Raw genomic sequence first — 72,089 nt, forward strand, 5'->3', positions numbered from 1 at the left:
GCCAGGGTGCCGAGATAAGGCAGCTGGGCTACGACCTGCTGTAGATTCACGGACAACAGAGCCCCCGAGGTGGCAGGGCTGACCTGGGGGAGATGCCAGGACAGTACCTGGGAGACTCAGAGCGCCCTGGGGGGAACTATATCGGCTCCCGTGAAGTGGATGTGCAAACAAAAATGTCCCCTCTCCAGGATAAGCCAGTAAAAGCCAACATTGCTCCAGCTCTGCCAGGGCACTATGCCCTTCAGCAGTGTCCTGTTTCTCCCTGCTTTTGTAAGACAGCCTTCTTAGCTATCTGGTCAAGCAGTCAGAAACAGCTTGCTTGGTCTTTAGAGAGCTACCAGAAGTCCACTGCACAAGAAGGTAACTGTGTTCACCTTCCACATTGCTCTATCCTCTCTTGGCACAGATTCAGTCTCCAAGAGGACAATAGCTGGGCCTGAAGGTCTACCTTCGCCTCATACTTCTGTGTCTGTGAACCAAAACAGATGAATTGAGGACATCCATCAGCATAAAAATCCTCTGAAATAAAATTAACCCAAGGAGCTAAAATTGCAGTCTAACTGCAAGAGCTCCAGCTTGATTTCATCAACTCCCCTTTGAATGGCAATTACATTGTGAACTGATCAGTTCAAGCCTAAATCCTCTGTGTCTTCTTCTGATTAAATACTCATTGTCTAAACATCCATCTTATTCTCAGTACTTCTACTTATCAATTTAATCAATTCCCCCATTATTCACCTATCTTCTTTAGCCTGCATTTTGCCATCATCGTTTTTTTCAGGTGATGCAAATTTGCAGAAGTTCTTGTTCACTGTAACTGCAAAGCAAAAAATACATCTTAGCCAGAATGTCTTCATACTCCTGTGTTTCTCAGCTTTAAAAACAACATTTAAGTTGCCTGATATTCACAGGGGATTGCCTTGAAACTTTGCGTACATTCCTTCTATGCTGGCCCCAAGGAGCAAGATCGCATTCAAGAAAATACAGTATTTGATGCTGGTTTGAAAAATTCATTGCCTAACCTTGTATAAGTGGTCCACAACATCTCCCCTGAGACAGAAATATTTTGTTAGTGGAGTATTTTGAAGAACTGCCTTTGAACATCAATTTAAAGAAAATATACGAACAGGAGTTCTTTTCATTTGCTGTTAGTTTTATTACATGCTTTTGATAAAAATGATTATGAGGAGGACATCTTTTAATTGTGTCCCTGGTAATATTTGCCAAACGGTCCCTTCTTCCTTTTTCTTTTATAGCCTTTATAAAATGATATTTTCACTTTCTCAGAAGGTTACGCAGCTTTATCCTTGCTTGTAGCAGTTTTTCTCAAATTATCTGTTTTCCTAAAGGCATTTTCTGTGTACAGTTTATCTGTAAAATTTTCCTGATAAATCTGGGGCCCTTAGGAGGGAAGGATTAAGCTCACTGCATTGCCTGCTGTCCTATCATTATTCTAAGGTATTGTCTGGTGGACAAGTTTCTAGCTGTGTTGGAGGGAGCTGCTGCATTTGGGGTTTGGCGGTGGGGGATATAATTAGCTATAAATAAATAAATGATAAAAAAAGTGTATTAACCAGGACTTTGATATGATATCAGCCATTCTGTAAATAGGCCAGACTTGGTGACAGGGAGCACAGAGAGCCAAACTGAACTTTATAGCACTCTTTCATCTTTGCTTTCTCTGAGACATGGCTCTAGCTTGCTGTGCCTTGCAGACTTGTAAATTTTGGAACATTTGTTCCCAGAGGAGCATTAGCCTGTTGTAACTGATAGATTCAAAGAAAATATCATTTACCCAGCTTGAGTAGACATCCTCAAAGTCACTTCAAACTGTGCATCTCCTTTTTCTTACAAGTGAGCAGTGACAATGGGATAGTGGAACATCACAGTAAAACTGAGAGTTTTATTAGCAGTAATTCCATAAAATCAAAACCAAACCTGTGCATCTTCATATGTGTATCTCCCTGGGTCTTTGACATTTTGGCTTGTTTTCTCATAGCTGTGGGAATCCAGGTTGATAGCACTTTGGGCCCCAGGAGCTAGAAACTCTTGCCAGATTTCTTCCACTCTGGTGGTTACGTCCTGCAGAGGTTGTTTCTTGAGATCTTGGACAGCCAACCAAAACCTGTACTAGGCAAAAATTAAAAGGGGAGAAAAGAGAAAAAGAGAGAAATCTAGATAAGACTTCATGGATAAGCCTGGGCAGAGTGCCAAAACACAGACTTAGAGCCTAACCCCACGGCTAGCTGAATTCAGAGAAGACTCTCCATTTAGCATGATTTCAGGGGAAGGTGTGATATACTTTACACCAAACCCTTACACTGTAGCTAAGATCAGAAAAGCGACTTTAAGAAGTGATACGTTCTTATTCAAACCGCCCCTGCAGAAGTGTGACATTAGGTATGCAAACAGGAAACCTCCAGAGCTGTGCAGCTGGAGGTGGGGAGCAGGCTCTGCCTCCCATAGTCCTGCTGCAATCCGCTGGTCACTCCTGCCTGCAGGATCGGTCATCCAGAGGGGATGCAAAATGCAGAACAAACTTAATATTCATATCATTTCCAGGGTGAAGTTGTAGCAATGGCATTTAAAGAAATCTTTCTTTTTTTGACTTGTAAACTGACCAGCATTCAGATGGATGCCATGGGAAGAGATTAATCTTGTCATGGCCATACTCCAATTTTTCAGGGATATTTTCTTGACTGGACCACACTTACAAACTAAAATAAGTTCATAAACATTGAGAAGATAATCTCTTTGATGGCTAAGGGCATAATCCACATCTCAATCTGTGAAACCAAAGGCCACGGAATATTTTTGCAAGAGTGACATGCATTATCTTTTACCCTACAAAAGAAAAAGGTATTTTGTTGGTGGTGCTGGTTTTATTTATTGTTGACAGAAATATGCTCTTTCAGGTGATTAACTCAGAAGATGCATGGCCCTCAGTAGCCTTTTGTTTTGGTCAACTCTACCTTCTAGCAAGAAGATATCCCCCGAGGCCTCTGCCCTGGTTACCCAGGTCCTGCAACCCAGCTGAATGGTACAACAGTGCTCTGTAGGGAGCACTGAGAGCTACAGGGCAAAGAGGTACAGAAGGGACCTTTGCAGCCACCTGCAATAGCCAGCTCTTTCCCACCCCATGGCAAAGGAGCCCATTGCCCAGGGATGACAAAGAGGGCAGGGCTCACCTTGGCCGTCCCTGCCCTGCACTGCTCTCGCACACTCGCCTCTGCTCAGCAGACTGTGCAGTGGGGACAAGGTTTGTCTGGGTCACTGCTTGTTCAGGGCATCTGGAAGAGCTGCACAACTTAGAAAATCCCATGTCCACCCTTGTCATTATGGGAGACTACTAAATAAACCAGTTGAACTTTAACTGAAAGCCTGATTTCCCACCCCAAATGATTCAATGGTGCCAGCGTGCTGCCACTAAGGCAAATGTTCCCCCATGGTGGAAGCAGGAAGATACGGCCTCTCCCAAACCAAAATCCCATTGGCAGCAAGGGTGGGCAGAGGAGTTGGCAGCCTGGTGACTCCTGTGCTGTTTCTGACCCTCGCTTCCTTATCGGTTGCAGGCCGTACCTAACCACCCCAGAAACACTGGGGTTATGGTAATCAAATAAGGCCGCTAACCCATTTAGCCTGGTCCCCTACCTGCAACAGAGGGAAATGGTCAATTTGGGAAAAAGAGACATCTGCACTGCATGCAAGGCCAGGCTAAATCCTCCTTGCCTGTTCCCCGCACCTCCCCTGCCAGGAGGGGGCCTAATACCACAGCCTTGACTCGCCCAAGCCACTTGGTCACATTCCTGCATAAAGTTTTCCCTGCTCCCTGGCAGGCTGCCAGTAAAATGGACTAGAGTATGCTCAGACACTACATCAGTACCTGTGGAGTCACATACTGGTGGTGCTCACACAGTGACATTTGGTTTTATAAACTGAAATAGAATATTGGGGGTTGGTGGAGGGGTGTGCACAGTTGGTCCTTTTCCATCTTTGAGATGTTAAGTGCACCTGATGTCCTGCCTTGTTGTTTGAACCATAAGCGACACCCCCACTTATCACATGCACACAGAGAGTAAAGGGTGGCACTCACAGTGCAACAATCTGATGCCATATGTGGCTTCCTTTACTTCAAAAATATTTTATCATTCAATTTCAGATGCGATGGGAACACGTGAATGCAGAAAAGACATAGAGAGAAGAGATGCTAATCATTCCAGAGTAGCTGGGACACTTCAGACAAACACTTGGCTAGAGAGAATGTTTTCTGCTGGCTTATCTTCTGCCCCTGGAGCCGGGGAGGCGGGCTGGGAAAGCACGCTTGTGAGAGAACCGGGCGCTCTGTGAAGTGACAGCTTGCCAGAACAGGAGTACCATCCATTTTAATAACCATTTGGCTCAATCTGAAAACCAACCAACCAGACCAACCTGACACTAACAAGAACAAGCTCTTTTTACTGCAAGCGATTGTGAATTCATGCCCAAGGCTGGATGTCCTCTTCAAGGCAAAGGGGAGTTTTGTCTTGGTAAAAATTTCAAAGCTATTCACTACAGCTGGTATCTAAAAATCGAGGGACATCAAAGCGGAGTACCCAGCCCTGCAGCCTCAACTCCAAGGCAAATTCTCTGCCACGAGGAATCATCCTGAAGCCAATGCATAAGCAGGGCTTCCTATGGGATTTATACAGCATTTACAAGAGAGAAGCAGGTATTTCTGCCCAGGAAAGGAGCAGACACATGATGGCTGTGCTGGAATTTGTGCTCAGTTATAAAGTGCAAATGCACTCCCTGAGTCAGTCCCGCAATTTCTGAAGCACAAGCCCAGTCCCAAGTTCACAAGGAGTTAGGAGAAGATCCCACATTGCCTCCTCCCCTTCTCTGGGAGGCAGATCTCCAGTGGACACCTCTTGCACAGGTCAGGGGAGGAGGGAGATGTCCTCGTGTGTCCTCTCCGCAGGTGCCCTATAAGCAGAGCAGGACTGGCACGGGGACTGCCTGCACAGAGGGAACAGAAACGTTGATCACAGGTTCTTTGCCCTTTATAAAACAGCATGTAAGATCTGGAGAAGGCTGATAATATGGTGTCCTAAGCTGTTGTCAGAGGCATAAACCATTCTGGCCTCATCCAGCTTGTAATTAAGCTGCTGTCACTTGCAGGAGATAGCCTGTAATGGTGCCTTATCCTATGCAGCCCCCTCCAGGCACAGAGAGCTCCTGGGCCTCAGCATGCCAGCTCTGCCTCCCTGCAGGGCACTGCGCGCTGCTGTTCGCAGGTGCCCCTCGGTGAAAAGACTGCTGGGGAAGGACAGGGGGTTGCTTCTGAGGTACGTTGTAAAACAAAAATTAATTTAAAAACCTGATCAAGACAAAACACGGATGACTACAGAGACCGAGGAACGACTGTCAACAGAAGGACAGTGTTGTATCCCCATCTTGGGGAAGGATGTGATACACCTGGCTTGACAGTGAAATCACCGAGTGACTGAGTTCAGAATATGAGCACACTCCTCTCCCTGCCTCAGTAGCTCCGTGCAAGTATTTGGTGCACCTCCCGTCTCACATCTCTCACCATTCACAATCTTATTCTCACTTCCTTTCACCAAGAGAAGAAATACTGTTCTAACATCACAGCTGGGAGGGGAAATGAATGAAAGTAACAGGTATAAATCAACATGCAGTTCAGACAGGGGAAATATTTACATCTTTGTGTTGCTTAACAGCCAGATCCTTGGTACGGCGAGCTTACCGTGGCTGAGAACAGCAGAAACCTGTCCTGCGCGGGGCACGTTGGGGACAGATGCCTGCAGCGAGGCTGCGTGCCAAGGGCGCAGTCCTTCACTAACGCAGCATTTCCAGGGCGCCCGCGGCGCCGGTGTGAACGAGGGCAAGCCTCCCAGGGCCCAGCTGGCCTCCCCCTCACTGTCCTTCCTCCCCTCTCCTCTCCCAAGCCGCGCACCCCACGTCCAAGCTGTAAGTCCCTCTTTCTGCCGCCTGCTAGTTCTCCAGGGCAGGAAGCGTCTCTCCGTAGTTAGGCAGCACCCGGTCGTTCGCCAGCGAGTAAACAAGATGCCAGTTTGCTCAGGAATGACAGCCGGCACGGGGAGATCTCCAGTCTCCTCCAGGAGCACGGGCAGGCCCTCGGCCAGGCCGAGGCAGCCTGAGGCGCTCCCCTCCGGCAGCGCTGGGCCCGCCCGGCGCCCGGAGCCAGCTCAGGCGCGGAGCTGCCGTGCCGCCTGCTGGCCAGGCGGGGACGGGGCGGGCCGGGCCGGGCCGGGCCGGGCCAGGCGGCGACGGGCCGGGCCGGGCCGCGCCAGGCGGGGCCGGGCCCTGCCGCCCCGGCCGTCCCAGGGTGAGCGCCGGGGCTGCCCCTCGCACGGGATCAAGGACCAAGCGCTAGACGCTCGATAGCGTGCCTGCCGCTTTGGTGGCTGCGGGAGTGGGGAGAAAGTTCCTGTGTAAATGCTTTTTATTTAGAACTCAAGGGGCTTGGGTGAGTTTTACTTAACAGATCTGCCCTCCTCAACGCCCGAACTTTTCCTTTCCCGATGAAAACTAAAAAAACCACCAAAAACCAAAAAAACCCCAACCAACCAAGAACAACAACCACCACCAAAAACCTTATTAAAAAAAAATATTAGCCAGTTTCAGCCATGTAAGGGCTGAAAAAAAACCTGGCCAGTTTCAGGTCATATAAGATATAAACACTTTCTGCAGGTAAAATTCTTTTCCGGATAACTCGATTTTCAACATACGTTCACAATAACGCACAAAATGCCTGCATTCATGCATTGCAAGCTTCACAGTGCATTCCTATAAAGCATCATGTGTTCTCTATTTAGGTCTATAAACAGGTGTGCAGTCTCTTTTCCCTTCGGGTAAAATTCCCATGTCCCGTATTCCCACTTAGTTGTTTCTCTTTCCAGCTGACACTCTTTGAAGTTGGGAACAACAAAACAAAAACAAAAACAAAAAAACCAATCCACCAGTTAGATGAACATCTCAGCAATCTTGAGATGTCTCGGGAGATTTCCAGGTCATAAAAAACGTGTAACAACTTTCTGTTGGCCTTTTTTTTTTTTTCTTTTAATTGAAGCTTGGCATTTTGTCTGCTATATTTTGGGTACTTCAAAAATCAACAGAGTCAAAACAAATTGTAGATGAAAGATAGCAACAGAGAGGAGAAAGAAAAGAGAGCAAGAAAAAGAGTTAAAATAAAAACAGAGAGAAAAATACCCAACTAACTGGCTTTCCTGCTCTCACATAAATAATGGACAGCCAGTAAATAAATAAGTTACAGGGCTCAGCCGAGCCCAGGAGACCGGTGGACATGATCCTGCAAGTTTATTAGAACACAAAAACACAGCTGGAAGGAGACCCAGGAGGTCACTGAGTCTAGTCTGCTGCTATCTCTGGCAGTGCCTCACTCGAGACCCCCACCGGGACCAATTTTTCTTAGCTAGGAAGATATGGAAATACCCCACCACAGTCAACCCCGTGATTTGGGACTTACACCGCTGGGTATAAGAGCAGAAGTTGGTCCCCTTGCTATACCACTGAATTACATTCATTTCAAGGCATTCTCAACTGCACACTTCATGAAATCTCTTTTCTAGCACTACCAGGAATTTCTAGGTCTTCCAGCATTCAGTTTCTCAGATCTGCCTTGAGGACAACACAGGGGCCTACGGGACTCCTGCCAGTGTTAATGAAGATCATACTGACATTCCCAAGAGAGAATACATCCCTGCTGCAACAGTTCCCACATCTCTGGATAGTTACTGGGAAGAAAGTCCTTAAAAGATACACACAAATGTAATTTTTCTAGCAGAGTGCTAGATGCTGCGCCCTCAGAAAGTTCCTTACAGCTTCCCAGCGTTTGGGTGGGATGCATCTCACTTAACTGTAGATGTCTACCATGCAGACACTGTCATTTGAATCAGTCTCTCCAGGCTTATAGATGGTAGAGAGAGGCGGGTGCTTTACAGTGTAATTTAGGTGCTTTTAGTTTTGTTTCCACTTAAAGCTGAAAGAAATCCTTCCCAGGTGATTCATTGACTCCTCTTCAGCCTCTCTTCTCTCACTCTAAAGGAAGCCTGGGTGATACAGAAGAAAGCACATGCTTCCAAGCTGCCAACTTAGGTGAGACAGATCCCAACCTTGCTGTTGGGTGTAACTTAAATTTTGCTTGCATGTTTAAGCATCCAGCACTTGCTTTCCTTTCTGCCACATGCTCCTAATGAGAATTCAGGAGCTTTCTCTGCCACACCTGAACCCTAGAGAGCCACCTGCTCTCTAGCACCACTGCTAACAATCCATCCTATTCCAGTTTTCTTCATTAATATTTCTGCCTTTATGTCCTGTTGTTATTCAAAGCTTTAAGCAGGCTTGCTAATACTGATCCAATATTAGATAATAATGATACCACATAAGTCAATACCATGATAATGATACCGTAAGAATGATAGCGATATTCCCATATTAATTAATAATGATACCAGTGTCTTCCAAAAAGGATGCGGGGTTTAACCTCTCTGTCCCAGCCCACTGATTTGCAGCCTCCCTTTGAGACAAGCCGTCTCAAAACCAGAGAGAACGCACATCAGCAGGAGGAGCAGCTCTGATTGACTGAGGAAGGTACATGCTTGCCTTCTCATAATGAAACTTCCTCCATTTCTTTGAGTAGGATGAACGTGGGGGACACCCTCTAGTCATAAAACCTGATGGAATTTATTAGGGCAACCCCAGATATATTTCAGAAAACCCACTTGAGGAGTATTTCAATATAGTATATTAATTTTGCACTTCATCACTACAATTTAATTGCAAATAAGCACCACTGTACATAAGTGCAGTAAGCATATACAAGTTCAGTGCCTGTTCAGCAATAACACATCAAGCTCATTTATGTAATTTAGTAACACTCCCTTGTTCATCTTACAAGTAACTTTCAGGTTTTTAAAAATAACAAACATAAAAGTGCATTGATTTTTCACTGGTTTGCTGCTGGCATGCTTTCTGTATTTCTCCTTGGACAGGAAAATATGATAAATACAATGGTCAGTTCCAATGTCATTTAAAGCCACCTTCTGGGGTATTTCCCTTTCAGATCTCACAGGGTAGCAGACTGCACTGAAGTGACAATTGTTCACATGCTTTACTAATGTATTTGATTTTCCAAATAAAAAAATGAATAAAACACAGACTTAAAGGCTGTGCAATCAAGTTCTTAGCTGGTGTAAACTGAGAACAACATCAAACCTGCTCACTACCAGCAAAGGCACAAAACCCGACTGACGGCATGCTCAGTTGATAGCAGATTTCATCATCCCTGGAGCAGGCATGGATCTGCCAGTGAAACTGTGAACTCTCTGGCCATCTCTGCCGACGATTCCTGGACCTACTGGAACAGGACTGCCCCCGAAGAAAGCTCGTGAACTCGTCCCCACACCCATCCATGTGCTGAGATGGCACCAGAGCACCACAATGTAGCCTCCACAGTGTAATTCAGATTGCGTAAAAAAGCAGTTTTTACTGGATACCGCTATATCTAGGGCAGTCAAATTACGTTACTGATGGATCCTTCTGTGTCTCCAGGACTAATCAGGGAAAGGAGCAGCTGAGGACCGTTGCAGGTATCCGTGAAGTGCCTCTGACCTGCTGTACCTCAGTTAAGGAGCAAGGTTAAGGATCCCACACACAAGAGTACAAGAGCGCACACCGGCACCCTGACACCAGCTCAAACCCTTGCCTTCAGCACAGGCCGGTGGCTGCAGCCCACCCTGCTGCCAACCACAGGTCATCCGCCCTGCTGCTAACCACCGTCTTCCTGCTTCTGCACAAATGGATGAATGTGGCAGTAAATTTGGCTGTTTGTCACGTGCAGGCAAGAGTCTGAACCATAGCCTCAGCCACTGAGTATCAACCTCTACCTGTTCAGGCTGCCTCTCTGGCTGGCACAAGGGTTTAGTTTAGGGTCTATGGGGGATATCTAGCTAGACCTCTCTTTTTCTGTCAGTGTGAAAAGATACCTGTTATCGATAGGGGAAAATGGTTTAATACATTAGTTCTGAGGTACATAGGGGTGACTAATGAATCCTAAGGCGCTGAGTTTAGCACTTAGTTTTGCAGCTGGAAGGGCTGAAGAGACAGGCATACTCATTCTGGGGTAGCAATCCTTCAAAGCAGCATGCTGTTGGGCACTTCCAATGTCCTTTCATCAATTCTGCAATGGGACTGTATCTTGGAGCAATGTTCTAGGGCCAGAGACAGGGTTTAGAACAGTGTTACGGACAAGGCCAGAGGGGCTGCATCTTCTAGGAAAGGTTTTTTCTTCATCTAGTGTTGGCTCACCAAAAAAAATGGCAACTTATTATTGCTGTCTATTCCTGCTGTAATTGAAGTAGCAGAATTGTGCACAACAGATTTATAGACTCTCAGCCTGATGTAGGATCATGCAGGTGTCTACATAATGTTTCATAACAGAAGTTTTGTCTTCTTCACAACATGAGAAGCCAGGTACTCAGAATCCCCACACAGAGAGAGTGCTATTAAAGGTGAGAGTCAAGCTCTCAAATAGTTAGGAGGTGCCAGAATTAAAAGTAGCTGTTGCAAACCTGATTTGGAGACTGCCAGTACTGAAACAGTTTTTAGCCATGTGATCACCATACTATGTTTCCCTCAGATGACCCCTGCCACAAATATACATGTAAATCCTATATATTGTTAGGGGGCTTAATAGCGATATGCCACGTCTCATCGCATTATTACAACTTTGCAAGCCTTTGCATATGATACTTGACAACGCTAGCTCTGCTAAACACTGTTCCTGAGATTACTTACATAGTTCTAGTATAGGCATCCGTAGCAGTGCTATGGGCCAAATCCTGCCGTTCTCAACTTTACTCAAATGGGTATTTTTAGCAGTTCAAGACAGACCAAGCGTTGCATTGTACCTATGCAAGAGAGCAGGATTGGTCCCATTCATTTAGTTCAAGTCAAAAAAGGTTTCACCTGAGGTTTTCTGAGCTGAATTCTGATTCCAGGAAACGAAGGAACTGGTCTCGTCCTACTGGGTCCTTCAGCACCTCATCCATGGAGAAACCCCATCTTTTCACACGCTGCTGACTAGGTTCTTTGCTGTTTGGAGAGAGAAGGAAAAAAACAGATGGAATGTGCATTTCTGCCTGCTGTCCAAGCAGCTGCTGCTAAGCAGCAAAGGGAGGAAGATTATCAGATGAGGAGATGGCGTTTCTTTTCTCAAGATTTAGCAGAAATACAGGTTAGCAAATAACATACAAAGAGAAGCTATAAAGACCAGGGTCATCATTAAAGCAACTGTACTATCTGAGTGCTATGTACATGGCAAAATGAGAGCAACAGTGAATGATATGATTTTCAGAGTAATTTCTGGTAGGTTTCATGTAAAGAACAGCATACCATACTTGAATGATTATTCATTATGCACTTCTTATGTATGTCCTCAAATTTATCTTGGGATTTCTTACATGTCAAGGCAGAAATTTGCCAGCAGTGTTCCCTGGGCTGCTGGTGAGCTCCAGAGCACCTCCCTGTGTCCCACACAGTACTGGCTGGTCACTTGGAACTGGCTTCAGATTTTCAGTTCCACATTTGCATTAAAAAAGGAGTTTCACTAAGAAGCAGTGCAAACAAGATTTCTAAAAATGATTACTGGTTTATGGTCTTTTATTTTTCAGTGCCTCTGATTTTTGGATGCCTAAGTCTTGGAAGACTAAAGCATCTCCCTCCTACCCTCCATGATAATCAGACTCTTATTTTGTGTCTCAGCTGGTACACCGAGATGCAGAGGCACCCAAAATCACTAACAACCTTACTCCTAAATTATTTCTTAATACAACCCCACTTACATAAGCTGTTGTTTGAATTGCCAGACATGTTGCAGAGATGCCTATGGAGAGAGGCAGTGCCTAGGAATCATAACGAGGATCCTATGAGACAGTCTGCATCAGAGCGTAATCTGGGCTCACAAAGTGTTTGAAAGCTTCTGGTGTGATGGCGTCATACCATGAGACAACCATTAAAATACAGCTCAGCTGCTCACATTTGTGACAGTAGAGCCATTGTTAACAGTACATATCTATTAAACTACATGTCTCGTCATGTCCACAGCAATTCCTAATCCTGGAGCCTTAGGGGACAGTGGCGATCTGTGCTGAAGACAAATAAGCCAAAGGGGTAAATAAAATGCCCGCTTTGATTTCCCCTTGGTGTAAAGACTAAGCAAAATTGATAGGCATGTCCTCACTCGAAGTGCAGAGCACTCGGGATGGCTCCTCCTGCACTCACCCAGGAGCCAGCAGCGCTGTGGACAAGGGCACAGATGCCAGCCTACCTGTTAAGTGAGCCAGCCTGGACACGGGGACATGAAAGTCATGTTCGTGCAGAGCTATGCATGAGCTAAGCTCAGGGAATTTCCTGCTGAATCCAGAGATCTGTAGCTGCTCTTCTTGCTGCTGCACAATGTTCTAGCACGAATGAAAAGGCCAAAGTGCTGTCTAAAATTGAAGGCTTTCCGTGGCATTTCTTGAGTCCTGAGTGCCATGAAGGATGAACTGTAGTGGCGCAGGGCTGTCCATACTTGGCAGCTGGCCTTACCATTAGAAGTGAGAGGCTCTTTGTTTTCCTGAGCAAGGACTCTGCTCTGCTAACTGAGGAAACAGCTTTGCAGGCAACACAAGGGCTACCGCAGCTCTTGGGGATCATTTAATTATTCATGCAAGTTGCAACTAGATGCAGATGCAGCGAGTTCTCTTACAATAGAGAATAAAATGGAAATACAGAGCTGTTTGTTCTTCCATCTCCCAACAATACAACTTTCTCTTTTTCATCAGCAGGAGAATCACCTTCCTTAACTCTGAAATCATAGCAGAAGTCACGCATTTATTTTAAATTCCTATAAAGGCTGCGACATCAGGTTAATTGTATTCTTCAGGGACACAGCCATCTTTTTGGGATTTGCAGCTACCTCAACAGATGCAGAAATAATGGATGCCTGGATTACCTCGTGGGTGGGGGTTCCTCCAGAGAAGTATTTTGCAGGGGCTGTATCTGGTTCTAGCCTTGCTAGGGAGGACGGAGAAAATGAGAGAAACTGACTAAAAAGAAAATCCAAAATACTAAAATTATGTGAAGAGGGGCAGAGATTAGGGAACTAATGGATTTCTGTGACTACCAGAGAAGCAGGTGAAAACATCTTTCACATCCCAGACCACATGGTTTTTAAACAGGGAAATAACTTGCCCTTTTCCTGGAACACTGATTCACTATGAATTGGCTTTCTTAGGCTGGTAGCGTCTTAAACCTTACTTTATTATTCAAGAACAGACAGGATTAGGTTTCCATTCTCTTTTCAAAGATTTGTCAAAGACAACTCCCAGTTCAGATTTGGTGCCGAACAGCAGCAGCCAAACACTAGGAGAAGCTGCTGAGCACTCGCAGTAGTTGGCCACAAGACGTGAGTGAGTAGTCAAGGTGATACGTGACATGGTGATTCCATTCAAACCTACTGCGACAGCTGCTAGGCACAGAGGCAGGCAGGACAATTCTAGATCCACTACAAGGGCTATGGATAGCCTGTGATGGCAAGAGATGTAGACACTGTCCAGACTTTCCTTGCACCAGCATCACATGGGCAAAAGATGATCTAAATTGCAGTGCCATGCTTGTTTTTTTGGAGAAACTCTCTGAGGGGCAAGGCATTGGAGGTCCTACAGTCATTCCTCCTTCTTTTTATCTATTAGACACCATAACAGAGACAAGCCAGCTTGTTCACTAACAGGTGAGGCCCAAACTCACTTCGTCAATCTGTTAGAATCCTGACCTGCCAAGTCTCACACATTACATGGGAGCTACACTCCTCTGGCTCCTGTGCCAAATCTGCCTCCGCACAGCAGGAACGGCCACTGCCCTACAACCCATCCTATTCTGCCAGTGGCATCTTTCATGGAATCCCAGGACAGCAGCAGGGCTGAAGCACTGCAGCTGTGGAAGGACCAGACAGCAGGCTGTCCAAGGGTCAAAGGAGATGTGCTGGAACAATTATCTCTTAGCAGTATCCTGTATCTGTGGACTCTTAGACCTGAGTCTGTGCATGTCCTTGACAGGCATGAGAACATCCGTTACCTGACCTACAGAGTACCACACATCAAGTCATATGGAAGTGGAAGGGCCGAATAATTCACAGAAGAAGTGATAAAGCATAAGCTCCTGTTTAAACTTTAGCTATGTACTTGTATCTTGTAAAGTTACAGACATCCAACTTCCTATCCAAACAGAGCAGTGGGAAGAGCATACAAACAAAATGGCAAGACAACTCTAACATTACTTAAACTACCAATTCTTACCTCATTTCAATGTCCCACAATGCTGCATCATCACTTATCCAGGGATTGGAAGGCTCAGCAGGAGTTATAAAGGGGTCATATTCCACATACTGCTCTGTGTAGGCTATTAAACTGACAGATATAAAAAAAGAACACAAAAGAATTAAAAAAAAAAAAAAAGAATCAAGGCCTGAATGTTCAGTCACATGTCAGAGAGGTACAGCTTTTCTTTTTTTTGTATGCTTCTTTTTATTTTTGTAGGAATCAGTCAGTTTCCCAGCGACCACAGGAGTCTCTTTTCCCAGGGACGGTGCATGCAACGATTTCTCTGCAAACACCCACCAGCTCACTGCAGTATTTTCCTCAAGCTCATCTCTGTCGAGATACCCACAAAAAGCCCGACAAGGCAACAACTGGATTGCTATGGTAGGACTTCCCCCGGAGAGCCATGGGATGACTATGACGCACGTGTCCTCCTGTTCATTTGTTGCACATTGTTATTCCTCTTGCCCTTTTGGTTTTTGCAGACTTTTGTACCCATTTAACTGTATGCATTATGAGTAACTAGTCTAAATAAGGTCATGTGCTGTAGCTAAGAATATACTTAAATCTTTGGAGGATCACAGTCTAGAGCATCAAAGCTTCAGGCTATAGATAATTTTTTTGTTACGTTGGTATACCCTTTCGTCTAACGGCACTATTGTAAAATACTTCAACAGTAGTTTATAATAATTAACTTAGAATGTAGTAAATTTTATGCATGTTGGAAAAACACCTGGCATTTATACTGGCTTGCTTCATGATGAGTCAGATAAGACATATAGCCTCTAATCCTCACTAGGATGAGATTCAAAGAGCTTCCTGGGAAAAGGACTGTGTCTGCTTGCATAAGTGATTCAGGAATTCCACTGGGGTTGGGGCTAGGGGCATATTTTTGCAAAAGAAAGACAGCATATATGAAATAAATCAAAAGAAATTTGTCCTAGTCTATATTGGAAATACTCTAAGGCACTTTTTAATTTTTTTGCCTAGGTCTGCCAAGTAATTAACTAAGTTAATTGAGTCTCATCATACTGAACAACTAATTTACTCACACTGTGATTGTCCACGCTAAACTCTACCTCTGGTCTTCCACATCTCAGAAAGACAGGAGAATGAAAAGACCCTGTGAAACAAAGGGTCACAAAAGGCAGAAAGTTTCCCTGACCTGCTCTACAGTAATTACTTCTTTTTGTTTGTCCTAGCTCTTATCATGAGGCATTAAAATCATACACTTTTGTAACCACAGCAGGTTCCCACTGCCCCTCAGGGCACTCAGGGCTGTCTCATCTCATTTCATTAATTACATTTCATGACTGCTGTGGGTCAAGGGTTGGAGGAGGAAGCAGTGTCCAATTTCAGAGAGCAGCAGCAATCCCTGAGACATCAATGAGAGAGGGGGTTGGTTAAAAAAAAAACCAACAAAAAGGATCAATCAGGAGATATCTGCTGTGAAACTTGAATCGCTCCTAATAAAATAATAAGAAGGCATCAGAGGTGCTAGTACAAGTACTAGTAAAAATAAAATGGGAAAAAACCTAAATTAAATGAAACAAGAGGGAATTGCTAAGCAAATTTTGCTGATTCAGTATAATGACAGCAGTGGAATTGTCGCCTCATTGTCTAAAGGAGGCTACAGGTGGGGGACTCCTAAGGGAAAGCATTTCTATCAAAATGCAGACCTGGACTTTTGGCCTTTCAGGTGATGCATGGTAATTCTGGTAGAAGAGGTGGTGGGAAGAGTTCACTGAAGGGCACAGAGCTTGCCTTGAGAGCCCGACTGTCTTGCAGTCAGGGGGCCCTGCTGAGCCTTCACAAAAACTTTGGGAAACTGAGAGGACAACACAGATTTGTGACACATTTTCATCTAGGGAGCTGAGATTGCTTCTGGTAGGAAGATGCTCAAGTTTTCCCCAGCTATTTCTGTGATGCCACATGTACTGGGATTGCACCAACACTGCACGATGCAGTCAGGGAAGACAGTAGGTAGAATATACTGATAGTTTTGCTCAATAGTTCTCAAATCTCATTACCAAATCCTAAGCCTGACAGTGTGCAGCTCCCAAGTGGGGAGAAAGGATGTGGAAGAAAGGAGGAGAAAACCGTTTCCAAGGTGCCCGGAGCAGCTGAGGGATGCGTGCTCCCACAGTTGGTGCAGATCTACTCCAGGAAGGGCAACAGGGAGGAGTGGGAAGCAAATCTTTAGTAGTGGGAATTTATTTCGTGGGAGCTGGGGATCATCTTTTGAGAGCCTTTCCATTGCTCTTCTGCTGGACAAGGGCTGTCCCATAGAACAGCATGCGTTCATGGAAAATGTATGTGTTTGGTCTATCACTATTAAAATAATGTATATCTTATTCCTATAACAGATTAGACAGCAGCCTTTTCCCCTTACCACCCCCTGCCTTATTTGCTCCTCATTACTTCCCTTGTCCTGCCTGAAAGTGCCTTTGCGCTGTACTGAAAAAATGGCAGGTGGTGCCACTGTCAGGCTTGGCTGTCAAAAGGAGTGTGCCGAGAAGTCGTCTCCTGCACCCCGATCTGCCACACTGTCATTTCAACTAGTCACAAAAGTGTGGCCCAGCCTGAAGAGTGACTTGCTAATAACGGCACCTCCTTATGCAGCAGATTTGTTCCTGGCAGTTGTATTCAGTGTTTTACATTGGGCTTTCAGGCTGCACAGGTTTTTATTTCAGGCAATTGTTCAACTCAGGTCATCCACATTCATTCCTCCTCACCTATCCCCACCCCTGCCAAGCCGCTGGACTCATCAGCCCCTCTACTTCCCTCCTGCCTGCTCTGTGACTCTCCACATCCAGGCTGCACTCTCCACACCAAGCCCTGCGACCCTCCAGCAACACTGTCCCCCACAGTTATCACACAGCCAAACACTTCTTCACAAGATATAAATATCACAACCATGATTTTCATTCTTTATGATTTCAAAATGAAACTTTCAAAACAGGAGAAAAGAGCTTTTTGATTGCTCTCATTTTATTTTCTTTTCTCCTGGTTATCAATTTGCACAGATTTTGATAGCAACATTTTCTTCTCCAATTTGGGACCAATTTAAAGAAAAAAAAAAAGCCCAAAGCCCTTTCAAACCTGGAAAATTTTCTGTCCAGTTTTACTGAAAACTAATAGGGTTTTTTTGGCATTGACAATATTACATTTATAGTGGCAGTAGTTCCTTATGAACTTGAACAAGTGTGTTATTTGGACAGGATTCGATGTTCACAAGTGAATGAGTTTTACTGAGTCCATCTTATTGAATAAATACCTACCTAGAAAAAATTCAAGCAAAACAGATCTGCTTGCTTGTAAATTACCAGCCTGGAAATTATTACTGCCTCAGTATATTAAGGTCACTGTAAGTACATTCAGTACAAAATGACATTTTTTGGTAAAGCACAAATGTATCTTGTTAATAAAAAACAACCATAAAGCCCAAAACATAAATATGAATGTGCTAATTTCAATCATACAATACAGTGTATGCAGGATTTCAGGGAGCCTCTGAGTATTTTCTATTTAATTGGATAAATTTTCATTTTAATTGTTAAACTTTATGAGCCAATAGGAACTTACTTTGGGGCTCTCACCATTTTATTTGCCTAGTTTAGTACACACATGCTAATTACAGGTGCAGACACTGCAAAGCACATTTCATAGGGTAATCTCTTTTTAATTTCCTAAAATAAAAAATCCTCTATTATTTCTCTACAAGGCACCAGCCCTTATCATGTCCCTCATGTTCAACACAGTTTTGCTCTAAAAGTGATGTTGCTGAAGAGCATGCCAACCCCTACATTTGTCTCAGTGATTCCCCTGCAAATGCGCATAACTTACAAGTATCTAAGTAAAGGAGCTGTCATTCTCAATTGAATTTGAGCTTGTTCTTTACCTGTTCATACTTTCCTACCAGAACTAAATATTCTGCAAGTCAAATTGTGCCTTGATTTGCCTCTATGAGAAATCCACCTCTCAAGTCACTGCCTTGAGCAGCTCAGGTACAGCCCCAGTACTTCCCATAGGGTTTCATAAGTGGGAGCAGAAACTGTCCCTACAACCTCAATATGAACACGAACATGAACACCTCGTGCAACAAGACACAAACGCAGCTCCTTCCCCAGAGCTGTGTCAGACTAACAAGAGATGAGCACTGAGAATTCACCCACAAAAGAAAAAAGGGTATTTTCAAATTGAAACAGGAATGACTTTTCTGTAAATAAACTCTAGGGTTGTGAAGGAGTGGGAAACAAAAGTACTGCAGGGGTTCTTTCTTTTGTGAACAATATTTCTTTTGCTTTTACAGTACGACAGCATCCTCATTTTTCACCAGTGGCAGAACAGCGAGTGCAGAAGTGCCCGTGGTCAGCAGACAGGCAGCACAGCCGGTCAAGGAGGGGGAAGGACTGATGCACAGAAAGGGGACCAGCCTTTGTGTGTTCCTGCTCGCTCTCTGTTTCTGGAAATGCCAAACTGGAGATGAGGAAAGAATGGGAAATCATGCAAACTGGGACACTCACCTTTCTGCTACTTTGGACATCTTTAAACAATGTCTCTCTATCTGCACGTTCAGAAAAGTTATCTGAGGAGAGAGATGACAAGGACATTAACAATCCATGAGCTCTACAGCATGCATTGATCATATCCCAACACACTATTGATTTCTCTTTCCAAAGAGCTTGAAAGTAACTCAGAAGGAAATGGGACCCTTCCCTAGGTATTAGAAGAAGCTTATTAACTGCTTCCAACAGGAGTCTCCATTTCCTATGGCAAAGCCCCAGGGGAAGCTTCAGAAGACATAATTAGAAGTAGGGAAAGCACATATTTGGGGCCAAGGTTCCTAGCCTACTCAGGGTGCAATATGATCCCCTTTTTACACCACACTCCTCTTTTCTACGTCCCTAACTGACTGGAATCACAAGACCAATAACTGTTTTACAGCACATTTGCACTCTGCTATGAACTAGTTCTTCACAGTACTTTCTGCAGCCTATGTTGCCTATGATGGAAAAAGCTCAAGAAATTTAGTGTGCAGGTTTAGTTCAGAAGACCACCCTAAAACTGGCTGCCTAAGAAACATGTTTAAAGCTGCCTTTACTAAAATGCTGACCTAGCAATTCCTGCCTGTACTTCAGTGAGTGCTGCTTGTTGCAGGAAAGTAATTTCGAGGGAGAGCTCCCTGTGCTAGGGCAAGGATGTGTGAGTTGGCTGGCCATTCCTTGGAGTGGTTGTGCAAATAACTTTTTCCTAGTTCCCTAAAAGCTCTGACTGTACAGTCTAACAGTCATGCACTGAATGATGCCTTTCCTCACCACCTATCCCCGGCCTGTGCCCCAGTATGCTGGCTTCTTCCCTAGCTTTTGTCACTGCCCACTTTTCAGACGCCCTCAGTGAACTGGAAATTAATCTGTCTACTGGTCCACAGACAGAATAATAGTAGATCCAAAGGTCAGTATTGACCATAATACCTATCATCATACCACTGCACTGCTCAATGAATATATATATGTATCTTTAAATACTTACTACTTTACATAAAGTGTGTGAGGATCAAGGACAGGTAAACCATACAATTGGTTTTGCTGATATCTCAATGACTTTATAAGCTTCTTTTTTTTGTTGTTTTTTCAGATAACAGTTCTCAGAAGAGTTCCCATATAGCCATCTACTTACTTGTTTCCGGAAATCCTCTTTTGTAGTTTTGCGTACAGGCTGGGAGGGCACATGTACAGGGCTTTGGGGCTGAGACTCCTCTGTAACCCCGTATACTGACTGTGAGGAACCAATAAACAAACAGAAGATTACAGCATTTTTCTCTGTTATGCAATGAGGAAAAGTGCAGTATGCAAAGCAGTAAGGTAACAAGCCAGCAATTTCCTACTATTTATATCCACACAGGTCAATAATCATTCAGCCTGGAGCAAAATTTACAGACCAGACTGTGCTTGCAGGCACCTGCACTTGGAAGGTCTGCAGGCACATTAAGAAAATAATTTACTTTAAAAGTTAAAATGCAGCTGATAATTTTTAGGAGCTCTGAAGGCTGTGTGTGTCAATGCTTGCAGGATGAACACTGAGAATGGTCATTAGCAATGGTCATTCTTTCTCAAGTGGAGAAAGAAAACACTAAAACCTAATCCTATGCCATTTTCTTTCACTTGGTTTTATTTCTGGTTGTAAAACTACATGTTGAAGAAAGTGCTTAACCAGGTGTCAATGGGTCAAGTTCACATGAACTTCTCTAAACAATAACCTGCAGATTGACTTGTAGCCATTCATTTTCAGGACAGAGACCTGCACTGAAAGTACTATCAGTACTTTCATTTAGTGCTTTTGTTTTTTATTTAAAATTCATAAGAGACATATGAACAGCTCTGCTGCAATTTAACTACCAATGGAAGTTCAGGAGTCTGGTGTCCCCTCCAAAACAGGTAACAAGTGGTAGGAGAGGAAATGACCTCCAGTTGCGCCAGGGAGGTTTAGATTGGATATTAGGAAAAGTATCTTCACTGAAAAGGTTATCAAGCACTGGAACAGGCTGCCCAGGGAAGTGGTTGAGTCACCAGCCCTGGAGGTATTTAAAAGATGTGTAGATGTGGCACTTAGGGACACGGCTTAGTGGTGGACTTGGCAGTGTTAGGTTTACGGTTGGACTCAATGATCTTAAGGGTCTTTTCCAACCTGAATAATTCTATGATTCTATATACACAGAAGAGCTAAAACTTGATGGAAGTCAAAGACACCCAAGTTGCTAACGATGCAGCCTTTGAAATTATTAAGGCGGGTAAACAGCTCTGAAAAATCCGTGCCCAGATAATTTCTGAAAATGGGACCTAGGTACTTTTGCCAATCACTTTTAATTTTATGGGAGTGCAGAGCCAGCAGACATATGGGACACAGAGCTCCTTAATGCCCTTCTCAGCTCTACACCCAGTCTGTACCGCTCTGCTGGTAAAATGGGAACAGTAAATTCGCCAATTAGAACAAAACAGAACTAACATTCACAAAACACTTCTTTTAGTTCCTATTGGGTAGGTCTGATATACTGTAGGTGTCAAGTGTGATTTGCATTAAAAACAAACAAACAAACCAACCAAACAAAACTCCAAACAAACAAAAAACAAAACCAGAAACTCCAACTGACCTTTTTCACCTTCTGTGGGTTTTTCATACGACGACACTTTCTAATGTCCATTTCTGTGGTGTTCACACAGCCTGGCTGAAAAGAGATGGTAATCGTGTTACTCCTCTGTTTACAATCCACATGCTGCCTTACCTTTCTAAAATATACAATTAGATCTTGTCCAAAATTCTTTCCTGAAGCTTGTGTCCCATAAATTATCCTTGCTAAACAAGAGACTGCATATACCCAAAGTTGGCATCTCAGCATCCAATCCATTTACTCATAACTTTGGCACCAAAAGGAAATATCTCTGTTAAAAAGGGACCTTTTTCCTAGGAAGTCTGAGTCAAACTGGGTAAGCGGATTTTCTTTCGTACAAACAATAAATAATCTTCAAAACTTCACATTTATCATATATTTCCAAACCAACAGTTCCATGCATGCACAAGCCTAGAATGTCTGAAATAATCTTGTAGACACTTGGCGTGTTTTGAACTGCGAGGAAAGTCTACGTGGTGACTTTAAAGGCAATGTCTTTGGGCATGGCAGTGTTTACTAGTATTAAAACTTTCCTGTCAAAACCTGGAAAGTCTCATCATTCAAAAAGAGCTTTACCACAGGCCTGTGCACATCCCAGAATGCTCTTTCCTGGCTGTCCAAAATCTTTCTTTCTGTTTTATCCTTTTTCCTGTCGATTCTGAAAACAAAAGCATAAACGTGAGTCAACGTACAAGTAATGCTTTCTTCTTTGCTACAGTTCCTAGCTGGGGTTTTTAACCCCATGACAAAAAAATTCAGAAATCCACTTTTTTGTACAGCAATGTCACACTCCCACTTGCAAGGCCATGTACCACGAACAACATATCACTGATGTTTACTCCAATATGTCTCAAAAGAGATTTTTATATTAATGGGGAAAATTTATTTTAACATCTGGTTTTTAATCTGGTGAGGAAAACAACCTTTCCCAATACTCTGTCCCCAGACCCTGATTTGACAGGCTGGGGAAGTTCATGGCTTTGGCTCTGTCAGGAGACCCACCGGGACCTCTTTACTCCAGGTGAAGCTCTCGGCCAGTGCTGGACGGAGGTCCACATTGGGAGGCCCCATTGCACCCTGGTGCCCCAGCAGCACCACCGGAATGACCACAGATTGCAAAGGGGCAGCTATCCCAGGCATTCCCAGCAGCAACAGCACGGGCAGCACTTGTGGCCACCCCTCCTTAGACCACCCCTCCTTAGACCACCCCTAAGACCAGCTCTGCCCGCATGCACCAGCGTTGGCAGAGCAAGGGGTGACAGCACAGGCGACCGGAGCTGAGCTTGCTGCACGGTCCCGTGCAAGCCAGCACTCACCCAAGAGACACACGACTGGGCTGGCACAACGGTAACTCGGTAATTTCAGCCCTGATGCAGCCAGTCAGTCAACTCACTCAAAGCACACACATGAAAGGCCACCAGTGGTTGTTCAAAGCAACTGTTTCCCTATCTCTTGGCAGCGTTGAGCAATTCACGTCTGGTGCCTTGCTCCCGTGCTCAGCTGTACACGTGAGCACAGAAAAGTCACCACCAGCTTGCAAGACCTACCTGCAGAGAGACTGGATGAGGCACAGGGAAGGAGGCTGGTTGAGGCACAAGGACGAACTGCCTCCGTCTCCAGAGCAGGATTGAAAAGCTGACAGTGTCCCTATGCTGGGTTCCCACATTGCTGCCACCCAGGAAAATCAAAGCAGCGAGGAAAAAAAACCCACGCCAGCTGGGATTTCTGACCATCATGTTCCCTCCTTCCTGTTTTTCTTTTGGAGGGGCAGTGATCTTTGGCTAAGCCTGCACTAGAAATGTACGAAGGAGATAGGAAACAGGGGACTGAAACTGAAGTTTCTGAACACCGCTCCCCACAAAAAGCCCAAGTCCTTCACAGTCCAGTATCACCCTCTGAATATCCCCCCTGCAAGGCTGAGACGAGAAACCAGCTCTGCACCAGAGCTGTCCCTCTGTCCCTGCACAAAGACAGAGCAGCCCCCAGACAGCAGTCGCTGCACTGCGCTGAGGAGCAAGCACAGACACCCAACCCAAAACTACTTTTTCTGAGCGAGTCCTTCACGCCTGGCCAAAACGGAAGGTGAAGTCTCCTGCCAACCTCACACCACACAGCGCACACAAACTGGAAGGACTCTTCGGAAGCTTCATGAATTGTCTTCATGGGTACTTTGTGCTCAACCCAGGTTCTTGGCTCATATCCCCAAACTTACTGATAACTCAGTATTTCACATTTTAAACTATAAAGAAAAAACAGTTAGATGCTCTGTGGCTGCGGTTTTTGAGCAACGTAGGTACAGCAATGGAAATCCTGTGTGCGCAAAAAAAGACATGGAAGGTGGAGCAGAACTTGATAAGCAGGAGGAATGTTTTCAGGTATTTTTGGTGTGTTTTCCTTTTTAGTTAACTCAGGGCTGTGAATTATGCTGTGAATTCCAGCCCTGCCTTGTTGGAAGCCTGAAGACTGAACCATCACATGAACTGGGAACCAAGAAGCTGAAACTAGCCAGCAAAAAAAGTTGATAGTGGCCAATCCACGCTTACGTTCCAAAGAAAACAGAATGGAGAAAAGATGAATAAGCAATAGTGATCACATAAAGAATCTAATATTTAAATTTCTTTCTTAGGTAATAATTGTATGTTGCAGACAGAATGTAGAATTTTGTTTTGACTTAGATTTTTTTTTTTCATCTTGACAATAAACCTTTAAGTAACTGAAAGTACAATTGCTATCATAACTTCTAATTTTCTCTTCCAAACAGAACACTGGTATTCTGGTCGGAAAAAATCCCTTAATTACCTTGTAATTTAAAGGATAATTACCATGTACTTAAATAGTCCATAATTACAATGTTATTAAGCAAAGAATTAATGAAAATTCCAAAGGGTTAATCAAAGATAGAGACATATACCTCAGCCACACCCTCAAGAAATGATGTTCCTTAACTTTTTAGCATCTAATGCTGAAAGTGCGAATTCCTTCTAGTGGTACAGAGTGTCAGTACTGCTGTTCTCATATGCAATCTTCACAAACCTTTCCATTTTATGAGTGACAACTACATGCGCAAAATGGATATGTAGGGTTTTAGGCACTAGTTTGTAGACATTAGTCTACAAACCCTGGACCATATCCATTTTGCAGCATTAATGAAAACATGCTCAAAACATTAAGAGGCTTCAAACTGTTTGCACAAGGGAAGATGAGAAAAAAAAGTAGATTTCAATTATGAGCAGAGGATAGGAAAAACCCAAATACTAAACCTGAGTAAGTTTCATGTAAGTGGAACCCAATTCTCCATGCTAATTTAGTAGCACAAGTTGGACCACAGAGAGTAGAGTTGCAATGGAGTCAACTGGGGATTGGTATAGATGAGAAAACCAAATCCAATCTGTTGTAAATACCACCCTTATAATCACGTTGAAGTGGCAGTATTTTTAAACTCAGAAATACTTCATGAGCATAAAGTAACACAGACAGATGACAAAGTTCTGTTCTTTCCATTTACACGAAACAAAAATACTACACAAAAGTAGAAGCGGAACGGGCAAGTGAATTGCCCAAGCTCTGATGGTGAACCCAGGCTGAGGAGCTCCTGACCAACATTTCCATGTACAGATAATTAAACCCATCTTTCAGATTCTGGCACAAGCCTTCAGAATTGGCTCTCTATTGTTTCTAGTCCGCTAGTGATTAAAATTCACCAACGCCTTCTGAGCTTAGTCGCAGTAAAGACTTTGACAGAGGTTTTATCTGTACAGAATCCCCTTCCCTTCACAGCTCTAAATACTGGTGCAGTTCAGTGCTCCAGGATTACTCACTTCACTTGGGCCTCAGCTTGCATGAAGATGAATTCCCACTTTCTTGCAAATGCTCTCTGAAGTCTTGCTAAGTTTTCCTGACAAAAGATGAAAATAGTAAGAACAACTAATCCCTGTAATTACAACAACTGCTTAAGAGCACAGTTAGCATGGTGGGTGTTTATTTTATTCCTGTTTTTTTTTTTTTAAGCTGGAAAACTCAAGACACAGAAGTCAGTGTTGGTTTCAGATGAACCATCTTGCAGGCAAAGCAAGGCTGTAACACATCCTTTTGGGCTGCAGCCCCATAGCTGCAGTCAAGAGGGTCCTGTCAGGGATAAGTAATGGAGTGTGATGAAGACAGCTTGAGCTCAGCTATGAAAATAATGATGGCCTTGTTCCCAAAAGATAACACTGAGAAGCTTTGTGAAGCTGACGACTTTCATTTCTGACAGCAGATGGCTGCCACCTGCACGTTTCCCTCTCATCCCCACTTTCCGTTCCTCCCCCCACTGCTCTCTTCTTTTCAGGCTTTTGCTAAGGTGCAAAGCCTGAGCATCCCTTGCTTTGCTCAGTCCTGATCACCGCTGAGAGCATTATGCAGCTGCACAGCACTGAAGGCTGGGGATTGCCAGGATGATTCATAAAAGGAAATAGCTTGTTTGTCTGAACAATGAACATCGCTAACTGCAAAGCCTGGGTCCAGATGCAGCCTTGCTCTACATCTGAAGTAAGAGCTCTGGTCCAGACCCATTACAGAGAGCATCGTGATCTGAACATTTGGAGGTGGATATGACTTCACCACAGCTCAAGGTCAAACTCAGGACATGGCCAGAATTTCAGGCTCAAATGGCACCCTGAAGTCACATATCCACACCCACCCTGACAAGGAGGCCTACGAGACCATTAACCTGACACTCTTCTCCATTACAGCTGGTTCAACTGTTGCAAATTTTCATTGAAATGAACATTATTAGTTCTACTGCTGTTCTTTTTATACCTATTCCCTTTATTTCAAGAAAGTGCTTAAGTGCATGCATTTCAATGCTAGAAGAAATCTTCCTATTATTTACTTTAAACTCTTGTATAACACAAGGCATAATGCTTGGCCCCATTACCACCAAGTCCATGTAAGAGTTTCAGTACATATACACAGAAGAAAACAGTTAAGAAAATGATTTACAGCTGTGCAGAACTGTGATGATTTCCTTAACAGTGGCTACAAGGAAGAACTACTTGTAATTATCTGCAAAAACAATTTTTTGTGGGTTTCTTTTTTTTTTATTTTATTTTAAATTATGTTCACATGTGCCCTCTGGAGTAAATATGCTGAAGCCAATGAAACATCACCAATTGAAGCAGTACTTGAATCGTGCTTATGTTTGGCCAATTATAAACAAAATTGAATGCAATTATGCAAGCTTAATCATATCATCAAGACCCCTGCTCTACCAGTATAAATGAGGGGTGGGGGGTTGTCTATGAATGCTGCAAGCAGAACCTAAAAAATGAGATGGGGTCCCCTGAGATGCTCTGTAGAGATTCTCTTTGGAAACTCCAGGTCGGTGCTGATGCCTACGGAGAAGCATTCTCATACTACATCTCCAAAAATGTGTACTAAATATACAGGGCTCCTTTGACTCCTGTAAGTCTGTTTCTCTCACTTGTGCTCAAGCTTACATCTCCATTGCTGGATCTGCTTCAGCTCCCATAATGACTAGGAAGAGTCGGTGCCATTCTTATCTGATTGTCTCTAATTAGGAGAGCAAAGTTTGAATGCAGAAGCAATCTCTAATTGTGCAATGCAATATTCACAACAAAAATGAGAGACTGCCAAGATCTAATTATTTGCCATCACTGGAGCATTGCTACTCTCAGTAGACAACGATGTGCAAAAGTACTTAGCCATAGCCTCGCTGCATGTGTGTGGGAGTGTGTGCTGCTGAACAGCCTTTTGTTGCTTTATGATAGATCTTTAGAGTACTTACAGTTAATTGTTTGGCTGTGAGAAATTTTAATGATTTTAATAATGAAATCAACAATATGCAGAAGAGAAAACTCAGCAAAAGGATGTGTAAATGCATGCAGATTATTATTATATTCCTTCCTTTATGCCTGTACTTCAAGATTAGAACTCTTGGGAAGTCTGGATGCATTTCCAGGGTGGACTAGGTAAGTGGCAATTTTTCCATGCTCTTCAATGAAAGGACCAAATGGCACGTATATATATCCATGTGCACAAAAGTCCCAAAACGTAGCAGGCAAGGAAGAAGGAAAAAGTCCATTCTTGCGAAAAAAACCTAAAATATATGCAATATAAATGTTTTCATTGTAATAAACATGAACACAGAAGTCCACTAGAACCAGCTTTGTAAACAAACCCTCCAACAAAAAACTCCACGTTTGAAATTCATCTGTTACCCTGTTGAGCTAGTAAACAAAAAAAAAGCCAATATGATAGAAAGGAAAGTTCAGCTGGTCAGAGTGTTACACTGCTGGCATTCAAAGAAACTCACACCAGCCCTGCCCCTCCTGCCTCCATCTTCCCACTCCTTTCCACCCAAATCCTGCACAATCTGAAGCCAAGGTTGGGGATATTTTTATGGATAATCAATTGTAACAGAAAATACGCCCTGAATAAGCTTGAGTAATAGGTTTTTATATGGCGTGTTGAAAACAGTCCAAGTCTAATATCCGAAAACTTTCCTTTTAAGGGCTGTAACTAGATGGGTCATCAGCAATTTAATTGCCCAATAATGCACCTGAAACCGATCATTTTTGTGTGTTAATATCTGCTATATAAGCCAGGAACTGTTAACTGGAAAGAGGAAACCAATGTAAACTTCTGCGTAATTTCCCCAATCTTGGAGCGCTGGCTATATAGCAGATGCTTTCATTTGAGATGTTGCAAAGCCGGGACGTTCCCCAGCCACGTTCCTGATGTTGTCTCCAGATCAACCTCCATACAGTTCTGACAACTGAAAAAAAGACACAGTAAAGGCTGACCCCAAAGCACAAAATGACAGCATTCAAGTGGCAAGCAAAGCTCTCCCCACATTCCCCAGCTTTAAACTCTAGCAGCAGTGTACCTACGGCTTCATAATCTGCCAGCTCCAGCCTAGCTTTGTTCTGCATGGTCCGTTTGCAAAGATAGATGGCTAGAGGGAGAAACAGAATGGAAAACAATTACAGACAGATTCTTAGTACTACATCTTAAAACAGAAGAAAGTGGTCCATGCATTGTTCGTTCTCATCAGAAAGCAACGTGAGGCAAGGAATGAGAGCGCTGAATACCCAGCTGGCATTATCCACTAGTAATCTCAGAGGTCTTAAACATCTGGGACATCTCATTTAAAAGTGCTGAGAGTAGATGCCTGGACCTAACAAGATATCTGAGAAAGGCACAATTGCTTCTGGGGCTGGTAAAAGATTTAGCATTACCAACCTGTTCCCCTCAGCACTTTGGCAATATGCCTGCCAAAGTGAGGAGCCCTGCACTTCTTTTCCCCTTTTGTTTAAAATAATTAAAAAAAAAAAAATCAGATACTGAAATGAAAAGAGAAATATGGGCCAGATCTTAAAGGTATGATCTGACCATTTTTTCATATGCTTCATCCACTTATTGTACACATTTCAAATGGTTAAGAAAAGCCTTCTCACATTTCACCACAGGCAGACACTGCAGAAACTGATGTGGTTTGGGATTCTGAGGGTCACAATGAGCCCAGTGCACGACACCAAACCAGTCCCAGACTGCCTTCTGGGAAAGCCTCAGCTGGACTGCTAGCTCACCCCATTTCCATTACGGGCTGAAACACAAGGTCGCTAGCACACCCTGGGTGTACAGTCAGTCTGAACTACATAAGAGAGGTCCAGTGCTCTCATTTTGGGATGGATCTAGATGTGAATTTTACAGCTTCCTTGTGTTTTGCCCTCTCCCATGCTGCAGGGTCAGGTACTTATTGTCCAACAACATACCAAACAAGTGGGGCAGAAGGAAAAGCATAATCTACATAAAACTGCAATAAATCTTTTTGAGAAAGTTTCAGGTTTTCTTTGAAAACCATAGGGTTTTTGTTTCCTGATAAACACAATTTTCTGACACCTTCATAGATGCTTTCACTGGAAACTTATTCTTCTATTTAAAAATACATGTAAAAACCAGTCCTACTCATGTGATTCTATTCTATGCTATTCCTATAATTCTAAACTTCATATAATGAGCCAATATTATGCATAGTAACCAGAGCTGATCAGTTCATGTATATTTATACTTATACATCTCAAGAACAGTTTCATCTGTAAGCCATTTACAACACCAAATAAAGTGAGAGTCAGTCATCTCTTAGTATTTCTTCATGCTAGGCAGTGACCTGCCATTAGCAAGTTAGTTCCTGTCCTCTGAGTGGATCCATGCAAACAGAGAAAGTATGAAGAGCTGCTGGGATTTCGGTTTTATTTGGGCCTACTGCTAGTTTGGGATTAATTCCTGGGAAGACTCCATCTGTACAGACCTCTGATATGCAAAGACTGATTATAAGCATATGTTCGAGATTTGTGGGACAGATGAAAATCTGTCACTACAGGGCTCAGAGCTAATGCAGTTGCAGCTTGTCCAGCTGTGGGTCAGCTCATATAGGGCTTTATTTTGCAGTGTACTGCTCCACTCAATGCCCCTGCAGCACAATAATCTGAGTGTGAAACCAGTTATTTGTCAGATGCTATAGGAAAAAACAGAACTTCCCTCTTCAGATTGTTATCCTGATATTTACAGAATATGTATTTGGCACAGTTCAGACAGTTATATATGGGGACTGTAAAATCTGGAAATTATTTAGCATATAATGAACAGCATCATGTTTTCTCCTAAGCAGTTCCCTCACTGGGATAAACACGTAAGTCTGTGCTAGCTTCCCTGCAGATGAGGACTGCAAATGAACTACCACATGACATACACCATTGCAGGCTACTTCTCCACCCCAGAAAATGATCTCCAGAATCCATAATGATGAGTAAGTATTACCCAGCAAAGAAAAAAATCTGATTATTCAGGGAGGAGTTCTAAACTGATCTTAGATTATGAGATATTTCAAAAGAAGCACTTCCAGAAGCTCCTGTTTTATGAGCACATACATGGATTCACTTCCTCTTCCAATGCCACACCAGGACGCAACAATTGATTTTATCATTTAACTGTGAAAGAAGTGCAGTTCTGGAAGACACAGCAACATTGCATGCAGACAGCTAAAGATAACAACACTGACATATTTTCTTTATGTATTATCACTGTCTGCAGGCACTCACATGTTTAACGCACCATGTTGCAGTTTATTAGCTCATAAACCATGCTCAGTCTTCTCTTTTTTACCAGCTATCAGCTGGTAGTATTAAAAAAATGGGAAAAATAAGTCTAATGTCATATATCACAGAACTTTAACTACAGGTTGCCATCAGTTATATACTGGTTTATTGATCAGCCAGATGACTGCCCAGATGAGGTAACTTTTTATTGATCAACATATTAGATTCAGCTACAGATCAGAGTATGTTCTCCCACAAAAACAATATTGGGATTAATTAAGATTCCCAAGGAGCAGTATTCTGCTTGCCATAAATCCTGCCAAAACAAACAGAGCTACGGGAGAATGAAGGTAACAGTAGGTAAAACCCTGGCCCCACTGAACTTGACAGCTACAGCTCTGTGGTCTTGAGACACCCTGGGATTTCACTTCATGTATTTGAGATGGGCACAAATCTGCCTCTGATGCTGCAGTCTGACAAGAAACTCTGCTGATGGAGGGTTTAGATGGCCAACAGTAATTATTTTAAGGACAATTTTTTCCATCACAAACTTTCTGTACTAACTTTCTACAATGAAATAATTATGCTCTCACCATAATCTGTGTTTTCTGGCTCCCAGCAGTTTGAAGGCCAAAAGTATGGTGCCTAAGAAACAACATATGCATTTTTGTCATTTAAGAGATGAAAAACAATGCAGATGTAGAAAAACATTACAAGTACAAAAAGAAGAATCACAAAGTCCACAGCCCAGTCTCTGCTCTCAGGGGAAACACTGCCAGAGATCTCAGTAAAAGTGAGGAAGTTTTTCCAGGAAGGTATCACCTTTAACATTCCTCACTGCAGGTAGAGATGCTGTAATACAAGCGTCTCTTGAGAAGGATGTCCAGTATCCTGATGACATTTTAGACACTGTTGCCATCTCATCTGAATGTGGACCTCTTACCCGCTATCCCCAGAACCTCCTCTTTCCCCAGGAATTCACAGACATCCTCAATTTTTTTTTTTTCCTTTTTTTTTTTTTTTTGTAGGAGCATGAGAAACCTCATGGCCTTTTATATATGCTACACACCACTCACTTTTTTGGAGCAGCTACCAGTGTGGTTGGCAGCCTATAAAACAATGTATTTTTTTAAATGTAACAGATGGCAGAGGTCAAAACTCAGCTGATCAGAGTCGTTCTGAAAGCACAAGTCCTGCTAAGCTTACTGCTTTTGTTTTCTATCCAGGTCTGCATATTGCAGTTGCTAAAATTAATTACAAGGTACGTGGCTGTATTTCATTTACATGCGGCTGTATTTCAGTTTTAACATGAATGAAAAATAATGTCCCTGTGATCACACAAATGACAGAACACTGTTTTGCATTACTGATGTAATGCCACAAATGGACATAGGACATTGCACACACAAAGACTATTCCTTGCACCAAAGTAGAGTGAGAAAACATGGAGGGATCAAACAACACAGGGTTCAATGCTCCTTACTGATATATATCTTACGAACTTCATAAGATGATGAACTACTGTTAAAGGAGAGACTGACGCTGAGGTAGAAAGTGGCAAGAAGAGAGTAATGGAAAAGAAAAATTATTCTATCAGGTTATTTTTGCAGAAAATGGTTGAGGAGAACTGTTGCAGGAAATGACAACAGGCAAAGAATAAGCAAAAGTTGTAGGAAAAGAGAAGGGAAAGAAAAGAAAAGTCAATAAGCAGTCAAGACAATTTGATGATGTGGTTTACACAGGCTTAAAATAAGGAAAAAAAATTAAATGTTACTCTGCTTTTGAAATCTAGCTCCTGAGAGGTACACGGAACTTCTTATGGTGTCATTCTTTTAAAATACAAAGAAATACAACTAAATGGGCAATCAGTATTAGCTCTGCTTCTGTCAAGTCTTGCATGACAGGAGGAGCAGGAAAAGCAAGGGAACTGTCTTGAAAAATCTTAGTCTGAATGATGCCAGGTAACCAGAAGGTGGGGTGAGATAAGGGGAGATCTGTGATCTCCTGGGCTGCTTTGTTCACTGTGCCATTGTCTCATATGATAACACAATATCACGTTAGCAGGACAGTGAGCATGAGCAGCAGCAACATCAGCAGCAACATCAGATGCAAAGAGGAGAATAGGCTTTTCAAATAAAAACTAAATGAGAGAAAACAAATGTAAAGGACGAACGGGAGGGTGAACAGAAGAGAGGTCACAGGAAAGATAAGGGAGCTGGCTGGGATCATGTAACAGAAAAACACAAATTCAGCCAGCAGGATTAGGCAGTAGGACTCCAGTTTGAACTTAGTGCTTCTTTTAAAGTTATACAATCTGTCCAAAAGGAGTTGTTGTAGCACAAGCACTCAGTTATCTAGAAGGCTGACAGCAGCAGATTTTGGAAAGGACATGGAACTCAAGCACAGGATGCTTTAAAAATTCAACACATCTGGAGGCACAGGGACACGAGGGACAGAGATGTCCCAGCTTAGGTGACTGCCAAGGTTACACATACTCTGTAAAAAGTATCAAAGCCTGAAGCTTGCCCCCTCCCACACCAATCTGTAACCAAAAGGGGATAAAAATTTGAATTTTCTGCTGTGCCAGAGCTTCAATGTCCAACTCCAAAGTTTGCCCTGGTCCATTTTGCACACGAGAGTGGCTACTTGATTCTGTGCCAGGGTTAGAACCTGAAAGTTGTTTTCTTTCTCCTGGTTTAGTTCAACTCTGAGTACAACAGTGTTGAAATCACATATCAAAAATAATCACAGGACTTATCAGTTCATTTATGTAAAAACTGTGGGTCAGAAAGTAGAAGAGAGTGACTTGGGATTCTAAAGCAGATCTTTTTGAAGGGTCTTCATAACCTCCTAAGGCCTCTACCAAGATAGCCTCAGTCCCTGGCTTCATAGACCTAATGGGTGCTTAGGGATAAAGAGCGGGTGATTTCACCAGTATTATTGCAGGGACCACAAGGGGCCACAAGGAAGGCAGAGGGCTCACCAACCTGAAAACGATAGAATGTCCCATCATCTTTCAGGGTAAGGACATGGTCTGAGATCGGAAAGACATAACCCTGTGCAGCGATAAGACTTCCCAAGTGTATTGCTTCCCCTGTGAAAGAAAGAAAACAGCAGGGATGTGTCAGGAAGGCACGCACTGCACACTCCTCTGCTTTCAGCAGCAGCCCTGGCGATGACTTGCACGAAGACCTGGTGCACACACACCGCTGTACCCACACCGCATCCTTATGCCTTCCAACCGAACCATGCAAAGCAGGAGAGCAGAAATCAGCCTTACAATACAGATGAAACACTGCTCAAATGTTTAGCCTGCTGGTTTTATGTTTACAAAATGTCACACACCAGTTCAGCTCTAGAGTCTGAAATTCAATTCAAAGCACATTATCCACCACAGGTGACAGCTGACAAGAAGCCTGTTCCATCAGTGAACCCCATGCCTCTGTCAAATCCAACAAACACCTGCAACACCAGGTCATTAGCAGCATATTTATTCATAAAGACAAATCCTGACACTGTGACATTGCCATTTGTTAGAGGAAACGGTGCTGAGGTAAAGGGGGGCACGTACCCAACAACTGCCAGGGCAACTTTCACCACCACAGAGGTACACTCAGAGTTGCAAAATACACATCAGCTGCTCATGCACCCCTAGGCAGATAATAAAGCTACTTGACATCTCTGCCACATGTCTCAAACCCACATTGTTTTTGTTAAAGACCTGAAATTCAGCTGAAATTCAGATTTGGGACTTGACTGGACTCATAAGAAGGGATGTGTGTATAGGGATGCCCTGGGTGAGACAACACTGTCTCTATCTCTGCTTTTACATGGTGACAGTAGGCAGCAAAAACAACCTGGGAGGTGAGATGCTGGATTTTTTCCCTTTCCAGAAAAGGAAAAGAAACTTCTGGACCTGCAGATCTTTTCTTCCTCTTTTCCCAATAGTTCTTAACTGTGCCAAAACGATTTTGGTTTCTCTGAAGAGTGAGCTATTTGGACAAGGCCCAGACACTGATCACTGTTTATGGCTGATTATCCTTTATCTATCTGCTGTGATAAATTAGCAGCCATTCCATGACGGTGTCTGTGTCATCCTTGGCCAGTATGACCTGTCAGTCACAGCTACCTTTCTCCACATCATGAAAACCTGTCACTGCCTTTGCCTGCTTAACCACACACACCCACCAACTTCCTTTCTAAGTCTGGGAACAACCTTAAAATCAATCAGGCTTTCTTAGGTAGCAACAATTTCACAGACAGGCTAAGACTCCTACAAAGTGCTTTCTGTGTGTTGCAGTGTAAGGCATTAGACTTAATTAAGATGTTGAGTCTTATATCTTTCCCTCCTCCTCTCCTCCAATGCTTAAATCAACCTTGTTGTTCTACTGGTATTTTAGACCACAGCAAACTAGTGTCTACTGTCTAATGGCACACACAATACAGATGGAATATCTGTTCCTCCCCAGCTGTGGTCACCTTACCTGGATCCTCAATGCTGAGGTTCTTCATAAGCCACTGCACAATATCAGCACCTTAAAAAAAAAAAAAGTGAAGAAAGCATTAAACACTAAGACCACAGGGTCTGAGAGCCCTAGAGAGAAATAACATTGAGATAGAGACAATAAAACTGACACGAATTTTATTCCATTTTCCTTTTTATCTCCACTGAGGTTTCAGAATGTTTTTCCTTCTTGTGCCACACTGTAATTATACAGTTATTGACAGGTATTAAGTCCCAAGAAGTATTCTGTGTGATAGGAGCCTTGATATACTTTAAGTCAGATATTACTCTAGTGGTTCCATGTAATTTACTCTCCCCCAGTTGCTTCTCTCTCACCTCAGCATACAGGGAGTTATGTTTCTGCAAGCACTAGCTAGCAAGGCGATGAAGGAGCATTTACTGGCACCTTGCACCTGTAATGTTAGAGGCAATAATCTAAATGTACAGAACTGAGTTATCAGTCAAAAAAAGACATAGGAAAGTCTCGCTTATGTCAAAGACAAGCAATGTCTTGGAGAAGGAAGTGGGATTCAGTGTGCCTGTAACCAAGCCACTGTTGAGCTGCCACCTGCTAGTGATCGCACCAGCAGCATGGTGGCCAGGAGCAGAGAAGTGAGTCTTTAAGGCCCATCAGGTAGTTTTTTAGATTTTCAGGGCCCATCAAGTAGTACAAAGCTTGTTGCTATCTTAGAAACAGCATAAAGATCTCTAGGATTGATCCTCTGCATGTATACAACCTCTCTGTTGCTTGTGTGGAAATCATACAAGTGGAAAACTTGTCACTGTTCAGTAGAAGCTAAGGCCTTTTATCAGAGTACAACATAACAGGGCAGCAAAATTTAGTTAAACCCCATACTCATGGAGTTAAGCTTAAAATGAAACATAATGGTGTGTACAAGTCAGCTAACATGACTTGTCCAAAGTCAAAGGCAATCAGCAAAGGCACTTGGAGGCAATTTAGCAAGTCCGTGCCAAGTTATGGCAGCTTGCAGCACAGCCTAACGATTCCGTGTCTGGATGCAGACATAACACCAAGCCCTTCTCAGCATACAGTCGATTTGTTGAGAAATACTTGCATTCACATACAGTAGGCTAATAGCCCCAGTAATGCTTAGTGCTATGCTTTGTGATATATCAGCTGAAGATAGCACACAAAAAGGAACTGATCAACCGTATGGTTCAGGCTGACTAAACAAACCCTGGAGGATCTTATTTGCATGGAGCACTTCTGAGTTCAGACATGGTGGGTACTTCAAGAAACAGCATAACCCACATGATGCCTGTTCCAGAAAAGGCCTGAAAAACATTTTGCTTTCCACAGGCCCAGAGCATCCCCACTCCCTCAACGAACCCTAAATACAATGAAGGCCAGGAGTCACAAGTATGATGTGCTGCAGACACAGAGACAACAGGCACTGCTAGTGTCCCAGGTCTCTGCAATATCTCCAGGTCTGAGTGACTCTCCCATACAGGTGAAATTCCCACTAGAAATGTGGGCTCTGCCCCACGCAGAAGGGGACAGCAGCTCCCGCTCCCCCCGACAATGCAAGTTGACCCAGGACTCCGCAAGGAGCACCAGCAGACCCTCTTCAGTCAGGCTTCAGCGGCAAGCAGGAATATGGACCTGACCTCCCTCCTCCCCCACCCAAGGCAAGTGAAACAACTTACTTGTCCCCCTCAGGCAATCAGCAGAGCTCCTGAAGGTCAGGGAAGCATCTGCTTTCACTTAAATACTGGGAAAACAGATGTGATCAGCAAGCAACAGCTGGGCATTGTCTCAATCTGTCTTGTAGGTATCAACGAACCAGATACTAAAGGACCGATCTCATAAGCTTGTATTCTCAACTCTGCAGTCACTCTCCATACCTCCCAACTCCATCTAAGAGCAATTTAAGTTGCCACTATCCTATTTGGAAAGTTATTCCAGAACCCTTTTTTAGGTTTTTTTTTTTTGATAGGTAGAACTCTTTTTGTAACTTCCCAGCGTAAATTTATTAATATGCAATTTATATGCATTTGATGTCATAGCTGTATTATCATTTAACCGAAAGAATTAGTCTTCTTCCTTGATAGTTCCTCCTGAGTGTTTCTGCAGAGGGATGACACATTGCCTCCTTATCTCCATTTCACTAAGCCAACCAAACTCTTTTAATCTCCTCTTAAGATGGTCTCTACTTTACCATTCAGCAACTTTTCAAATTTAAGTTCCATTTCTTTGCACTGGGGTCACCAGAACTGCAGGCAGTACCTTGCAGAACATCTAACCAATGCCTCTGGCAACGGTGCCAGCACTTTCCTGTATCTACTGAAACCAGCTTGCCAGGTACATCCTAAAGTCACATAATTGTTTTGTGAATAGTAAATTTACTCAGAAAAAGATGTCTGAGGGGTCCAAACCTACCTGCTAGATGAGAACACATCTAGTGAACAGTGCTAGCTGAATAACATATAGGGGAAAACGTTCAGAGCCAGTAACCATTATTTTGACAAGTTTGTTAATAAAATATTTTATTTTATAAACATGGATGTTCCCTTTTGCCTTTTACAAAACAAAAATATCCTAAAGATAGAACAAAACATTTGAGGTTAGAAAACCATTTCAAGAAGACTCAAACTGAAGTGCTTCTGTATTGTTCGAAACAGAACAAAACCTCGCAAAATGCTGTCTTTGTTCAAGCTAAACCAGAATCTTCCTTGTTTTTTCTGTTCATCCCCCAAACTAAAGAGTCCACTATTCTCCTGATTTTGGTCTCAGATTACAGGCTTGCAGTAATCTCTTAGGCATCTTATTGCCAAGTGACATGACAGTTGATATCTGAAAATCACCTAGAGTAGTGCATTGCTTTGCTCAAGAGAGGTGAAGTGCATTCTGCATGATCCCTTTCCAGATATACAGGAATACTTAATGCAGGATTAAGTCCCACTCCACTTTTTCATAGAACGATCATGTCCCTAGCTCTACACCTCTTTCGAGGAATCTATTCAATTTTCATCAAACTACAATGAAAAATTCAAGTAACACTGAAAGCTGGTTCCCCAGTCTTTCTTCCCCCTCTTATTAAGATTAAAAAAGAAAGGTTTAAAGGGGTAAACTGAAGGCACCATCTCAACCAGAACTCCTGTGACCAGCCACTCCTGAATATAAGCAGCACTTGAGATCAGGGATTTTAATTTGTCTCTGTTAAAAACATGAAGTCATTCCTGAATGTTGCCAAGAGCCTGGAAGATTTTATAGCTGTTCTCCCGTTGTCCCGAGGCAGACAGATTATCTTTCTGCTGAGTTTGCTGAACCATTATTTATCACCTGCCAAGACTGATTACTCACCCTCGGGACAATGACAAGTCTTTCCTTCCTCTGTTAATTACTGTCATCATTAATAGTCATGTCACTAATTAATATTCAATCATAATGAAAACGCTTCACTGCCACGTCCCACAACACCTTCAATTTTTAGGGTTACCCTCACACATTGGCTTTGCCTCTGCTTGCGGCTGTTTCTATCACTGCAAGCTACTTTTGCCCACCTAGAAATACTGCTTATGCCCTTCCTCAAATGAGAAAATTCAGATTTATCCTTACAAGACATAGTGAAGACTTGAGTGAATCCTTTACAAGACTCTCCTCTGTCAGACCAAGACACAGATTCCTTTATCTGTAAGTTTGCCAGAAAACTTCATCTTAACCTCTCCTGTAGGTTAAGCCCGACAGACAACCCTCACATAAGTCACCTTCCCAAAAAGATCTTTTCTGGCTGATTTTCAGATTCCACATTTCACAAGCTCTTTCAGAGGATACTCGAGGGAAACCCTTGACCCTGACATGTTTCCACTAAACACTAACAGGGCATTTGAGATCTTTTGAAAACAAATAGTTGGGCATGTTTTCATAATAGAAAGCACTGCTGGATGCAGGTAGAGGAATGGCTCCCATCTCCTCTATGCTCCTCTCCATACATCTACATTTCCTCTGAGTCAGTATGCTCAGTTCAAGGATAGTCAACAGCCTGTGAACATCTATTTCCTCCTCACCTATAATGAAATATATCTTTTTGCTTTAGGCTCTTCTTTGAAGCTGAAGTAGATTAAGTTGCTCCATACCAACAGAATAGCTGTATTTCTATGTGCAAAGAGATTCACAAAGACCATTTATCCAGCCACCTGGTTTAGAGACAGACTAGCAGTTTTATATTTCTTGCTATTTTCTCCATTTTCTGTTCGGCCTCAGTGATCCCATAATAGTAGCTAGTGTTCTCAGAAGGCCATTGCCTGTCAACATGACAAATGAGTGGCCAGCCATGAAAAGATAAATTAAAAAAAAAGTTCACAAGGTGTGAGGCCATCGGCAAGATGCAGTTAATGAGGTGAGTCTCCACCACTGTATTTGATACCTTTTCTACTCAACCTAAGTTGTTCCACCTCTTCCAGAAAATCCAGGACTTACTTGGAAAATATAGAGCCATCTATAATCAGATTTTGCCCACCTTCCACACACTGTGTGAAATGGCAAAGGCAGACAGAACGACATACCCTCCTCCAGCAATTTCTAAAGATCTGCTGCCCAGAATGGAGACTGTGCCGCTGGTTCTGGGCAAAGAAGCCAGGACTACCGGGGTCTGCTTGTCGTCCAGCGGACTGGACGCACCCCTGACAAGGCATACATACGTACATACACACACACACGTAGAAATAAAAAATACAAGAGTATTCCTGAAACTTCAGCAAATGTGCATATTTGCATTCCTTTTTAGGCCTGATAAGACAACTGCATTTTTTGTGGAGTGTCCTGAGATGGCAGAGCTGGCAAGCACTGACGAGTGGAGCTCCACAGTGATTTGACATGGGACGCCTCGTGTTACCCAGGTGTGGCATCAGTGACCAAGGACTAAAGTCTGTCCTTTCTCATGGGAGTTGCTAAGCTGAGCCCTGATCACTGGATGCCATCCAGCAACTACAGCCGATGAGATGGCATGCTCTGGATCTCAGACTGTTCAAAGCCTCACACTACACTGACAAATACTAACACTGAACAAAGTAAGATCTTAAAAAAAATTTAAAAATACTGTCTGATCCTGTTATGAAAGAATTTGTCATATATACATGTCTACAGGAAGAGACATAAGATTGCTTGGTTATTTCCTGTCTTTTTCCAGTGTTAGTGTAATCCTAATATTCTCTGAACATATTTTAATGATTTTTTAAAAAATAAATACTTTTGCATAGTAGAGCTTTTTTTTTTTTTTAATTTTACAAAAGGAATATGAAAAATGTGAAGTGTTCGGCTCCTTCCTAGACCTTATCTACACACTCCATGACACACTCTATGGGCAAACAAGCTACGTGCCTAGCCCCTGTTGTCAGTCACCTCCAAAATCAAGGTCCAGACAGTCTTTTGATGCAAGGGTGAAAATGTGTTCCTCCTTCCTGTCACTTCATTCTTGAAAACAGAGGAACCCATTTCAGCACCAAATTTTCCAAACAATTTGCTCCTGAACTCAGATCCATTTCTGTCAGAAAAGCAAGACTGGGGGGGGGGGGGGGGGGGGGCGATCACAAGCAGTCAAAATGACATAAGAATACATGCATAGGTGTATGAGCAGCCACTCAAGTTGCATTCTATCCTGCCAATCACAGCAATCACACTATTAAATGGAAATAATGTGTTTTGGCCCCTCCCCAAACAGCACTGGGTCGTTGGTAAATCTAGGACAAAAAGGTTAATTAATTATCCACACTTTTATCACCGGGCTTGCAAAAATAAACAAACGAACATCACCCATGATAAAGAGCAAAACTATTTTGTACAAAATTTCTCAAGGCCTCCAGCACTCCCTGCTACTATTTTTCTTACACAGAGCCCCCCCACTGACTCCCACAGTGATTTCAGCTGTGTTGGAAGTATAGACTCCAGCTCACAGTTGGGATTTAATGCAAAGCACCAATTTTTATGGTAGGGAAAAAAAATCAGAAAGAAATATCTAGGTTCCTCCCTAGTATTGTGTTACAAATATTGGGGAAGCACTTTATAGAATTTGCCTACAATAAGCACATAAATAAATACCAATGCCAACTAAAAAAAAATAAATCTCAGCAGTTGACTCAAAATGTGGTAACTGCAACTCTCCTCCATCCCTCCATCAGCATGTGGTAATTGCACCACTCAGTGTCAGCAAGGAGCATCATCAAAGCTACAACAGCTTAGAGCTTCTAGCAATAGCAATTTTCCTTTACTTTATATTCAGTTTAAATCTTGTTTGTGAATTATTAACAATCATTAGCAGCAGGAGTGTTACCCCTTTTTGATCAAAGCAGCCAAAGTTTCTAAGGAGTCTTTTTGTTCATCGTAACTTTTGAGTGCTTGAATTTACAATTTACTTTTCTTGTAATAAAAACTTTGAAAATATAATACTTTGTGTGAAGTAAGAATAATGCTTGGTGGGAAGGTGGAAAGCAGCACATGGAGCTAAGTTGTGCGTGAAAGTTCCAGGATGATAAAACAATGACAAGGACAGAACATTTGTAAATTTAATGGGTTCAAAATCTCTGATCCTCTGCCTTTTCCTGATAACAGCATGGGTTATTTATCACAGTGTTTGGGCTGATATGACATTCCAACCATTTCTTCATCCCTCCTCTGTCTCCTTTACTAAGTGTTATCTACAGAAAGCTGTTCAGTATGCTCGCCCATTTATACCAAATGTCGCTATTTCAGAGATGGGTCCCATATAAATACTAATCACTGGGTTTTGTATGCTGCTTTTGAACTTAGGAAGCACGCTGTACCTCTGGTTGCACGAGTGTCCGTATCTGTGTAAACAAAACCATATGGGAATCTGATCACAGATTTAGTGAAAGCCTATTAAAATTAACAACTCTGATATTTGACTCGTGCACGTTCTTGTCCCTGACACCAGGTCCTGAAGCAAAATTAACAGCAAATCTATTAATAAATTCTTTCACAAGAGGGAGTAATGACCCAGACCCGCAGCTGCACTGCGAGATGTTGATAGACACTTGTGGTGTTGGGAGAGTGACAGAAGATAACCTTCCAAGGAGAGAGAAAATGCCACGGGCTCCTGTAGTCATGGTAGGGAAAGAAGATGAGCAGCTGAGGGAACTAGCTCAGGGAACAAAACCAGGCGGAGGGCAACACGCCAGAGTCGCGGAGCTGCTTGTGTGCTGTAACTAGGAATTGAATGGGAATTTCTAGCAACCAAGTGCTAACACACTTTGAAATAGCTTACAAAGTAATGGGCTTCAAATTCACAATTTAACCATCAGCACTGCAGTGTAAATGTGATCTTTGTCTCCAATGTGTATTTTACATGTAACACACACACACACACACAATCTCTCCTGCCTACATTTTAAACATAGACGGTTATGAAAGATGAAGGACGGAAATCCAAATGCCTTGTGTACTTTCACCCTGTTAATAGCTCCTTCTTCTGAACTATTTGGAGGGACTTTTGCCTTCTCATCAAATTGGCCAGGCTACCAAAGTGCGCGTATCCTCTATGATGTGGACCTGTAGAGGGAGATTTTCACTAGGCAGGAATCAATAAATGATCAGACACGACAGCGCAGAGCTCTATGGGGCTAATTTACCCAGGTAACAAAGATAAATTAGATCATAAGATCTCAGAGATATCACGGACAGACTGCTTTTGTTACAATGCTGCCCATCGAAAAATAGTTCAGGTAGCTTTACAAGGCGTGAAAGCAAGTAGCAGAAGACATACCCAAAGACAGGCTTATGGCTTGCAGTACCCTCCCATCAACAACACTTAAAAGCAGGCAGCCAGCGCTGAGGAGCAGAAGGATGCCACTAGCTGAGAGTCCTGGATTTAAAATGATTGCTCTACAGTGGTATTAGTAAGGCTGAGTTAGCAAACCTCTTAATGGACGCACAGTTAATCCCAGTGAAAGAGGTCTGCCAGCACAGCTTAAACCAGGTCCTCAACTGGAAAAAAAGCGGTACCAGCAAAAGGTCTTTTTCCAGTTGACCTGCGTTTGGTGCCATGCCAGCCTCAGCCTTGCTCTCACTCTGCTTCGACAGGGCTGTGTCACATCGGTGCCGGCCCAGCCCTCGCACCCGACGCTCAGCACTTTGACTGCTTACACACCGACATCGGCTCACACTGAGACGCCAAGCAGCAGTCTTGCCACAGGAGCAGCCACAATGACTTATTTGTGCTAAACATTCCTCACCTGCCTTGGAAAACCTGAGCTGCTATCAGGTCTGTGCTATGTGCACCCTCCAGAATTCAGAATATACCATAACCCCAGTGCAACCCCCCCTGCTGTTGTGTCCCTTGACTAGACTTTGACCTGCTCTAACTTAGAGACATACTCTAAGACCTGTACCCAAATCTTGTCCTCTCCTCAAATGCAACCCCAAACAAATGGCTGTTACTACAAATACAGGAGGAAACTGCAAACCCAAAAAGTTAACATTTCCACACTTTGTGTCATTCAAACCTGTACCCGTTCCTCCTACAACACCCACAGAAGACAAGCACGTTGCCTTGAGAGCCATTATAAAAGTATACAAGAGGCAGGAAAATTATACCTTGAAGTCCCAGCCTCCCAGCAGCAAGAGTAACAGCATTTTGTAGTAGCATCAGAAGTTACCTCCTTTTACAAATAGCTACGTACCGCAGATGTCTCAAGATGTACCTTTACACCTACAACTGATCATAAATTTACAGTTGCTTTTCAGGCTGCTCTGCCTTTGCATTACTCAGACTACTGAAGTGGCTCATGTAGCTTAGCAGTTTGGCGCTCTGCCATATAGTAGTGTTTAGACACTGTTCCTCACGCTGTCAAAATGATTCAGCAACAAAACAGCAAGGGAAGCAACTCCGAGCACTGCTGGAATTGGGGCTTTTGAAGATTCCCATGTCAGATCTCGTTAGGGCTGAAACATTTTTACTGCTATGCAATTCATGCACACAGTCTTTAAATCAAAGGCAATCTTCCCATCATTTCAATCATATATTAGCATTTTTAATAGCAAATTTTCTTCTCCAGGAAAGAGGAAGATCGATAAAACGTAGAAACAGCCGGTGTATTTCAGCATGTGACTATCAGGTCAATTCACACTGTGTCCTCATCCACAAAGCGGGTTTCAAAGGCTGTCACATCAAGGTCCTCCTTGCCCTCACCAGTGTTATAACAGTTCCCCTGCAAAGGTGTAAATGTCACTGACTGGTACAAGACAGTAAAGTGCTCTGAAAGCTGCAGCATTTTAATGATTTTGGCACAATATTTACTAGGAGATCCGACCCTGCAGTCCTCACCTATGCCGGGTTCCTATGAATTTCCACAGTAATTCTGTTTGCAGAAGCACTCGATTTCTAAACCTCCTGAAGAGCTCCGGCCACAACAGATCTCTCTTTCACAAGATCACACACTTCCTGTTAATTGAGGCAACATTATTGTCTGTGCTCTCTATTACAGACAAGGATAATTAGCATCACCAAATTCTCTAAGACACCAACTTCATCCTGACACGTTGCTACTCTTCTCCCTCTCATTCTTCAGGAAAGGCTGAGAACCACATGCAGTGTTTGCAGTGATGCAGTAACACTCACATTACCTGGAAAACGAAATAACCTGGCATCTGTAGCTCTTTGCCCTCCAGGAGTTCCTTGTCCTGAAAATGAAATAATTTGTATTGTACAGCTTTTTTTCCCCCTTTCCCTACTAGGCCTTTCAATCACGTATAACGCAGGGTGCACTGGAGCGCAGTTGGCCTCACTGGATCTCCATACCGGTGCAGCAGTCAATCAGGGACAATTCTCCAGTGGGATTAAGGTTGCACATGTAATTTATTTTAGCCAAGGGTAATGCCAGATGAATTATGATCATATAGCAATTGCCGACAATTTACTTACTGCCATGCTAAACAGAGATAGTACTGGCACTAACACAAGAGGCAGTATTTTACACAGGGCTCCTTAAACCATGTGTTAACAGTGCTTATACTGGCAAGGAGCTGCTGATTTTGCTGGCAACAGCTCATTCCCACATTTCAAATTTGGGCAGAGATATATATCAGTGAGAATTTGAAATGTGCAGAACAATTTAATGATAATACCAAAACAATCAACAAGCATAAATCTGTTAGTATTCATAATTAAGTAACAAGTTCAAAATAGCTAAATTACTTGTTCTTTTCTACGTTTGAAGGATTTCACAGGGCTGCGCATAATAATAGAAGCGGTAAAAACAACAATCAACTTCTCTTAAATACCTACATTTTAAAATTGCATTTCCTGTCTGGTAAATCCTTCAAGTTTATTTTACCAAATAAATTCTGAAAGTAAGAAGCATTTTGAAAAGCTGAAGGCTGTGGTAAACAAATACCATTAAGTTTAAATAATTCAATCTACTGTCAAAAATTGTGTAGCTTAGAACTGCAAAATAACTGTCTATATGAATTTTAGAAGGCATTTTTGTTTCCATACTAAGACAGAAGGAATCGAGTAAAATATTTTCCTTTCTTTCTTTATCGTTTTTTCCCCTCCAAGAATTTGAAGACCACCATTTTATTTAACTCCTTTCCATGTAAGTATGGGTTTGGACTTGGAAAAGCTGACGGGCTGCTCCAAAGCAGCGATGATTTTAGATAGCAACAGGCCCCGAACATGGGATGGGCTCAGGGCAGACATGGCTGCGTATTTGGCTGTTACCTAAGCAGGAGCACAAAGCACAGCCTTCATAAAGCCGTGCAGCAAGGATCAGCCTTGTTCAATGCAGCTCCTCAGAGAGCTTCGTGGTGCAACACCCGTCAGCAGTGGGACAAACCAGCCAGTGCTGCTGCTTTCTTATTTCCATCCAATGCCTCAGTCTGAGGCCCAGCAGCTTCACTCGCTTCCTTCTGGAAACCTTACAAGGGCGAGGGTAAGTTGTCAACTGTCACTGTTGACTCTTGACAAAACCCAGTCTGGTACGGCTCTCTAGAAATTGTGTGTTATATATCTATTATATCTATTTTACATATATATTATATCTATTCTATATAATAGATGTGCAAACCAGGCACATCAGCCACTTTGTGCACTCTGAACTCAGCCGTGTCCTGGTGAGCACGGCAGGAACAGCCTCAGACCTCACGACGTTCCTCAGCAGGCACAGTTTGCCTGGGCAAATTTGCACAAAACAGCCTTATAATGCAGCAAAACGCATTCTAGTGCTTTTAGTTTCCAAATAGGTAAAACTCAAAATCCTCTCCGTGTAAAGCAAAAGCGTTTTTTTAAAGTCTGCAACACTATGTTCTGTAAGGTCTTGAGAAGTATTTTAATTTCTCAGAAGTTTAGGGTGAGAAGTCTTAAGAGATCTTCAGAGAACAGAGTTTCAACAAGTGATCAGAGAAACGAGAACTATGTAAATACTTTAACAAAAAACCTTCCTGAAATTATTAAAATTTTCAAAAAGAAAAAAGAAGGGGCAAATAAATTTCACTTGTCCTCACAAGACTTTTGTATTTGCTTCCCTGTAATAACAACTGTTTCACATGTGTATTGTAATATCCTCTGGGTCCCACCAGCAAGCGCTGTGCAAATAGAGTTAGTCCTGCCTCTGTATTTCATCATGGCAGCAAGCTGACTGACAGGGACGTCAGAGCCAGTTACGTTTCAACGAGCAGTGACGGAAAGCAAATGCTGGTTTTGTAGATGTGAGCAGATCTGCTGGAAACCTACTTTAAAAAGCCCCGAGCACCGACCACAGAACAGAGACCACACAGATTTTACGGTAAATCAACGCTTATTAAAATCAAAAGAAGTTCTCCTAAGATTGCAAACATTCTTCAAATACTTTCAGATCACATTCTCATTTAAAATACCTATTGCTCCTTCCCTCGTTTCACCTTTTGCCCATTCTCCCTCCTCCTTGCCCCAAACCTCCGGGTCGCAGCTGGGAGGTGGGGCTCACCGAGCATCAGCCCTGACACGGCCTCTGACGGGAAACAACGCTGGGGCTGCCCGCCAGACAGCTGGGGCGTGTCTGGGTTGCGGCAGGGGTTCGGCGGGCGGGCAGGCAGCAGGCGGGCGGGGGGCGGGCGGGCAGGCAGGCGGCAGGCAGGCAGGCAGGCGGCAGGCAGGCAGGCAGGCGGCAGGCAGGCGACAGGCAGGCAGGCAGGCGGCAGGCAGCCGCCCCGCGCGGCCGGGAGGTGGTGGTGTTGCCCACGGAATAGGAAGCAGCACCGCGGCGGCTCGTCCGGCTCCCCGCTCCCCTGCCCGGCCGGGGACGGGCGGCACCACCGCGGGCTCGGCGGCCCCTCGGCAGCCGCGGTCGCCGGCCCTCCTCTGGGTACAGCCCAGCGTCGCTCCCAGGCTCAGAGGCCCGGACCCGAAACCGCCCGACGCCCGCTTACCGGCCGCCGCAAGAGGAAGGCAAGGCCGGTGGCGAATCAGCTGGAGCCCGCACCTCTTGTTTTGAAAGCACCGCTCACGATCTTAAGATGTAACTGATTTTGGAGGTAACAACAGAAAACACAGACTCCAGGCGGAGAGGAGCAGGCACCGTCCTCTCCCCGCCCCGGGAGAAACACGGGAGAGAGAGACACAACGTCTCCGCTGAAGTCACTCACAGAGTACAAGCGAAGCGAGACGAAAAGGTCCCAAGAAATCAACACGCAGAATTACAATGTCACGGTAAAATACAACAGGTCACACCATCGGGTTGTATATGAGAAGAGGCATGGAAAGGCAGAGGGAGGAAAGGCCTTGTTTGTCTTCTGTTTATTTTTCACTTTCACCTCAGGACCATGCATTCGCGAGGAACACGCTCAGATGTGCGATGCTCCTGGTTTTCCTCAGTGAGTCATCAGCATCTCGCACCAACAGTCCCCGAGAAAGACGGCGACAAAGCGGACACGGTGCTCCGATCACTGCGCCATCAGCCCGGGGAGGCCGTGGAGCTGTGTCTGTCGCCCATCCCAGGGCAGCCCGCTCACCAGCCTACCCCCACAGCGAAGTTAGCTATGTTCGGAAGTATTTGTAAGACCTAGTGGGAACGACGAGCTTTTTACTGTGCTACAGACCTTGCCTTTTATAAATGTATTCACTTCTGTTTTACTGGGGAGGCAAAGGAAAATCCTTACTTCTGTGGATCTCAGAAATGCAATCAGACAAAAAAGCCTGGACTCAAGAGGAGAAGATTGATGAACATCTGTAATCTGAACAACTTCTGTCCTCCCAGAGGAAAACAACCCACCCAAACCCAAATGGGTTAAAGTTATGACCTTACGAATTAAACTGAAGTCACTTAAGAGAGGAGAAATCTAAGCAGCAAAAGCTACAGAATGTATTGAGAGGAACAAAAGTTTTGAAAAAAAAAATGTTTTGAAAGTACTACAGCAAATTAATCTAAAGAACAGTACAACAGAAGCAAGTAAAGAAAGTCAGTTCCAAAAGAGATCATGTTAAACCCAGGGGAAAAAATGAGACAAAAGTCACTCTAACAAAATGTTTCGTCACATAGAGAGGCAGGCATAAAAATGAGATAAAAATACAGGAATCCATGGCTTTGTCTCTGTATACCCATACAATCCCTCCTCAGGAGCACAGGTCAGAGTAACTTGCTGGATTGCTCATGTATGGTCCCTGCTGCAAGAACAAGCATGAAAGTGATGTGTGGAAGAAGTGGGACCAGAAACCCCGCTGTACAAAAGCAAGGTAACTCAGTGATGGTTAATCATGACACCTGATTAAGCATAACGATACTGAATACGTGTATTAGTGTTATAAATGCTACACAGATCTCAATACAAAATACTCTTCCAAAGGCCATATTAAAAAAAATCACAAATCCAATCAACTCTGACATAGCAAAGGCCTCCTCCCAAGAGGCGTTGTATTTTCTATGAAAACATGTAATTAGCAAGTCCCAAACCAAGAGTTATACTGGAAAAGAACTGTCTTCGGTGGGCTACTGGGAAGCCTTTACTGGATCTGTCCTCTCAGGATTGCCAGGCCAGGTATCTCAACCACAAGAGATTCCAAAATGAAGTATAATCAAGAAACAATGCATGCTCTTGTGCTACTTGTAAAACTCAGCTGGCATTGACCATTCTTTTACTCTCTTCCCCATCAGGTGCACATTTTATTATCAATATTTACTGACAAAAAGGGTGAGAGAGACAGAACATCTATGCTTCAGCCAAAAGCAAAGTACAGGCAGGAACCTTGCAAAGCTTCTCCCAGACTACCCTGTGCCAAAACTCCCTGGAGGGACCTCACAGAGATTGGGAGGGTTACTTATTCCTCCTTCTGGCCACTCAGCATTGTCAAGGAGGGTGCCAACAACAACTGCAATTTTTTGTGATGTAAAAGTTTTTCCATAAGGAGTTAAATTGCAAGCCATAAATCATCACACACACAAGCAATTCTAAGAGAAATTTTGAGATAAAATATTCTAGAAAGGCCAACTTCTTTTTTTCTTTCTTTCCTCCTCCTCCCCCCAGTGATATATGTAGAATAACCCTGTGGCCATACCTCATATTCCTTGGGCAAAAACTGCAAACAAAGTTTCTTCAGCCAACTGCAATCACCGCACCCTGCCAGTGCTGGCTGAGCCTTCTCCTCCTTGCTGGGGCCAGCATTTGGGGTTTTGTACTGACTGCACTGTTAATGGCACTGTCATGACTCTGCTGAAGCCAGTCGAAAGCATGGCTGGTCAGTATTTACAACCGTGGTATCTCACAAGCTCAGCAGATTCTGTCCACCATAGTGCTTTATTCTGAAATAAACTTTTCATCCTGTTCACACTCCGATTAGCAGTAGCTTATGCTGCACGTACAGAGGTAAGCGCAGATGTGCAGAGCTGCACACTCTCCTCTGACAGCTCAGGTTTGTTCCTCCCTTGCAGTTAGAAGGGAGAAAGAGTAGAAGTAAGTGGAGAAAATGTACAAGGAACAAGAGGATAAGCCTGTAAAAACCAGTCCCAAGGAATTAGAAAATAGATGTTGAAAACAATGATAGGTATGCTAAAATAAGCTACGCTTACAAAACCTTAGTGATCCAAATGCTACTCTGAAATATGTGAACATACTTTCCACTAAAGTCCGTAACAGTCTGCACATAAACCTGAATGTGAGTCAGAAATACAAAAGATGACAAAGTTCTTTTCTGCTACTCGCTGTATCTGGACTTCTTCATCTAGTACACTGGAGCTTGGCATCAGGGATGTCCAAGCTTCAGTTGTGGTACGTTGTTGTACAGCTTTGGAAAGACCATATAATGTTCCTGCAGGTCAATTATAGGGCTGAAAAAAGTGTAATAATAATATTCAGGTGTCTCTCAGCAGGGTTGTAGAGATTAATGAATTGATGTTTACCTAGCACTTTGAAAACATAAAATACCATATAACTTCATAGTGTTTTGAACATAAATACTAATTCCTGTCAATGGAGTTCCCCAGTCCTACTCTCCTGTGCAGAGTCTCCCCTCTGTAAATGCTCATTTCTGGTGTTGCTTTCACGGACTGAAACCTGTCAGTGCTTTGCACATTTTGCTATCGTCATGCCCAGAGCAAACCACAGCAGGTCTCAAGGCAGGCAACTCAGAAAATTGTTTGCAACCTGACAGAACAAATTGAAAGGGCAATATTTACATTCTCTTGCCAGCTTACTCACAGACTTTCTTGTGCAAACATGATCAGTCTACGACAAGGCCATGCAAATCTGAAACCAAGATCCCATTCAAGTAACTTTATCTTTACAAGATAAAGCATTTGTTACTCAGCGTTTGTTTGGTACTATCTAGTACTGGGCAGGTCCCTTTTGTAGGGCCCACAGATACTAAGCTCATTCAGCCAAGGACCATATCCTTCATTTGACCCATTCTTCTTACAACATTGCACAGCTTCAATGCTCCAGTCTCAGACAATGAGCTCACACGCTTCATGCCATGACTGTGACTACCTGTGCTGCAAACTTCAAGCAAAGGCTGCCAGATTATGGCTAAACCAGCAATTTGCTGCCAGGAGCTGGTCTGATGAGAGAAGAGATTAGAACAAGGGTTGGTATTTGCTTCTGAAAGTCATGAGGGTCTTCTATGCATTTAAATTTGAAAACACACAGAGAGGCATGTCACAGATGCAGAGATGATAGCCTTATGATAAAGTGCAGTACAGCATGACAAATTATTGACCCACTTCTTAAAGAAGATCTCACACACCAGTTACATCTCATCTTCCTTCAACACAGCATTCCAGTATCTAACATTGCAAGCCACCATCAGCATCTCCAGCTTTCTCTCCATGTCCCATCGAAAATAAAAACTTCCTTCAAATTATACCTACAAAACCCCAGAATGCTGGTCTAGCCAAACGACTGCATTTCTGCCAGTGATGCTTTTGATATTGTGACTAACTCTCCTTAGATTTAGACCTAGACCTCACAAATACCTGGCTTAACAGGAACAGCTGGTCTTGTGAGGCTCCCCAAGGGTATCAGTTCCCAGTAAACAAGCACTTACATACATCAGTCAAAACTGGTATCACAGAAGCCTCCAGAAAAGCACAGAAAAGGCCAACAGACTTGTGGCCTCATGAGCAGACCATAAACAGATCAAAGAAACACAAACAATTTAAACAGTACAAGATATTTATTTTAATGCGGTTAAACTGTTCTCCTGCTCTTCCTCCAGCCCACAGGAAACAGAACTGTGGCTCCCAATCTAGACAGGTAAGCCAACGGAGAACAGATTTATCCCTTGTTTGAAACATAAACACAAAATGGTAAGGATGTGTTTATTTCACTACCATTTCAGATCTAAGTTTGCAGAAAACTGGCTGATTCAGGATATGCAATCAAGTCCAGGAAGCAGAGCAGTGACAGCAAAGCAGAAAAGCATACAGCAGGCTTACCATGGGCAACAAAAAACCAGTTTTCAAACATTTGCAGATGCTCAGGAGCTAGGCAGTTGTTGGTAATGCCCATCTGAAACACTACTTGCAGGGGTGGCCAGCTTATGCCTTTTGGGCCACATGGGCCACATGAGGGGCTCAAGTGAGGTTCCCACCCTGAGGGACTCCCTTGCACAGGAGCTTCTAGGTCATCCGAATCCCTGACTGCAGGAGAAAGAGTGCCGACACTGCTGGATTGCCATCGGAGCCAGCATGGGGAGATGGGTACTGTGGGAGGCCATGGGCATCCTCCACCTCCTAATTGCTCTTCCAACTCTTACACTTCTGAGGCTTATAAAATGGGGTCAGGAAGTTGGCTGCTCTCCAGCCTTTTGGCATGATTCTGTTACCCACTCCGTAGCACCAGAGTTGCCTAACTAGCCCAGGGAATGCTTTGACCTGTCACCACATCAAGCTGTCCTGGCTGGGCAACAGCTGCTTGCATTAACTTCTGGTATTAGAGAAGAATATAATTGCCCATAAATACAGACCAGTTTGACCACTAATGAATTCCTCCCCAAGGAGACAGAGAGCTCCATCCAAAACCCACAGCACCTCCTGCCGAAGCACACGCTAATGAAAACAGCCACGCTGTTGATGGGGCTTAATTGCTTTCTTAGTATTAAAATAATGGAAGAAAAGTTGATCTATAGCAACAACAAATGGGGAGGGGGTTATCATCTTGCTGTTATCCTTTTTGCAGGAAGGCTTTCAGTGGCTATCAGGAATGGAGATAAGTAGGTCCCCAGGTTGGCTTACATTCAACTAGAATTTTTTTTTCCCACGAAGATCTCTTCAGTTTTATCATCTGGTTATTAAATGCACATTTTTGTGTTAAATCCATTTTGGAGTAATTATATGGATTATGCTGGTTTAGAATGCTTCCTTTTATGAAACTAAGTTGTTGGGTATTTGTATGCTGTCTGTAATTTGGTATTCTAAAGTAATAATTCTGAGAGCAAAACAATGCACCTTCTTGCCTGCTTCTCCTTTTCTTCTCCCTAGTTGTTTGCATCATTGCCTCCCTGTATACACAAAGACATGGACATTTCCCTTGGATTATTACTGGGCCATGGCAGCCTAATCAAGATTCATGCTTTTGAGAATTTCCCCTAGATAGATTTGTTACATCTTTTGACTATAAAGGATGTGAACCCCAGACAAAATACCAGTGCAACAAAAAGGTGTCCTACAGACAGCCTTTCCGTATTTTTAAAAGATGATGCTGGACACAAGTTTCAAAAATGCCAAAATTACTTAGACTCCTTTGTTCCATTTTCAAACTGAAAGGCCCTCAGGAGCCTACATCCTATCAGCTTTCAACAAATATGTATTGGCATAATAGTTAGAGCCACTTTTTTAACAGCAGACTTACTTTTTCAAAGGCATTTCAAGTGTTTCACCTAGCCACGTAGATAATGGAGGAGCCTGCCCTTGGTTTCAAGCTTTCAACTCTTTCCTGAGCTGGCATATAGTCCCAGACTAAATTCCATAACTCATTAGGTTATTTATTTTCCCTTTACAATTCAGCAGTCAGCATTTTGTAGAACAGATTAAGATTTCTGGGAAAACCTGGGCATATTTTTTTCTCTAGTTAGACTTTCATGTATAATAATACATTTTTAAAAACCCATCCACAATGTGTAAACATTTTAGTTCATACACAGTAAAATAAACAGCTATGTAATTCACATCAGTCTTCCAGTACTGCAAGTATTTCTTCTACAATGATCAATGATATGTATCAAAATTGTCCCTTAAGGGTAAGCAGATAATTTCTTGCATGAAAGTCATCACTAATGCAACATTAAAGGGACAAAGCACTCTGTAGTTCACATATTTGACTAACTGTAAGCCACACACTTTAGACCCTGGTGGACATTTGGGTTTTTTGTTAAATGCCAGGCATATCTATAAATCCAAAATCTAAAAAAAATAACAAGTTTTGCATCAAAATGCCATCATTCAGCATGATCCCAATCAAGCATAAAAGGCTAAAAAGCATCTGTGTGACAAGCACAGCCCAGAGATGAGAAAAGAAAATAGGGGTGATGGCAAGTAGCAAACAAGGTGTCCTGGTTTCGGCTGAGATAGACTTAATTTTCTTTATAGTGGCTGGTATGGGGCTATGTTTTGGATTTGTGCTGAAAACAGCGTTGATAATACAGAGATGGTTTAGTTGTTGCTGCACTACTCCAGGACTTTTCAGCTTCCCCTGCTCTGCCAGGTGCCCAAGAAGCTGGGAGGGGACACAGCCAGGACAGTTGATCCAAACTGACCAAAGGGCTATTCCATACCACATGAAGTCATGCTCAGCATATAAAGCTGGGAAAGAAGAAGGAAGGGGGGGAAATTCGGAGTGATGGTGTTTGTCTTCCCAAGTAACCGTTACGTGTGATGGAGCCCTGCGTTCCTGGAGATGGCTGAACACCTGCCTGCCCATGGGAAGGAGTGAATTAATTCCTTGCTTTGTTTTGCTTGCATGCGGAGCTTTTGCTTTCCCTATTAAACTGTCTTTATCTCAACCCATGAGTTTTCTCACTTTTGCTCTTCTGATTCTCTCCCCCATCCCACCGGGGGGGAGTGAGCAAGCGGCTGTGTGGGGCTTAGTTGCCGACTGGGACTAAACCACGACACAAGGTTAGTACAGTAGAACAGGTCAAGCATGTCCCGGTGCGCTGTGTTGGGATAAGAAAGGGGAAATAATTTCCTTGAACTACAGGAAAAAATGAAACCTTCAAGCACGCCTGCACACTAAGGGTGAGAGGTCCTGGCTGCTGAAGGTAATCAGCGCAGGATCCTCTGCCACACTAGCAGGTGCACTAGCAGTACCTCCAGCTAGAAACCCACATTCTCAGCCAGCCTCTTCATCTTCAGTTAGGTAACTGAGACGGTTACTTGACTATCGCTTATTGTATTAGTCAGGTTAGAAGCAAAGGACTACTTTAAACGTGTTCTTTCAGTCTAACACTCAAATCCAGCTCTATGAGAGCACACTTTTGTCTATGTCACACACACAAGGTAGAAAGTACATTATGTGTACATTTTACAGGATTTTATATATGCCAATGCAAAATGTTGAAAAAATTATAATCATATTCCAAACTATTTCCTAGAAGGCTTTTTTATCTTTACTGCGAGGTAAAAACATTTGTTCTGCATTTCTGAAAAATTAAAAAACACAATCAACTCCAAACAGAATGGCAAAACATTTGATTGTCCCCCACTGAGTTCCTCCTAGCAGACAGCTGGAGGCTGAGGAATATACCACCACAGTATTGCTATACATGGCTTTTTTTTTTTTTTCTTATATGCTACCCGAGATATCCACTACAGGATCCATGGCCTAACAGAATATTGGTGAGCACTGGTTTGACTCAGAGCGGGCATTCTTACTACATCCCTTAGAGCCTTCCTTTTGCAGTTCATACCTGCTTACTTGCTGCACGTTAGTTAAGAGTCTCACCTCAAAGAAATCTTAGGTGAGACCAGTCCCTTCAGCAGCTGCAGGTTATGAGGAAAAAGGCAGAAGCAGGAGGGAAGGGACACAACTGAAAAGGACATGCCTTATCCTCTGTCCCTCCCAGTGCCTACAGGGAGCTTGCAAAGGTATTGTCTTCACCATAATGGTTCCAAGGGCAGCTGCATGCATGGATGTCCACAGCAGCCTGGCTTCACTGGAAGCTACCCTTTTAGAAAACTAGTAGCCCAACACCAGCAGAGATCTTCCTGAGTCTCCCTTGTGACTGTCCTGCAGAAACCTTCCTGCAGAAACCCACCTCAGAATAGAGCACTTGCAGCTAATTCCCTAAAGAGATACAGTGCAGCCCCTCTAGACTCCAAAGCCCCTTCAGCAAGTTCTCACCGAAAATACAGTATTGCACATGATCATCACTGCTACAGCCCTACCTAGCAGCTTTGATTATTTGCAGAGTAGGCTATATATTATCCTGTGCCCCCATAACATACCATGAAATTACCATCTTCAACACCAAAAGCTTAACCGATAAAGCTCAATAATAAAAAGGATAAGTTTATGTGACAAAAAATGCAGCTGCCATTCATGTTAATGTGCAAGTCTATACAGGTTTTCATTAGAGGTAGGACAGTGGAGTTCAATAATGCCGCTCAAGAAATAAAGTTTGCTATGCAATGAGACAAAACAGGATAAACTCTGCAAATGACTCGCTCTCTTAGCAAAGACAGGCAGAAACAGGCTTGGAGACTCAGTCAGGCTGATCAGGCACTGCCAAGTGACACAGCTGAAGAGCAGATGCTACCTTCCTTTAATTTAGTAAAGCCAGCAAGGTGGCTCAACAGACCCATGGAGGCATGACGCAAACCAGCTGCGGGTTTTACCTCTCGCTGTGGCAGTGTATTAATCCATCTCGCTCAGCACCACCTGCAAAGGACGCTCCTCCTGTTCTACAGGGCAAACCTCCAGGTCCATATTAATGATCACCGTTACACAGAGGTAGCCTGAAGTGAAAATATGTAATTGCAGGTGAACATAACAATCAAGATGTGATGGCTTTTCAATCTCTCCTCACATACCCCCAAAACTCCTGTTCCTATGTGCTGTCTCGCCACACATGCCCTCACTGATCCGTGAGAAATGTGGAGTATTTTAATCTGCCTCTGCCCAGGATCCTGCTTACCATGTCTCCATCCTTCTTGCAGCTATAGCGAGGAAAGGGACAGTCTTGTACCTAGCTCTCCATGTTCACCTGCACTACAGCCTTCTTGTCTAACACCAGGCAAATCACTTACTCTTTATCTTCACTACTTGTATGAATGGATATAATAAAACCTCAGAAGGGTGCTGTCAAGCTGCACAGTTTAGCTATGCAAGAGACAGAAAGCCCACATGAAACCACAGGCAAGGAGATCAGCTGCTTGCATCTGACGTGTCTTAAACTTCCTCACTGGTGAGTTAGGGTGGTTAATACACATTTTCTTTCCTGGGAAATGAAAGGCACTAGAAACATGCAAAGGCTTTCTGAAAGCACCACTTTCATAATGATCAGTGTACCTGGCATGCAGGTTGTGAGGCTGCTCCAAGCACAAGAAATGGCAGAGAAGAAAGTGTGAAGCTGGGAGGAGAAAGAGGACTCCAGACGGCTGTGGGGGTTAACGGTACCAAGCGCAGAATGAAATGATTGTGGGCTTGAAGCACACTGCAGTGAATGAGGCTGTGCAGAACCTGCCAGTTGAGGGACGCGCCACACACAAATGCCAAAAGAGCAGACGGGGACTGAAGGGAGAACTCGGAGGAGGAGCAGGATCTTTTCATTTTGAGAGAGAAGCATTTTTTAAAAGGTGCTAGTTAAGGCACCTACTGCAGTACACAGATGCAAATCTCTAACAAACTGCCCCTAAAATGGGCAACCCCTTTTCCATGAACAGACTAGTCCAGGAATCCCAGGAAAGAGGAGTTGGTGGTGACAAAACCAGAAGGCTTTTTTAAAGATCTTTTCTTTCTACAGCATGGGTCCTAACGGAGTGAACTCTACTTTGACAGTAGTCACTGACTAACAAACCTCCAGCCTGACACTGCACATGCCAATTTTTTTTCCTCTTAGTCTGGTACTCTACACCTCAGTGTGACTTTTCCAGTGCTCACACAATCTTCTTTTATAGTGTTGGTACTATTTTGAGTCACATAATGTAAATCTCCATTTCAGAAAATGCTTCATGGCCTGAGACTATTTCAAAGAAAATTCATGCAACCCATCCCTGAATCTATCCAAACTGGTAACAAATCCTTTGACTGCTGAAGAGAGGTAATGAAAGGGAATTTAATCTTGACATTTCTGGATTAAACAGTTGACAGGCAAGGACTAGAGGACTCGGTGGCACAGAAGACAGCTGCTTCCAGAGCTGTGCCTAAACTGACAGAGTCTAGACATTATGAATGAGAGCTCGGCAGAGCTAGAGAAGCTTGTCACAGCAGAGGTGGGAATCCAAATTTTAACGATTCAATTTAAAAACACCACGGCTGGTGGAAAACACTGAGCTATTTCTACCTCCATGTCCTTACGACTGCCCTCGTGCTACCGTGGGTGTAATTACATAAGACGCACAATCCTTTAATGTAAAGGTGGAACTATTTAAGGAAAACAGCTGGCAAATTTAGAGCTAAGTAGGAGCACAGAAACGTCAGTGCTGAACCGAGAGTGTGTCAAACATGACCCAGATACCTAATTAGAAGTTATGCTCAAATCTAACTTGCACAGGGCTCAAGAAGCAGGGTGACTGAATACAGTAGAGAGGCTGCAAGAGATGCATTCTTGAGCTTTATTGCCCTGATTGCCTTAGATACTGTTCTGATCTCCCTACTCTTCCCCAGCTTTAATTTCACAATGCTGACAAATTTGCCAGGGAAGAGGAGGGGAGAGCAGCATTACAGAATAATGATGCAAAGAGCCTCATCTGTGAGCTTTGAGGGGAACGTCAAGGTTGCCAGAGAGCTTCCCCCAGCACAGAGAGGTGGGAGCTCGCTTGGCTTCACGTCTGTCCCCAGCTGACCCGCTCTGAGCCAGCACCTGGCCCTGGGGACAGAGGAGCTGGGAGGGGGATGCTCTCCTGTGCGGTGCTGGCTATGGTAACCCCTCTGCCTCAAGCACCCAAGTCTCATGGGCCCCCGCATCCCCAGAAAGTACTTGAGGAAAGAAAACTGGGGAACGCGTAGGAATCTGCAAAACCTGAACGCCCCTCTGTCTTGAGTTTGTTTATGTTCACATACAGAACAAGTGTCTGCAGCCGAGTCCCAAGCCACTAAAAGGACTAACAACATAAGGGAATATAACACATTAATTAAGAATGGCTCTATGAAAGCTAACTATAATCAGTCAAAATATTATTTTCTTAAAATACAGCACTCTGCAAGAAGAAAGCTCTGGCTATGTTTATTTTAATTTTTCCTTATGCTATTCTCCACCAGGGCAGAGAAACACATTCCTTTGTGGTTTTAAATAAAGGTATCCAAATACAGAGGAATACCATGGATGTCTGCTCAGCTGCCTTGTACAAAAAATCAGGGAAACCCACAGAGACCTTCAGTCATCTGAATGAGTGAGATGGTCCTCATGGGACAGCCCATACAAGTAAATGGGGAAGAACAGTCTGCAAAGAAAGATCACAACATGCCCATGTGCTCTCTTATTGGAGCCAAGACATGAAATGATGTTTGTAGACTAGGTACGTTTCTTAACTTGATGCTCAAGGACCATTGCTGACAACAGGAGCAAAAAGCTGAATAGGGAACAAATGAGCAGGAAGTCATTGACAGAGATGGTGCTGAGTTCTGCTAACATACTACATAAAAAGCAGAAACACATTAATTTGTTCATGTATCATGGATAAGAACAAAGGTAACAGAGTGCTTACCAGACCCTTTCTTGATGGGCATCTTCCTATTGGGAATTTGCACCCAGTAGGCAAACGGGTACCATGAGCTGTGCTCCACCTCTAAGGGGGGAACATGGTTGTGGAGCAGGATCAGGGAGGCTAGGTTACCCCTGCCCTTGGCACTAATGCAGCAGTTAATGGAAAACTTCAGACAGTTCTGGAGCTCACTGTTCAAAAAGGTTGTTAAAAACTTGGGAAAGGGTTCAGGCGAGAAACACAAGAGGAATTAAAGGCCTGGAAAACACGCTTTGTAGTCAGACATGCTTTCAGAGACACAATTTATTAAAAACTTCACAAACAGAAAGTGAAGTGGCTATCTCACTGCAGTGACTAAGCATCTTTTTGAGGAGAACAGATGTCTTCATTACCAACCGTAACACCAGGTTCAATACCGGAAGGTGATCTGGACAAAATCAGACTAGAAACAAGGAACAAATTTTGGGCATATTACTACTTTTTTAAGGGTGACAGTAACTTTTTTAAAGGTTACAGGAAATTTTTTTATGCCAGGCATTTTTTTAAATTGGATACTTTCCTGTAAGATCTACAGTTGTAGAGAGGATTCAAGGTGGGGAAGCTGTATATAAGCAGCCCGAACCAAAGGACCACCACAACCTCTTGCTGCACAGGCCAGCACAGCGGGCAAAGGTCTCCATCCCTCCTCTGCCCACCCATGGTCAGCCCTCTCCTCTCAGGAACATGCACTGCACTTACAACAGTTCAAGGACACACAGCAAAGACCTGTGAGCCTTTACACCTATGTTATTTATTGCTGGACACATGGCTGCGGTGTCTAAGCTGATTCCTGTCAGCTCCCACTGGGCACAACACAGTGCCCAGACACACCAAACTTGCGGCAAAGCAAGTTTCTGAAATCAGTAAACAAAGGCATACTGACAAGCTAATTTTGAAAATTTTTTGTTGTCTTTTTTTTTCTTTCCTTTTTTTTTTTTTTTTTAACAGTCTCAAGTTGTTGTGCGTTTTCAACTTCTAGGCATGTGTCATCTCCAAGTACATCTTATAGCTCTCCAAGAAAGCAAGCCACTGTGTCAAGGACCCGACACTCTTTGGAGCTCTAAAAATCAACTCTTCCTACTTAAAAAAAACCCCAACCAACCAAACAAAAAACCCCCCAAACCACACGAAACAAAAAAACCAAAACCCAAACCATAATGCAATATCCATGCAGCAATGACATAAATGATGAATAAAAGATGCTACAATGCAAAACTATAAATCACATTTTAAAAGATCTAGTCTTCTGATTCTGTTTTTTCTACTTGACGAAAGAAACCTTGATGAATGTGCCACTGTCCAATTCATTAGTTTCAGCAACAACAGCCTTGAATAGCTTTGTGATCATCATTTTATCAGAATACAGTAACCTTTATTTATTTTCCGTGGCTACTACTGTTCCCTTAGAAAGCTCACTTGTCACTGTGTCTCTGGTAGGAGAAAAAGACAGCATTCAACAAAGTAACACTGGACATTTGGCAAATATCTCATTTGCTAAAAAGTGTGGGTTTCAGTCAGCCTAACCTATTCAGGAAATAAGAATTAAATTTACTGAATACTTAGGGCAAAGGTAAAATATCAAAAAAGAAAAACTCATCAGAAATTATTCACTCAGGTGAATTTGACAATGATTTTGGCATCAACCAGCAAACAATCAAGTTTCAAGATAAACCTAGAAAAAAAAAAGACACAATCCTATCCACAATAAAAATAGGTATAAAAATAACAGAATAAGGCTTTCTATGCAATATAACACAAAACCCTACAATAATTGGATGTAAAACCTTCCACTGCTACAGACATACATTACTTTTCCTATCAATCTATGGGGTTTTTTTGTATGAGTATAATTAGCATTTTACATTAACCAACTTCTCAGTTTCTTGCATGTTTTATTACTCATTTCTAGATAAGAGTTAATCTGCAGTCCTGGCCATATTGTGAAGGTATCTGCATGGAGAAAATTCTTATTGTGCAAGTGACCTTGTAGTGGAGTAGAATCCTGAGACTCTCTTCTTGCAAAGCGTGCGGCCATCAAGTAGGAATTAACTGAACGAAGACCTAATTGCTTAGTTTTATTTCTCTGCAGGACCAAAATATAATTTTCTTCCCTGCATGTGGTAGTGAATCATACATCAAAAATATCCAAGCTCATCAGTTCACACTATACTCAAAACAAATCCATGGGAAACCAGCATGCAATTTTGAGAGATTTATCCACACAGAAAAAAAAAAGTTAAAGAAAACATGCAAATGTGTATTATTTGTAATGATGGATATGTATGGAAGGCCTGAAAGCTTTTTCATTTTCCTGTTTGCCATTTCTGATAGAAGGTTCTAAAGCCAAATCTACAGCACTCTCAGGTGCTATGTAGCGCAAATACGTAACAGACCAAAGAGCCGAGTATTTCTACTGGAACAGGCAGAACAAAACAAGTTATTCATCAACCATTCAGGGTATCCACACAAAGCAGGTAATACAGTTTGGCCACTCTAGCACTATGCCAACCCCCTTCAGCTACAGCATCTTCTATGCTGTAGAAGGAAACATATTCTAACTGTGCCCAGTGTGGCTTTTAGCAACAGTGATTTCTGACTGGTGCACTATTTTTGGTAAAAAAAAAAATAAGCTGGTAAAAATAAGCTGGTGCACTATGTAATTCTTTGTACTATTTAAAGTAAGAAACCAAAACCAACCCTTCCTTTTCACCCCACCCCCAACCAGTTACATTAATTACATTAACTTCAATGTAACTGAGATAGATCATACATAGAAGAATCATTCACCTATCAAACCTAATGTATGTGTAAAAGGATAGAAAATGATTCATGAGACTGGCTTTACAGTTACTAAAGTTAACTTCTGTATTTCATTAGAACAACGCATTGATTAAAGTCAGGAAATTTAAACTCCAGAACAAACTGTTGTGCTTTGCAATATAAGCCCTTTAATTAAAATGCAAGTAAGAATCTCCTCAATAAATAATACCCTGAAAACTACTTTGACTAAAAAAGCTGAAGAATGATAGATACGAATGAACAGAATATATGCATGGAATAATGAGGCAAGATGTATTCACCGAATAATGAGAGGGATTTATTTTTTCTATTGGCTGGAATGGCATTGAATTAAAGCAACAGATTCCAAGTAACGGTTGCCAAACCACACTCAAAGATTTGCTCCTTCACATTGCTATTGATTACCATCAGGCACTTACATATCTTGCTTTTGCAGTACCTCAAGGTAAAAATGGTTTATCTGAGGGTCAGATCTCCACATATGCCTCAGTGGGTATGTGGCTTCTCAGGCACAGCGGGAGCAAAGCTGCTCTGCTGTGTATTTGATGCTTAGCAGCCCACAGGAGTGTTGGAGGCAGGGCAGAAACAAAGCAAGAGGTGTGAAAAAACACTGTGTTGGTAGACCCTTTGCCACGCAACTCCCAGGTTGCTATGAAGTGAAGACAGGAGAGGCAAGGTATTGCAGCTTGAGTGCAGTCTGCTCAACACTCACATCCAAAAATCAAAGCCACACAGTACTTTTAATTAATCTCTGCTCTTTTGCTGTGTCATTCAGATCTGGAAACAAACTTTTATAATAATGCTGCACTTTTGAAGATAGCAAGATGAATGCAGAAAAGCATTAATCATTCATTCCTATGAATTTCTACAGGCATTGAAATATTGTTGACTTTTCTTTTTAATGCTTTATTCATTAGCCACAATATTCCATCAGCTAAATGCTGTGTTTCAGAATAAAACTGCAGTCAGCAACAAGAATGCTCTTAATATGTAACATTTTTTGTTACTGTGGCTGAATTACCAATTCATCTAAACACTGGAGTTCAGCAGGTAATTTATCATCAAATCTGTCTCTATTCCAGCTTTTAGTCTCAACTGAAAGACTGAAAAGGCCTAAAAGCAATTCTTGGGGGAAAAGAAAAAAAAAAAATTAAACCATTTTGAATAGACCTGCTTTGTTCCAGGCTCATAGCTTTCATTTGATGCCTTCCAGGCCAGTAATTTCTATGCTCATATTCTTCAATAAGAGAAATTATAATTTTGTATTGTTCTACCTTCTACCCAGGTGGCTGGAAGGTCTTCATGGTTTTATTTTCCCTTTTGAGAACATCTCTGGTGACTAGGAAGAGCAGACAAGTCACTGCAGAAAGATAAAGCTGGACCATTTGGTGATTTTGGCGATTTTTCATTGTATTTTTATTGCCCATGGGAATATCCATGTAGCATGATTATTTAAGCTTCTGATTTACCATAGCTTCACTTGACAGCTGCAGAGGTTCAAATCCAGCAAGGACAAGTAGGACCAGGAAGGACCTTCACGATTCTAATGTAAGGAAACTAAATTCCTCATGACATTCAGGGCTCTTAGATAGCACTTGAGAGGCCATTTTACTGACTGAATACTAAAGTCTCAGGATGTGTTCCATAAGCGTTCTGCAGCGGCCTAAGACAAAGTTTAATGCGCCTACTGCTGTGATGTGCTTTTCCTCTAGTGTTTTCCACCTCAGGTATGACTACTTTCAAGTGCTGTCACATGAAAGCACACGGTTATGTAAAATGTGCAATTTTGGTAATTTTAAAAGTGATGCTTAATTTCATTGAATCATTTAGGATTTATCCCATAATGTGTGCACACATTTTTAAGGGATGTGTAAGCTTCATGTGACGTACAAGCACGTTAGCGCAGAGACGAGCTGTCCCGAAGAGAACGGAGAGCTATGAACGGGACACACAGAAGTAGCATCAACAGCCAGCTATGAAAACCATCCTTCCTCTCAAAAATCAGAGCAGCTGTGGAGCCATGCATACCGCAGTATTTGGGCTGGGTTCATGCCACACAGCTACGGAGGACCACTACTGTGGAATGAGCCGCACACAAAATGCACCACACAAACTACACCTGAGCCGGGAGAGCACCATACAAACACAGCGTGGCTTGTGACGAAGGTGAAGCTGCATGAACTGAACTATAGCTTGGTTGCGGCAGAGGGCAGTGATACACAAACACTAGCAGTCCTCATTCTGCATAGCACCTACAAATGCAGAAGCCTGTCCTTGTTTATTTCTAGCATACAACACTTACCACTCAGGCTTATTCTTAAGAAAAACTGCAAGCTCTTTATGTGTATTTAAGTGTCACCATGTGCAGATGCACAGAGATATATATTGAATAGTCACTGTTTAAAATATTCATTCTGGTTGCTTTCTCTTATTTCTTTGGCAACCATGTCCTATTCAATTAATCTACTATCCCCCCTTGTCCTCTGAAAATCAAATCCTTTAAACTTTTCCTTTGCAAGGCATTGACTTGCATCTTAACAACAGGCAAAGAATTGCTACACTTCAGAGAGCTGATTTTCATCTTTCCCTCCCCCATCCCTCTCACCCTTTGAAAGGTAGGAAGCTGGATGCAGTTAAACAGAAAAAGGGAGGGAGGAGGCAGCCGTGGATGAAGACAGCGTAACTCTTCAGCTCCTTAACTGGGTTAATTTGTCTCCTGGCATGGGAATAGAGAGCTTAAGAGAAAGCTACAGGAAAAACAACAACAAAAAATTTGCAAGCATGCACTACTCATGTAATAGCTGACATGTCTAATGCTATATGATTCACAGCAGCTTTGAAATACTAGATTAAAAGGTATAACAGTCTTCTTATTGAGGGAAGGATGGATTACATTTCCATTGGGTGCAATCTGAAGAAGAGATGCATAAAAGAAGAAAATACAAGTTGCGATGAAGAAGCCCAGTCTTGACTTGAATTAGTTTAAATGCAACTTGCTCAGAGCAATTGATTTTTGATGAGAAATAAATGGATTTGTATGGCTTGCAAACAGCGTTTGCAAGCCAGTTTCCACCATGCAATTGCACAACTGTTGAATTTACTGTGTAGCATCTGCTGTACATAAATGTGGAAAACCATCAGAAATGATACAGTACTATATATGTGTATATATAAATATGTCAATTTTAACCCATGAGCATGTTCTTTGTATCATTTACAAATCAGTAAACACCCAAAATTAGTTTGCACATTGATTTAAGTTTTGGCAAAGGTTTGGGTTTTTTTTTTTTCCTTGTTTTTCTTGTTTTAACTAAATAGGCTTATTCGTGTTTAGCAAAAGATTGAACTTGGTCTAGATTTGGGACTACCTACATCTACTAACTTTGCCTGAAACAGAGTCAGTACCACATTTCCAGTCTCTTCAAGTCTCCCGTTTCTCAAAGCAAAACTGCAGACGAAAGACAAAATTAAAAAAGAAAGAAAGAAAGAAAGAAAGATAGATAGAACAACCTGGTCTAGAAGTTCAGACCCAGACACTCATTTTGACAAATGTTTCAGCTGTTCAGGTTCAGACACTTGTGCTATCCCAGATCTAGGGATGAGTGGTTTACATCTAGAATGAAACTACCCAAATGTTCAGGGAAATCTGTGTCAGGCTCAGTTCTCCAATTAAGACCCTATGGTCAGGGGATGCAAGCAGCTGGACAGACAGCCTGGGGAAGCCAAATCCATTTGCAGCCAGCTTATGGCGTTTTTTGGTCCCAATGAAAATAGCTTCTGTAAGGCACCAAGGCAAGTTCTACCCCTGAAAAAAAGCATTAAGAAAGTGAACATTGTGGCAAAGCACTTAGCCTCACAGCCTGCTCTCTGGGCCCTGCTAGGACACTGGCTCTCATCAGCATTGCCAGTCCTGGTCCTGCTCCCCATGCCACAACTTCTTTCTTTGTACAGTTCATCTGAACAGGGACCTTTCAAACCCTGGAGATGGGGAACTCGCTCTTCTCTCTTGCGCCTCTGGCTGCCACATCTGGATGAGAGATGTGTTTGAGCTCCTCTGAAGGGAAAAGGCTATGAATACCCTCAGACTGGCATCAGAGGAACTCATCTCACAATGAGTGTATGAAGTCCTCCAGCAGAACTTGTCTGTCCTGAACTATGCCATCAGGGAACACTATCAATAATAAAGTCTCTCTTTCCCAACACTATGGGGTTTCCATACTCCAGCCAAATGCATTTTCTTTGAGCGAGTGACATTCTGATGTGTTCTGGGACAACTCCATAGGCATTTGCCAAGACACACGCTGGCTTCTTCAGACAGAGACACATGGCAGTTTAAACTTGGTTTAGATCGCGAGTCTCGAGTAACAACAGGCCATCTGGCACATTTCAGTAATACTGGCACTTTCTGCTCAGAGAGGTCCGGGACTTAAATAAGACAGACACGGCAGGTCAGGAGTGAAATGCATTGGCAGGGCTGAGTGCACAAAGCTTGCATGGCAACACTTAACTCAAGCCAGTACAGCCAGGACGTCACCTATCAATCCATTCACAGCCACTTTGGGAGCAGGGCAAGAAGTCAAGCAAGCGTTGGGGTAAGGGTCAGGAGCAGTGCACGAGCAAGGTGCCAGCTAGGAGGTAGAAGGAGGTATCACTCAAAACGGAGTTGTGGGGACAGGCCTGCTTGAAGTCAGGGGGTTATGCGTCAGGATGAAGTTGTATCAACACTTCTTGGGAGGAGGGCAGAACAGTGCAAGGCTTGTAGACTGCATGTCTCCCTTGGGTTGCAGTAGCAAAGATGCTGGTACACGGGATCAGACAGTACACAGGACCAGGAGGAATATGGAATGAGGTTGTAGGCAGATTGGGGAGCACGAAGGAGGCTTTTTGCACTGGAAATTTCAGCTGTTGCAGCACTGACTTCTTCCTGACTTGTTTCAGCAATGTTGTATAGGGCCAAGTCTGAATCAGTGTGAGAAGAAAGTGTATGCATTTGGTCCTTCTACCAAACAGGAGATTAGTTTTAAGATGCAATTGTACAGAAATCAAAAAGAAGATTAGAAAGCCAGTTGTTTGTTGCTGGTTAGTATAATGAGATGTTCTTACAACAGTCTGATGACTGGGAAAACAGAGAATTGCCAATTCATTTACAGAAACAAAATCATTCCCGAGGAAACTGTTTTCTCACTAAGAGAGAAATGTGAAACTTTGTTTATTGCAGCAACTGCCATTGGCTGATGACCTGGTCTGGGCATGGATCACAGCACTACTCAATACCCGCCCTCAGTCAGTTTTTCCCTGCTGTTTGTCCATGTCAGTGCTGTACTCAACTTACCACTGGACAATCTCTGTCAGATACGTGCACACAGATGCCACATGGACTGGTTTCATCTTACTTTCATTCTCTGGGGCTTGCCCATAAAAGTGAGGACTTAACCAAGAAGATAACGGGGTGATGTGTTGTCCTCCTTTGACTGACCTACTTTGAGCCCAAATCCAGGGAAGAGGATACGCAAATCTACTTCTAACGCAGATTAAAACATGCCTTTGGCACAGCATCCCCACATGGACTCATACATTCAAACAGGTTTTTTCATCCTTTTCCCAGATTCCTGTTGTTGAGAGAGGACCATTAATAAACAACTCCCTGAGGCTCCTTCTCCTCGCATTACACAATGCCTCATTCACAACTTAGGCATCAGGACAGATGAAAGCAAAAGAGATGAGCAGTTCTTTCCCTGGTATTCAAACTTTAAATCAAACACCCACTTTGGTGTACTATAAACAGAGCTGCCTGTTTAGAGCACCGAGACACTGCTGTAATGTTTCTTTTTCTTTAAGATTTTACATTTCTCCTGTGAGAAGCAATTACAATAGAAGTGTCAAGCAAAAATAAATCCCTGTTAATCACAGTCACTGTGAGCCTGCAAGTAAATCACATCTCAGTGTTGCTGTTCCATTTTTCAGGTAGAAATAAAAAGTGTGTGAGAATGCTAGAGTCTAGAAGTTAAGCTCTTCCCAAGAGGGGGCCCAAAGTTTTTGAAAATACAAGCTCTTCTCTTGTGTTCATGACATTGAGTGGAATTAGACAAGCACTAAAATTGAGTATCCAGTGATCATAAGAATAATTCAGGTTGGAAGGATTTTCTGGAGGTCATCTAGTCCAACCTCCATCCAAAGCAAGGCCAGATGCAGAGTTAGGCCAGATTGCCCAGGTCAGCTGTGCTCAAGGGTTGTTCTGAACAGCTCCAAAATGCTGGTTCCACCACCCCTCCAGGCTACCGGGCTCATGCTCCAGCCACGCTGACCACAGACAGCTTTCCTCCTATATCTAGTTAGGATTTCTTTTCCTGCAACTTGTGTACATTGTCTTTTGTGCTTCCACCATGCACTCCTGAGAAGGGTCTGACCCTGCCTTCCCTACAGCCTCTCATTCCCTTCACCTTTATCTTCTCCAGACTGAACAAACCCAGTGTCCTCAGCTTCTGCTCAAACATAGGTGCTCCTGCTTCTTCAAGTGCTCCAGCTCTTTACCCATCTATCACAAGTACTGAAACCACATATAAATTTATTTTGGTTTTGGTCTATATTGGCAGGTCTATGCATCCAAAAGGAAAAAATGAGAAATGGAGAAAACTTTGGGCGCTCATCTAGCCATTATTTTCCCATACTTTTCAAACTCAGAGGCTTCATGCACTGCCCAGTGCATCACAAGGGAGCTGCCTTCAAATCACCTGAAGGGAATGGTACTGAGCTTGTCTGTCTCCAAATCTGAGAATTTTCTGTGAGCTTTGGAGGGAGGTTTTGTCCTTTTTTTATCTTCACCTTTTCACTATTCCCTGTGCTATGAAAAACCAGCCATTTCAAGGTGATGCAGTTGCAGCTGCTGTTGCAGAACAGCAGAGTGCAAGGGGGCTGTTTCCAGCGTGGCAGGGAGCTGCCAACCAGGGTGGTACCTAAGGATCAGTATAATCAGTTTAAAGATGCTGTGAGGTCTCCCATTTCCTTTTTTCTTTGAGTAATAGGTGGTGGCTTGACAACTAGATCAATTGCTTAATCAATGCTGTGAATATTAACAGGAATATCAGAAACCTGTTTTAGCTGAATAAATCTTAAAGACATCCAGTTTGCATATTGCAGACTTGAGCTCATGGAATGAGTTTTTAAATCAGATAAAAGGGTATTTTCCCCAGGAACCTTCAAGAACAGTTAGCTCATACCTGCTCCAGCCATAACCTGCAATTCAGTAACACAATTTTCACATCTCATTCTAGATTCAGGTTTTTTTTCCCCACAGTAAAACCCTAATCCTGCAACTGCCGGTTACACTGAGGCATCACCCTGAAATCAATTTCAGACAGAAGGGCCTGTTGCTCAATAAAAAGGGATTAACTGGACTGAGCGTTATTTAAGTAAAAACTTCATTCCAATTTCCATGTTCCCTGCCTATTTCCAAGAACTCTGAAAATTTGTATTCCATCCCTGTAGCTTAAGTTGTACATTTTTCTGATACAAGGATATCAAACCACACTCCTGAATCAATCAACACAACCTCGAACTCTGCTCAATCCAACCATTTTCACAGTAAAGATATTTTTGAAGTACTTCAGCTCAGATATGCTCCACTGCAGGGAACTCTCTTTGTAATGGCTTGACACCACCTGCATTGCCAGCATCCCTGTTGACTAGAGATATTTCCCCATTATTTTACAACTGTATGAAGTCCCCAAGAGCAAGAAAGGTCCCTTTGAACTGCTGGTCTTCTCTCAGTTATTGGTGCGCTGCCTATATGCAACAATGCAACTTCTGCGTTTTTAGTGATCATCTGAATTTTACTGCAGCGAAGTCGCAGCCACAGAGAAGGAAGCCCTTCACTTTTCAGAACAGAAGGGGAAACTTCTCTAAACAGACTCAGTGTGTGTATCTGGTCTGATTTTGAAAGAGACTCAGCTGGACAGATGAAATTTTATTTACTTTGCAGAGATAAACATCATAAATTATAAGTCACAGGAGTAGCTGGGTATCTCCTAATGGACAATAGTCTACTGGTAGAGAGAGGAAAAACAGTAGTTTTGTGCCACTGTAGTGAATACTGCTATAGAGTTAGTGAAAGCAGGTACCAGAAACCCAGGTAGACATCCTCCAAGCAATTTACATCACTCTGAATAAACTCATCATCTATCAAGTTCTTTGTTGCACTGGAGGATACTCTGTCTGGAAATACGGGTAGAAACGGTTTTGTACTCTGACTCCCAGTTCTCGTACCTATAGCTTTAATAAAACAGCATACATGCATAAAAGGCATTTCACATTCCTCTACCCGTCACAGAAGTCTGATAAGAGTATCTGGGTATGACTGAGAAAATATTGTTTCAACTTTCTTTCCTGAGTTCTTCCCCAAGATCTTCCTACTCCCATCATAGGGAATGACTCTGCCTGGTTATACAGTAATAGCCACAAAAGCTATGTAACATTTTAAATTATAACTCACCCCAAAGAAATATAAATGCTTGCTTAAACAGAATTAAGAAATCTTGGTTCAATACTTCACCCCATAACAACGACATGCAAAAAAAAAAGTAGGGGGGCATTTTTTTCTTTCATTCTTTCTTTTTTGTGGCTTTAGCAATGTGTTTGCTTAGAGCCAGTGAGTAACAGCTCATGCTCTCTTCACTGCTAACCGGGGTCCTTACCGGTGACGACGCTGGGGATTTTGGACAGAAAGCTCTTGACAGTGCGGATGGGAACTCCACCTGTTTTGTCATCCTGCATTCTCGTAATGATGTCTTCAATCTGTCAAAAGGAAGGAGAGACTTAGTGGTTTATGCAAAATGGTGACTTATGTTTGTACAAGGTGAGTGCTTTGGAGCCCTGCTGATAGGGTGGGCTTCACATACACCGTGTGTGTTACTGCACAAACACAAACCTAGAGACACGGCTACCACCTCCCAAATGTAAACCCTGAGACTAGAAAGCATGAGACAACGTAGACCTGCTTAAGAGATGGTGGTCTGAGCATGCTGACAATCCTACTGCAGCCATGCTTTTTTGCTGACCAGGCGTGACAGAAATGTTGTTTGGCCCACATGTGAATTTGGTTGGACTCTATACTGCAACCAGCTTAAGGCACTTCCTGTCCAGTCCAGTCCCCCCCCTTCTCCCACATTCATTTGAATCCTCAGTACTGTGACCTTGGGAGGGCTTTCATTTTCCAAAGGCTCCCAGACATTGCCAATGGCCTACAGTTTGAGAAGAGCGTAAGACAGAACAACTGCAGGGTGATTTCCCCGTGCCTCATGCTGTAGGTGGGGATGGTGCGTGTCCATGGTCGCTGTATGAGGTACACAACCAAAAGTAAAATGATGATAGAGAAAAACTGGTTAGATTTTCACAGCCAAGTTAACTTTTACTTCACAAGCACATAATCCATCATATACAGGAAAATATACAATCATCTTCAAAAGCCATGGCAATCAGAGGATCTGACTACTGGGGAAGGAGCTTAATCCTCCTCCTGTTTACTCTAAAACGGGAAGAGATTTTTTGCTCCTTTTGAGGCTACGCCCCCTGCATTTACTTGAAGGCCAGGGAGAACAAAAAGCTGAACATAAGCACAGAGCAGAAATTCAGTACCTCCAAAAATTCTCTTCTTTCAAGTTAATAAGGTCTCAGAAGCCCAACAAAAATAACCCCAAAGCTGTTGGCTCTGTTAGTTCGAGCGGTTGACAGCACAGCGGTTGACAGGAGGCCGAGGCCAACAGCAGCCAGACAGAGAGCACAGC

The 72,089-nt window shown here is 43.0% G+C and overlaps 1 protein-coding gene across 1 annotated transcript; it reads right to left on the bottom strand.

Moving 5' to 3' along the window:
* Positions 1 to 1,326: 1,326 nt before the first annotated feature.
* Positions 1,327 to 47,093, bottom strand: RGS6 (regulator of G protein signaling 6). The gene is made up of 14 exons (XM_072864250.1): positions 47,021 to 47,093; positions 35,153 to 35,203; positions 33,656 to 33,762; positions 31,262 to 31,313; positions 28,461 to 28,525; positions 25,389 to 25,465; positions 22,147 to 22,228; positions 21,553 to 21,627; positions 20,082 to 20,180; positions 18,929 to 18,990; positions 14,382 to 14,492; positions 11,011 to 11,136; positions 1,939 to 2,125; positions 1,327 to 1,371 (listed from the first exon to the last, which is right to left on the bottom strand). Exons 2-14 carry the CDS (start codon positions 35,178 to 35,180, stop codon positions 1,327 to 1,329), a joined length of 1,116 nt encoding a protein of 371 aa, XP_072720351.1. The 5' UTR covers positions 35,181 to 35,203; positions 47,021 to 47,093.
* Positions 47,094 to 72,089: the final 24,996 nt, after the last annotated feature.

The sequence above is a fragment of the Ciconia boyciana genome, chromosome 6 (genome assembly GCF_034638445.1).
Source record: "Ciconia boyciana chromosome 6, ASM3463844v1, whole genome shotgun sequence".
In the NCBI taxonomy this organism is placed as follows: Eukaryota; Metazoa; Chordata; class Aves; order Ciconiiformes; family Ciconiidae; genus Ciconia; species Ciconia boyciana.

Excerpts from the sequence above, each read along its gene's own strand:
- RGS6 (XM_072864250.1), bottom strand. The coding sequence starts at position 35,180 with ATGAAGAACCTCAGCATTGAGGATCCAG. Across the intron at positions 33,763-35,152 it reads CCTCAGCATTGAGGATCCAG|GGGAAGCAATACACTTGGGA; the intron begins GTAAGGTGACCA and ends TTTCTTTCACAG. Across the intron at positions 21,628-22,146 it reads GGGATGTGCACAGGCCTGTG|CCAGGCTGTGTGAACACCAC; the intron begins GTAAAGCTCTTT and ends ATCTCTTTTCAG.